The sequence below is a fragment of the Xyrauchen texanus genome, chromosome 36 (genome assembly GCF_025860055.1).
Source record: "Xyrauchen texanus isolate HMW12.3.18 chromosome 36, RBS_HiC_50CHRs, whole genome shotgun sequence".
NCBI classification, from domain to species: Eukaryota; Metazoa; Chordata; class Actinopteri; order Cypriniformes; family Catostomidae; genus Xyrauchen; species Xyrauchen texanus.
In genome coordinates this window covers 34,982,043-35,045,780 of record NC_068311.1, presented here as the reverse complement: position 1 = coordinate 35,045,780, position 63,738 = coordinate 34,982,043, and the positions used below count along the sequence as shown (strand labels likewise).

The 63,738-nt window shown below is 37.6% G+C and overlaps 2 protein-coding genes across 2 annotated transcripts; one reads left to right on the top strand and one right to left on the bottom strand.

Annotated features, from left to right (window-relative positions):
- Positions 1–4,643: 4,643 nt before the first annotated feature.
- Positions 4,644–26,044, top strand: LOC127630068 (claudin-3-like). Its single transcript, XM_052107477.1, has 2 exons — positions 4,644–5,177; positions 23,663–26,044. The coding sequence occupies exons 1-2, from the start codon at positions 4,697–4,699 to the stop codon at positions 24,313–24,315; spliced, it is 1,134 nt and encodes a 377-aa protein (XP_051963437.1). The 5' UTR covers positions 4,644–4,696; the 3' UTR covers positions 24,316–26,044.
- A 10,540-nt stretch (positions 26,045–36,584) lies between these two features.
- On the bottom strand, positions 36,585–61,612 carry LOC127630062 (BICD family-like cargo adapter 1). The gene is made up of 10 exons (XM_052107470.1): positions 61,293–61,612; positions 59,640–59,855; positions 50,854–50,970; positions 49,250–49,396; positions 46,779–46,958; positions 44,404–44,553; positions 43,648–43,725; positions 40,590–40,699; positions 40,064–40,184; positions 36,585–37,866 (listed from the first exon to the last, which is right to left on the bottom strand). Exons 1-10 carry the CDS (start codon positions 61,578–61,580, stop codon positions 37,669–37,671), a joined length of 1,605 nt encoding a protein of 534 aa, XP_051963430.1. The 5' UTR covers positions 61,581–61,612; the 3' UTR covers positions 36,585–37,668.
- Positions 61,613–63,738: the final 2,126 nt, after the last annotated feature.

Sequence of the window (63,738 nt, the reverse complement as noted above, 5' to 3'; positions counted from 1 at the left end):
TTAACTTACTAAAACAAAACATAAATATTGTGTATGATTGTTTGTAGTGTACCAACATGGTTGACATATTAGCATTATTGTATATTTGCATATGTATGTATTTATCAATATTGCATAAACCACTATGTTAGCAACCATGTAATGTAAATGGTTTTGTCTTTTGAACTAATTCTTGCATGATTGAAACATAAGATGAATACTCTGTAGATCTTTGACTCAGTGTAATAGTGATCATAGATACTGACATTCACCTGATAATCGAAGGATAAGTACTTGAAACAAGTTTAGAAACAAATCAAGGGCACAGCTGTACTCTATGTGTTTTATGAATAAAAACATATTTTATTAAAAAACAAATGCACATTTATTTGTATATTTGTATATTGTTTTGCGGTCTAATTTTGTCACTTAAAAGTTGGGATTACAAACCTGAAAGTAGTTTACATATACAATATAAAGCCTTTTAGTTGCCTTATTTTTCTCTAAATGTATGTAGACTAACATTAAATCAATGTTAAACTGTGGAAACAAAGAAACTAGGAAAACTGAGGAACTATAGTGAAAGTTAGCTGCAAAGTGCACTTTATGATTATTTGAAATCAACCCTGCTTTTAAAGGTCTGCCACATATATACATGATACTCTCCATGTCGGCACAGATGTGACTGAACACAATGTGCTGGTTGTTCTAGTAAATCTCTGCACCTCTTTGTGCCCAATTCTTGATTCAGGGTAACGTAACTGAGACGACCATGAGTGAAGATAAAAGCACCTGCCTTATTGCTGTGAGGCCGCCTCTGTAAGTACCTGCTGTAACTCATTCTCAAAGCATTCAGTGATTAGGGAAAAATGTAAAGTTTTAGTGGGCCAACATACTTGCCTATCTTTGTCAGACAGTCATTAACTATCCACTTTCAAACTTCATTTAGAATTAAAAAAATTTAATAAATGGCATTTTGGGTAATATTCATTTTAAAGTTTATAGTTGTTGAAAATAAGCAACAACACATGAGTTTGAATGAATTATTGTTTAATGCAACAATGATGGGTCCTAATCACCATGTCAGTGTTTATTTGGTAAAAATCACTTAATAACTGAACAATGTCCTGCTTATTACATGGCGACTTACCAAATAAATATATATATGGACATGAAAGTGATTTGAAATGATTTGATTATGTGGAGAGTGATACAAGAGACATAAATTTAGCACAGCTATGTTGGAAATCAGTTGCCTGCATGGGACAACAGCCAGTTATAGTGTTTCAATTGTTTACGGTCATTCTAGTTTACAGCAGTTTTTTAGAATGTCGAGTTATACTTAAGCAATATCACACAAGTCAGAGTGCTATATGACCCTACGTCAGCACTGCTGTGATTCGGCCGCAGGCTGAGTGCTGTAGGTAATCACTGCAGTGCTGATTTAGAGCCATATCGCACTCTTGCTCATGTGATACTGCTTAAGTATAACTCGACTTTCTAAAATACTGCTGCATTTAGCATGATTGCTATTGTGATATTGCTTATATACAACAGTTCAATGAACAAGTACATTTTAAAAAATTAGGAAAAACTTAGTACGGTTATAAAAACGCATTTGTGCATGGAACTACTTTATTATGCGATGGATCAGAATCTGCCGTTGCTGGTTCAAACCAAATGATGCATCCAAACCTCCCTTAGTAATTCAAAAATGTCACTTCAGAAATTGTTTCACGGCTTGTGCTGTTTCAAACAAGTTATTGGATAAAAAGAATGGCTGTGTGTGTGTGTGAGAGAGAGAGAGAGAGAGAGAGAGCGAGCGAGAGAGAGAGAGAGAGAGAAAGAGACGGAGAGTGTGTGATCACCTGTTGCCACACCCAAGCAGAGATGCTGTCAGCTTTCTGAAGATCAGCTTTCTCAGTGGAAAAATAACCGTCCAAGCAGGGGTAATTCTCCTTTATTTTGAGGGAACTGGTGCGCAAGAGCCTTTCACTTTAGAAACCGCAATGTCTGCTGCCATTTTAAACAGTACTTTTTCTCCAATGTGGAAATTCCAGTAAAAGATAAGTAATGAGTTGTGTAAATAATCTGTCTGTTGTGTCCCTCACCTGTTATGAGCCATAATGCTAAAGTTGTTTGTTTAAAGCGGTTTAAAGCTATTTTCTAGCTGTAGTTGTGTAGTAGTTGTAATACAAGCGATCAAGGAGCGCTGTTGTATCTAAACAATGACTGACGGATTCACTTCACGTCACCAACTGCTCATTTTACACACAAAATGTTTCTTTTGCCACCACCTGCTGGCTAACATATGTAATGTCAAAAAATAAAATAAAAAATACATGTAAGAGACACTGATACAGTAGCTCTTAACACTTCTGCACTGCTCTTACACTTTAGTTTAGTATGGCACGAACACAAGCGGAGTGATACACACACAGTGAAGCGTCGGAGTGCTGATGGTGTCAGACCATCAGTGCTCATGGAACATCTCTCGTCCAATCAGATTCGAGGACCAGAACTAAATGTTGTATATAGATTTCTAATGTACAGGCGTAATAAAAGGTATAATAAAAGTATTTAATACATTATTTAGTAGTGGTTTTATTAGTTGTAAAGCTTTGAAAGAAGTAACATATTTGTGCTTCCTCTACTTTTGTTATAAATAGTTGTATTTATTTAACCAGCAAATTAAACACTAAAAAGGTTAATGCAAGGTCACCAGGCATACATGACTGATTAGTCCTGTGTGTGTGTGTGTGTGTGTGTGTGTGTGTGTGTGTGTGTTTGAGGGGGTGAGTGTAATGTTATGTATGGCCTCAAGAAACTCCTGATAGCAGCTAATGACAAACTGTCAAGTATTGCTGATTCTTTCTCTATTGACTTCACTGATTCCTCAAGTGAGACCAAGAGAATCTGCTGAATCTGTTTCATAATGATTTTACATTATTTTCTCCTCAAACAAGTGGATGTAATATCATCAAAAATCATTACTAAATATTATTATTATTATTATTAATAAATTATTACCTCATTACTAATTATATTCAAAATGCAGGTTGTCAATTTTGCACTACATTCATTTTACATTAAATGAAACAATTAAACTGAAGTTTTTAATTTTTAGGGCTTAAATTTGTTTTAAAGTGCAGCTAATGCCTATTTGGTGTACAGTGTGTATCCAACCAGAATGAACCTTACTATCGCTGGGATTAACGGGATGGTTAAATTCTCATATGTGAGACACGTTTGCAAAATCACCACCAGGAGGGGCAAAAGGACTCTTTTGGCACCATCATGTTTTTGCACCATCGTGTGAAGTGATTTATTAACATATGATGAAGGTTACTTAACAATGCACAATTAATGGCAGTAATTGTAAGTAACTGTTTCAGAGATGTCACTTTTTCCCCGCAGCTGCCATATTTGTGACCATCGGCGGGAGGAAACAGTAGTGGTGAATGGAAAAACACCCATAAAACGATATCATGATAACCTCAAAAAACACTTTTGATCCATACCAAGTCCTAGGAAAGGTGTATACAGGTTCGAGGTCAGCACAAAAAATGCCAAATTTGACTTTCACGGACATTTAAATATATTTTGTCCACGATTTACCTCCATACGCCGGTGAGTCTGATGTGACCGGCGAGTGCACATGCCTACCGGTACATATAGTTACAGCCTGATCTCATTAAAAACAATTACGTGACTGTGGTGACATTTTTGCAGAATGACATTGTGCGATTCATTACACGTATTGCGGTAGTCTTGAGTTGAAATTTCCACTGTGTGGCGCTAAAAGCGAGTTACATTTTCTCAAAACAGATGAGGTTTATAAGGTAAACCTTATCCATAGTGTCATAAAAGCAAATGTGAGATGAAAAATGCAATTGCTTAAGCGATCACATAATTTTGAGGTGTTCAGTAGACTAATTGTAATTTTATGGAAGTAATAAGTAGTGAATTACTTTTTCAAAGTAACTTACCCAACAGTACATTCAACTTGATCACATTGGAACAAGCTAGTAAATGTAGTTGGTTTTGTAATGCAACGGTTAAAATGTTATTCTTTACAAATCATGCAATATAGTAAAAGTGTTTAGATGTCTTAAGGTAGCATTGTGTGAGAAACATGGAGAAAAGAGCATGTTTATGAACTGATAATCTGCCATTTTACATGTGATATGCAAAATGAATAAAAGTCCTTGTTGTTGTAGTGCCTCTAGTGTTCATTTCCACCAGGAAACTGCCACGATACGTACAATGAGGCACGTAAAAATTATTTTGCCAAAATGTAGGTATCGTAACGTGCATCTGTGAGGCAATGTTGCGTATTACAACAAGCATGGATTTCTTTCATCTTCTGCCATTGGAAGCTTTGTTCAAATGTTTAAACCTGTGTTGGTCTTTTCAGTTATCCTTTAACCAGTTTCTGTTGGGCTCCGGCTATCAATCCAGCACTTGATCACCAAGTGGCAAATACCGTGTGAAGAGAGCTAAATCATTAAACTGACTTGTTTCCATGCCAAGGTTAAGCTCACTTCAAGTCCGGCAAAGTTTAGCCAATCCCCCGAGACATTTCCCCAACATGACTCCACCTACATCTTTGTAGGCTATTATAAAGCATTGAACCCTTGTGCTGAGAGCTTTTCTTTGGCGTATGGAACCTGCAAATTCAATTCTTGAGCACATTCTACAAGACTGAGTCATCAGAATGGCTGCTTTAGGGTTGGAGATACTAGGAGTCACACTTGCCATGTTAGGCTGGATTGTGGGCATCTTGTCCTGTGCTTTGCCCATGTGGAAGGTCACAGCTTTCATCGGGGTGAATATTGTAACAGCACAGACCATATGGGAAGGAATCTGGATGAACTGTGTGGTCCAGAGCACCGGACAGATGCAATGTAAAGTCTATGACTCGATGCTGGCGCTCAGCTCAGACTTACAGGCGGCTCGGGCTCTCTGTGTGATCGCCATCATGATGGGCGTGCTCGGGCTCCTGCTCGCCATGGTTGGGGCCAAGTGCACTAAATGTGTCGAAGAGGAGCGCATCAAACCCCGAGTTATGATCACCGCCGGGGTCACCTTCATTTGTGTGGCGGTCGTGCTCTTGATCCCTGTATGTTGGTCTGCTCACAGTATCATCAGGGACTTCTACAACCCCATAATCATCGAGCCTCAGAAAAGGGAAATAGGTGCATCTCTTTACCTAGGGTGGGGGGCCTCTGCCCTTATGCTCATTGGAGGGGGCATTCTCTGCTGCAGCTGCCCCCCGCAGGAGGAGAACAGGTTCGGCCCACCCAGCAGGATGGTTTTCTCCGCCACACGCTCTGCAGCGCCCAGTGGCTTTGACAAAAGAGACTATGTGTGAACGAACAGATTCTTTCTGAGTTAAAATGCTCATTTATCAATATTCATTTTATGAATATGTTTTAATATGATGTAATGATTGAATTCACAATGAAATCAAAATCCAACTTTTGTGGCTTTTAGTCCATGTTTATCAGCTTGGAGGTCGTCTACGTATATGCTAGCTTACTCCCATCTTGTACTCACAGGCCATCCTAAAAAAAGCGACAAACCATATTTTGGCCGAAAAAATTGTCCATTTTTGTTTTTCTCTTCAGTGTTTCAATATATTTTTTGTAATGTTTTAGTACATGAGTGATTTCAGGTTTCATTTGAATATTATTTTATGCTTAGCAGTATGTGCCTTATTTTGTAACACAATAAATGGTAACACTTTACATTTATGTTCCGTTTGTTAAGGATTTATAAAGGGGTTCATTAATGACTGATAATTCATTTACAAACGCATGTTAAATAGTTGATATATGGTTATAACTGCATAAATAAAATGAGTGACCTTCATGCAATACTTGCCAAATAGTGAGCCATTATATTTCATGTTATAAATGCTTAATAACACTTATTCCACATTAGTAACCTATGAAATTGTATCTCGATGCAAAGTGGACACATATGAAGTATTTATTAAGGAGTTTATTAAGGACCTATAAACCTAAAGTGTAACACTTTATTTAAAGGGTCCACAGAAATGCACTAGTTAAACATGAATATGATCTTAGTTAATAATTAACTGAATGAAATGTAAGGCTACCTTGGCCATAATTTACAACTTATTAAACATCACATTTATTGTGTAGAAAGTATTGCAAATAAATGCTCTATTTTAGAGATCCATCATGAATCCAGTTTATGAATTGAAGCAAATTAGTTTTGGCTTTGTCCATTTTTTTTTCCTTTTTTCTACTGATACACTTTCTGAAATCTTCTAATAAAGATTATTGGCCCCCAGTTCTAAAGTAAAAATTATACTTATTCAAGTTATTTATTTGTTTGATATTTATTATGTGTTTACCATATTTGCTGTGGTAACACTTTATTTTAAAATTCCACAATAATGCACAAGTTAAACACAAATAAGACAATAAAAATGTATTGAATGTAGAGTAAGGATATCTTAAACATATTTACAACTTATTTTTTTGTTTATAAATGAATGTAATTACTGCTCTATTGCAGAAATCTTAATTTAAGTTTACTAAACAATATTAAACCAGCAATTAATCTAATTAGTATTGACTTTACAAAGCTGTTACTAATAAATGAATCAAATCATGTGTTAAAGAAAACTTGACCCTTTATTTTAAAGTGAAAGTTTAACCTACTCAAGTTATTGGTTTGTTTCGCACGTTTCAATTACAACAAAACTCTCTGACACTTTAAAATAAGGTTACATTTGTGTTCAAAATTGTGATCAATACTTTTACAGCCTTTATTAATCTTAGTTAATGTTAATTTCAGCATACTGTAACATATAAAATCAAAAGTTGTATATTTTAACATCAGTTAATGTGTTATGAACTAATATAAACTAACAATGGATGATGTACCGTATTTTTATTAACTAACATTAAATATTAAACACAGTAATACTGTAAAACGGTATATATGTAGCATTTAACAAATGTAACCTTATTATAAAGTGCTACCAATCCCTCCTTTTATTCTCACAATAATAGTCTACATTTGCTGCATTGTGACAGAAATCATGAATTAGGGCTTTTGAGGTTTTTGATGAATGTTGGTATGAATAAATGCATTTCATAAGCATTAATAATGTTTATAACAAGTTCTAATGCTAACTATTTGGTAAGTATTGTATGAAAGTTATCCTTTTTATGCATTTTGTTACAACTGCATATAAATGATTTATAATGCATTTTGTAAATGACTTATTAGACATTAATAAACCTTTTATAAACCCTCAATCTATGGAATATTAATGTAAAGTGTTAAAGGAGTTTCTTTTCCTCTGGAAATGTATTGGTTAAGTTCAATGTTACTGTTGTTTTTATAAACACAATGTTTGGGATACAGTTAGAAATGTTTTTCATTATTATTTTTAAGTTTTTTGGGTTTTGATCTTCATGTTACTGTACTACAGAATTCTGACTGTGAAAATTCACTTGATCAAATTCATAAAATTCATTTGTTTAAAACATTATTTGAAACTGTCCTGATTTTATTTCTTTTTTAAACAAAGTTCAGTATTACTTACTGTGCCATCTTTTTTGAGTCTCTGCAACGTGAGGAAGAACGGGCAGTTAAAGACACATTCATGGTCCCAATTATAAGGTGATGAGATGAAGCCTCTGTCAGTGTAGGTCTGAAAGGTCTATTCACTCTCTGCACAAGAATGTTACCTTTGTCAGGGCCCTAATCCAACTGTCCAAAACAGCCCTGGACAATGGGCTTGTTTCAGGAATGAAGATAAAGGCCAGACAGGCATTTTTCACCACTGGGTCATGGAATGTGGAGGAATCACATTAGACTCTTACCTGTCCTTCTGAGACCATCAATGCAGCTGAAAGTGCAAAGATTCTGAAGTGATGGGAAACGGATCATCTGTTTTATATGGTATCTAGAAGTATGGGGTTCTGACAAGGTTCAATGTTCAGTACAAACAAAACAATTAAGAAATGCAAATAAATGAAAGACATGTAAAGTCACAATAAATATAAAAAGGTTATACTCATGCTGCATTTAAAGTCTTCTGAAATCATCCGATAGCTCCGTGTGAGGTGAAACTGAAGGTTTCAAAAGAAAATATTTTCAACATACCCATTCATTTAAATTGATATTTAACATGGTAGCTTGATCATACATTCTTTGATAATTCACAGTATGCCCACTACTTCAGTTACCATTGCACCACTGGAGATAGGATAGCACAGAGCAGATCGCTTTCTGGATTCAACCTGTCTTCCCTCAATATTGCGACACAGACCACAAAACTTATGAAACCCATCTGAATTCTACAAAGATTGTTCTACATTACAGGGCTTTGGAGGAAGCCAAACATCACTAACAAGGAGAAGGGTGAACACGGATCCAACATTTCAAGAAATACAAGAATGATTGATTTTATTATGACTTTTTTCATGTTTTTATTGCTTGTATTATATGGGGTCTTGGGGCAGTTTGATGTTGTCACATTTAATTCGTAACTGCACCGTTAAAATATGCAGCGAATTTAAACAAATAAACGCAAGTAGATGTGCAAGGCAAAACCATCTGTATCAGTATCATTATCAGTATTGTTCCAGTTGACAACATTTGTTTTAATAGTCATCATTTGTATGCCTTATGATGTGTTTTTCAACAAATATACTGTACGTAACACAAGTAGATGTGCATAGAAAAGCCACATTATCAGTATTGTTCCAATTGATAACATTTGTTTAACAGTTAATGGGTCCTAAAGTACTCTAAGAGTGCTAACGCTAAGAGCATACAATAATTCATACATGCAAAGTCAATGGGCATGGCCATGAAGTTTTGGTATATTTGTGCAAAATCTAGGTGCAAGTGGGTTTGGCGAAATGGCACCTGCAAAGCGCTAGTGGGCTTTGCAGAGTTGCAAAAACCATATATGCAATTTAAGCAACACATAGGGTCGCCATATTAAGGGGAGTGTTAGCGGCACACCAAGGGGGAACAAATGGGATGTGATTCTCGTCAAGATTTGGATGTAGGCTCCGTTAAATTAAAGAGAATATAAGCGTTAATAATCATATTTATCAAGTGATACACAAATCATGGCTTGTATTAACAGTGACTGCATCTGTCTTTCAGGTTAGGCTGTGGATTTTTGCACGCATTTTCACTTCAACCGTTCGATTTTTCTTTTAAAAAAGTCTTTAAAGATGAAAAATTTTTTTAAAGAAAAAGTATTTCCAATGAAACGCAAATATACCAAAAACTACAAAATGGTAAAAAAAATAATATCCACCTCCCGCAAAATCCAAACTCTCTCCAACTTCTTCCACGGGCCGCTTTTGCAGTGACCTAAAAATCACTATGACAACAGGTGGGAAAATACCAAAAACAAATTATCATAAATACAATTGTAAATATGAACATGACAATAGTAACTGAAAAATAAACCATGACCTCAAGAAGGTTTAACACAAATCTCATAAATGTTTATTTCATAAAACAGCTACAACTGTGATTGTACAACTTGCGACCGACCCCTTAGTTCAGTGTTTCCCAACCTGTTTTCAGCCACGGCACACTCTTTTATGACTAAAATATTCTACGGCACACCACTATCCCACATAGATTAACCATCGTCAATATTTTTCCTTTTCAAGAACTTGTCCATGTTTTCTGTCCATCTTAGTAGCGTTTACTTGTAACATTTGAAATTCGGCTATGCAAATATATATATATAATTTTTTTTTAAATCACATTGCGTTAGACTGTCTCATCATCCGTCATTTAGACAGACAGGGTTGTAAAAATTCCGTCACAATCTATTATTACACATCATTTCATTTTTCATATTTTAATGATAAGACATTTAATAGCTTTTATTTTCGTTCACATCTTCATTTATTATCATGAATTTACAGGATGAGCATTATGCATTTATTTATTTATGAAGAGAACAGATGAACAACAGAGACACCACACAAAGCAGATGAATGTTTATTCCCCGCAGTGACAGCGGAGGCCACTAAAATATGAACAACGCAATATTACAAAAATGAATACGATTAAAATATGAACAAAACACGTCTGCTTCGACTTAAACTGAGTGCTCATCTGTGCGTAATCAAACGCATCAAGGGAGACTGACACTGAGGTGATTGTCATTAGATTTTGCATCTTTGCCTCTTACAGACGACTTCTCGTGGCAGTTTTAATTTGGTTCTGGAGGCTGAACCCAGCGTCAAGTGCCGCATCGCCCTCCACATATAATGAGTTACAGAGGTGCGATTTTATGAGTTTGCCACGTAAAAAAGTGTGTTGTGCACATTAAACATTGAAAACATGTATTTGGAAGAGAGAAAAAAGCTTGCTGTTGCTTTGATAGCAGAAAGTAATAAAAGGACTCGTTTATGTTTAGGTCAAAGTGTTTGCTTGGTGAATTTGAATTGGTTCAATAACTGGGGTCTCTGATGTCATAAACGATAAGGTAATATTCAATTAAAAGAAATGATGAGACATTAAATATCTCTTCACAAATTTGGACAGTTTTTAAACATTTCTTGTTGCTTAGTACTCTCAAAAACATTATTGGTGAAGCAAAAACCTGTGTGTGAAAAACACTTTGGTGTGACGTCACTGCATAGACATCAGTGTATCCTGCAGTGCTGACACAAGTAATGTGATGACCCTTAACACGTATAAATATCAGTCAATTTTGCACATTAATCATTCTTCACAATCACATTGTGACCGATTATGGTTTCAAAACTGTGAATTTCTCCAAAAGGTGAGGAGTTTGGATCGCTGAAATTATTATTTTTTTTTCATGAATTTATTTATTTTGTGACAGCTGCAGCCCTTTTTAAACAGAAATTCAGGATATAAGTGTTGCCAGATGACATCATCTCTGACAGAGGACCCCAATTCTCTTCCAGTGTCTGGTGAGCCTTTTGCACACAACTCGATATCAATAACGATATCAACAATGTCACTCAATCAGTGTGCCGTGGCACAGTGGTTGGGAAACACTGCCTTAGTTCACTCTTTCCACCTAACTATTAGCCTAAGGGTGATATCCAGAAGTGATTTGATTGAGTGACATTGTTGATATCGTTATTGATATCGAGATGTGTGCAAAAGGCTCACCAGACTCTGGAAGAGAATTGGGGTCCTCTGTCAGAGATGATGTCATTAAGGGGAGTGTTATATCACTGAAAGTAGCCTAAATGCAGTGCTCTCGTCATGATCGGGTGGCTGTGCAGAAAAGTTGTCACATGGGTGTAAGCATGTCTTTCCAGGTCTGGAAAGCGTAGTTGGCGGCTTTTCCCAGCGGCTCGGCATTTCAGGTTCTGGCAGAAAGCAAATGTAATGGTGGCTGGCCCTGAAGAGACCGCTCTAAAGCACATCAAGTGTGCTTCTTCCCAGTGCCAGTGATGTAGTTAAGTTCAGTCACAATACTTTTAGTACATACACTGATGTGTTAGATTATATTCTGTTTAATCTTACACCAGTGTGCAAATAGCATATGCCATTATTTACAGCAAGTGTACATACCATCTACTGTAGCCTACCGTACCCTAATTTGGTTATTTAATTCTTTCTTTTTGATTTCCTCATAACTTCATTAAAGATTAATTTCTGCATGCAATATGTGTTTGGTTTTTTGGGGGTATTTCTGCAGTATAAATACATTACGTCCCTGTGCTGATAAATTACAGTTGATTGTTTTGCATTTTTAAGGTTTATGCTTTTGAACAAATAAACCTGTTTATTTGCACAATTTAAACTTGCTTAGCTATTAATGTTGGGTGTGTTTGGATAGGTGTACTTGTAGGTTGTTGTTTTTTTTATCTGCTTAGGGCCCTCATAATGCTAGTGCTGGCCCTGAACATAATTATCTCATAATTGGCACTTTGTAACACGCATCTGTATAAGATGATTGAAATCTGGTTTCAAGAGTGTCACGAAAAACAGCGCAGGTCAAAGTAGTCCATCTAGAGCTTGTTTTCATAGGACAACAAATGAAAAATAGAGCAGACTGATGCAAAATCGAGTTCGGTGTGAATGTTCCCTTTCACTAATAATGAAACGTTATCTTGTGGCGGCCTGCGGGCTAAGCTAAAGCTAAACCCACATCGCCCATCGCTACCGAGCATCTTCCTCGCTAATGTACGGTCTCTGGCAAATAAGATGGATGAACTATGGCTCCGGATTACTCAGCGAATGTTTTTGTACTGCAACGTTATGGTTTTGACGGAAACTTGGCTCAATAGCACCATTCCAAACAGCGCGATTGTGCTAGAGGGGCGCAATATCCATAGAGCTGACAGAACAGCTGTGGACTCTGGTAAAATCAAAGGTGGGGGTGTTTGCATCTATGTAAACAGAACTTGGTGCACCGATGCTTTTATTACCAAATCCCACTGATCTGCTGACATTGAGTACCTCTTTATCAAGTGCAGACCCTTTTACCTGCCCCGTGAATTTACATCTACCATAATCGCTGCAGTATATGTACTTCCGGATGCTAATGCTAAGCTAGCCATGAAGGAACTCTCTTCTGTTGTTAGTAAACTGCAAACAACGCATTGGGACGGAGGTTTTATCATTGCTGGGGATTTCAATCACGCCAATTTGAGGACAGCACTCCCCAAATTTTATCAAAATGTTTTTTGCCCTATAAGAGGAGACAACATTCTTGATCATGTTTACACAAACATCTCTGATGCCTACAAAGCCAACCCCTCCCACATGTTGGACAATCCGATCACTTATCCCTGTTCCTATTCCCCAAATACACCCCCATCATCAAACGTGTGAAACCCACAGTGAGGACTGTAAAAGTGTGGCTGGAAGGAGCAGACTCTTCACTACATTTACATTTATCAGACGCTTTTATCCAAAGGGACTTACAGTGCAATTATTACAGGGACAATCCCCCGGAACAACCTGGAATTAAGTGCCTTGCTCAAGGACACAATGGTGGTGGCCGTGGGGTTAGAACCAGTGACTTTCTGATTAACAGCCCTGTGCTTTAGCCACTGCACCACCACCACTCCATACTTCACTACAGCATGAGTTCCAGAACACAGACTGGAATGTGTTTGCTTCTCAGGCCATCCTGGACTCCCACACCGACATTAATAGCTACACAAATTCTGTTCGGCAAAACATCAACAGGTGTGTTAACAAGGTAACCACCCACAAAACAATTAAATCGTACCCCAATCAGAAACCCTGGATGAACAAGGAAGGCTGACTCCTGCTGAAGGCACATGATCCCGCTTTCAGATCTGGCGACCGGGAAGCCTACACTTTATTCTGGGCCAATCTGAAGAGGGGACATTGCATTGCATATGCGTTTACTGGTGTTTTGTAATCACAATGGTCTGAAACAATTACCAGGCTTTTTACATATTTTAGACAAAATTCTTCAGCTTTTGATGGAAAAACACAACAGAAGACATCTTACTTGATCTTCCCCCTGCTGCATCTGTGAAGTATGGCATCTATGTAAAGCAACAGCTGATATCTCACAACTGACATCTGTGTCTGAGTTTCAGGTCCATTTCTCTCTGTGAATCATTCTCAGCAGTTTGGGTGCGGGACGTTAAAATACAGGACAGACACTCTATGGATTGAATATGGAACACAATTTTGTTCCCTGAAATACGGGACGATTCCAGATTTTCAGAATTCTGATATCACGGTACAGAGCTGAAAACTTATGAGTCTCATTTTGATTCTTCTGCAGATGTTTTACTTTAAAGCACTATGGAGTTGGTCAAACATCTCAAATGCTCCGGACATTCTGAACAGCACTATGTAAAGAGGAGAAAACACCAACATAGTCTCCCAGAATGAATGTTACTATAACTTCATTTTTGCAAACAGGCTTTTATTTTAAGAATCCTATGTTTTGATGCAGTTTCCTGGTGAAATGAACACTAGAGGCGCATTTCATTCACATTCACGGCTGATTATGAACAAATGAATGCTGCATTTATATAGTGCTTTTCTGATACTACACACAAAGAGCTTTGCACAGTGAACAGGGGACTCTTCTCAACCACCACCAGTGTGCAGCAACCACCTGGATGGTGTGAGGGCATCTATAGTGCACCAGTCCACTCACCACATACCAGCTATTGGTGGAGATGAAAGTAGAGTATTGTAGCCAATTCAGGGATGGGGATTATTAACAGTCCATGATGGATAAGGGCCTATGGGGGAAATTTGGCCAGGACACTGGGGTTACACCCCTACTCTTTATGAGAAGTGCCCTGGGATATTTAGTGACCATAGAGTGTTAGGACCACGGTTTAACATCTCATCCGAAAGATGGTTATGAATTTATGAAGACTTATTTTCACTCTATTACTCACACACTGAAATGTAATGATACAAAAACACTTTTAGGGCATTTTCACACCTGGCTCACTTGGAGCATTTGTATCGGAACCTGGTGCATTTCCTCCCATGGTTCAGTTAGTTTAGACATATATGAACACGGCAATTGCACTCGGATCCGCACCAAAACAATCGGTCCAAGACCGCCTGGAAGAGGTGTTCTCAGACTGAATGCAAACCGACCCAATGGAGCAACGGACCAAACAATATCCCTATAAAAACCATGAACATAACTGAGGGATCTTTGGAGAAGACATCTGTAGATCAGCACTTCTTTGTAATGCATCATCAAAACGTGGACATAGACTTTTGGCAACTATATTAGATATAATTGCACATTTAAAATAGGAGCTGTTTTATCATTTCTGAGGTAATTTCAGTACAACATTTCAGTTTCTTTTTTATGTGGCTTTACTCTGCTGTTTGTGTGTGTGTGCATGTGTGTGTGTGAGGGAGAGAGAGAGCTGTGAGAACAGGCATGTTTTAATGGAGAAATAATGTAAAAGCAACTAATGATGGATAAAAATAACCATGACGGAAACTTTAAACTCATATCCAGTGATGGATAATTTGTATTTGTAGCACAACCTCTAACTGGTGATGCTCGAAAATTCTCTACAATTTGTAATGGTTGACACATTTTGTACAGGCATATATTGTTAACTGGTATATCAATGGATGAGCTTAATCCTGGAACAGTGAACAAACATAGTGACCAATTAGGGGACAGCTTTCTCACATGTGACTTTTATTGACATAGTTTTGGTCTGCTATGAAATGTTGCCTTGTGAAAGCGAACAGAACCAAGAAGAAAATGCAACATTGCTTTGTTTCGAAATGGGGACAAAATTGTTGCAAACAGTCTACAGGTCTGAAAACACACTTACTCTAACGCATCATTTAAAAAACAGCACATTTAGAGACCAACCTCATCTGATTACGATACCATTTCACTTTCTTTAGGCGCTGGACATTTCACTAGGAAACTGAAGTAAAACATGTGAATGAATGTAATTTTGTTTTCCAATAATGTTGCCACGGTCACATACTATTCAGTCGATTAGACTTAATTTTAATTAGATTGTATTTGACTCCTTTTGACGGTAATAAGGGCCAACTACAGTCTTAGAGTTTATGGCATTACAAATGGCAACAATGAAAGAACTATAGTTAACAAAAGTGCAAGTAGAATGTGGTATATTTGTAAACAATATCAACATTAATACGTTTGTATCAGAGATCATATTCACAGGGCAAATGGAGGAGTCAGGAGGCAGCAGAAACATTCAACGTGAGTATTTTATTACTCTTCAGCTTCATTAACAAAACTCAAACAAAAATGGCACTCAGTGGCCAAATAATCACACTTAAATGAGTCAATCAGTCTTGTTGTACACACAGGAAGAGTTTCTCTCTGTTCCCTCCTTCTGCCAACTGATGCTCTTTGTCAGCCTTTTCGGGTCTCCCTCCGCCATCGCTATAACAATAGACAGATGACAGTCAAGGTCACTTGCAATTTGCCCTGTGGGCTGTACCATTAGTGCAGGGGGTTGAGTTAGGGAACTGACTGGAGTAAGAGTTCCAAGAAAATTCAGCAGCTGTCAGCAGTCAATGGAAGCCGGAAGTACCTGCCAAAATAACCGTAAGTGGGAGGGGCTTGTTGGAACAACCAATCACTCGCATGCTTGAAGGGAATTAGAAAAATAGAAAATTGGTAATGAGTCAGTTAGTCCAAAAATAATTTCTAAAGTCACAATTTAGAGAAAAGGAATTAAAGAAAATGAGAGTAAAGATCAGTTATCCATTCTTCAAGTAACCAGAAAATATTTAAATGAAAGTTTCAATCCGTTTTTCTATTTTTGAATTTGGATTAGTATGTGTCATGTTTAGATGTGTTTTTGTTCATGTCTTGATTCCATGTCTTTTATTTTGAATAGTTTAGTTCCTGTTTCCATAGTCATGTGATGTGATGTCCTGTTTTCCCTCCATGTTCATGTGTCTTGTTTTCATTGGTTTATTGTTTCATTAGGTTGTTATCAATTCTAGTTTGTAATTGGTTTATGCTTATTGTCTTGTTTAGAGTTCTGTTTGTTCATTGGCTTATGTTTCCTCATGTCCATGTATTTAAGCCCTCATGTTTGCCATTGTCCTTTGTCAAGTATTGTTGATGTAATGTCATGGTCAAGTCAAGTCAAGTCAAGTCAAGTTATGTTATGTCAAGTCTAGTTTAGTTAGGGTTTTTGGGATAACTCGTTTGGAATAAAGCTGCACTTGGGTACTACACTTCGTGTCATCGTATTCGTCCTTGCAAGCAATGTTACAGTATGGTCTGAAAAATGTAATGTAAGTTAATGCGCCCATTGAAAACGTTCTTCTGTAGGCTTCAACAGAAATGTTGGAAACAAGTTCTCCCCATTCATTTGTATGGTATCTGCAAACAGGACTAAGGGCGCCTACACAATAGTTAAGGCTGTGCCAGAAGGACGGACAGGGAAAACGCAAAGGTTTCTGATAGTGAAGCTCTGTCATGCGACCAGAAGTTGAGAACATTTCAGCGCACTCTGCTGACCAATGAGAATCTCAGAGAGGTGGGACTAGCTACACGCTGTGAAAACTAAAAACATGGTGGACAAGCTCAAATATGCATTGTATTCATTCCTTGTCCTCTATTATCTTTCTCTGTCAGGCTAAAAAGATAGTAATTGTGGAGAGAGCCTGGAGAAGAGTTTCAATGTTTACTGGTACACTGCCAAAAAATATATATTTTAAATAGCCATCTCTATCTGTGACCACCTCTACCCTCTGTTGTACACTCCTTCTAAATGTATCTTTCGCAGTCCATGCGTCCAAAATCTCTCTGAGGTCTCCCTGTAAGCACCCTAACTGTAGTGTAGTGATGGGTGCTTTCGAAACACACTTCACGAAGCTTCGAAACCTTTAAGAATAACTTGTTTTAAACCAGTGCTTTGGAGCGTGTATGAAACTGGTCAAGTCACAGGATTTCAGCAAACAAGGAACAATTTCGAAATGTTTCACGGGTGTTGATCGCACTGTGAAACCCTAGTGTTAAATGCAGTTAAATATTCGATCCGTAAAATCAGACAGGTTGCAAATTTAAATTTTAGTAATTTTCATTTCCCTGTCGATCACCTTGAGCTGTGTTCCAAAAGAAAAAAATAGTGTTTTTATAATGCTGTGTTTATGAAAAACACATGAGAGAGACATTTCAAGATGTTTCAAGACATTTCCCCAGCAATGATAAAAGCTCTGTCCGAATGCGTTGTTTGCAGTTTACTAACAACAGAAGAGAGTTCCTTCATGGCTAGTTTTTATATTTAAAGAGATTTGTTTGTTTTACAAAAGGTGAATCTGGAATTTCAACTATTGCACATGATAATGCGCCTTCACTTTCTTATTTATTAGTTAGTACATTTTAAAATTGCTGCAACGATTAGTGGTTAACATGTTTGTCAATTAGTCACTCATATGATGAGTTCAAGTCCCATGCTGTCAAAAGTTTGCTTATTGCTATATTGTTATGTTTTCAAATGTTTATTGCACAATCTGTCAAAGCATAAATATTTGTAAAATGTCTTTATACAACAAGAATTGTTGTGTAGTGTTGTTTTATAATATAAAATAAATTGTTTTGGTAAATAAAATAAATTTTAAACAGTAATCATATCAAGACTAACTTATATGAAAATATTCTCCAAATAATCAGATTTGTTTATTTCAAGATATTACAGACATCCATGAAAAATAAATGACAAATACATGGCAGTAAAATATAGCAAAAAGCAACAATTACTGGGCCAAGCACCAAAATGGCAAGCATTGCACAGCACAACCGGTTCAACAGGTCACAGCACAGTCCACTGCACCACAGAGCCACGATACTGAAGGTCACCAAAGGGACATACCAAGCATGGAGCAATCACTGCCAATCATTGTCACCATAATCAACTTCATATTAATGTGCTATCAGTGTGCCAAATTTCATAATTTTCCTACAAATGGTTCAATGGGCTGCCATAGCCTCCCATAGGGGAGGAAGAATATTAATACTACTAAATATAGCAACAAGAAGAAATTACAGGGCCAAGTACCAGCATGGCAACCATTGCACAACCCAAAGATCTCACAGAGCAAGCATAGATAATATTGCCCCAGACAGATTTGAACCCACAGCTTCAACTTTGCCAGTCAACAAAGGGGCATACCAAGCTAAGATTAATTAATTAACTTCTCAACAAAGATGCAAATCAACATTTGATTGGGAAAAGCCCAGCCTCCATTCAGAAAGCGCAATACATAAATCTCCATAACCACAGACATTTCTAATGCATGACACACAGAGGTGGGCATTGAACCAGGAACCTTCATGGCTCTAACCACTGCTCGACTCAGCCACCGGACTGACATGGTATGAGGTTTTGACATGGTTGTGGCGCTATAGGATATGTGGCCTAGATAATTTGGTATGGGGGCTATTCATGACCACCCCTATCAGTGTGCCAAGTTTCTTCATTTTCCTTTGTACGATTGCTTTTAAAAAAGATATAACTTTTTAATGAAATTCAATGTGGCAGAACGTCTAGGTTACGGATGTAACCTCCGTTCCCTGATGGAGGGAACTAGACGTTGTGTTGAAGAAGCGACACTAGGGGTCTCTCTTGAGAGGCTTTTGCATCTCTGATCTATGAGAAAAGTCCAATGAGAAATTGGCAGACAGAATTTGCATGTCCGCCCCCGGACATACTAGTTTAAAGGGAGGGAAATGCGTCTCTTTCATTCAGGATTTTTCTGAGGAGACAACAACGAGGTTCGGCAGCAACAACTGCCCAAGGGACAGGCGGGTCCGCTAGCAAGGGGACCATACTGCGGAAAATACGCAAAGGGGGAAAAGTCCACGTGGGAGCCCGTCCTGTGGAGCACCTATTCCAGTACAGGGTAAATTGAGTACCCGCATTGGTATTGGTCGGCGAATTACTCCACTGAATTCGCATACCAGAGGGCTAGGGAGGAGTCATCCAGGGAGCTGAGTTCGTGGGATCTCCAGACAAATAGCTGCTCAGAACATCTAAAGCTCTGCGTGCGGTCTAAGTAGATACGCAAAGCTCGTACTGGACACAGCAACGAAGGGGCTGGGCCTGCCTCCTCCCGGGGCAGCGCTTGCAGGTTCACTACCTGGTCCCTGAAGGGAGTGGTGGGAACCTTGGGCACGTAGCCCGGTCACGGTCTTAGGATCACTTGAGTGTCTGCCGGACCAAACTCCAGGCAGGTGCCGCTGACAGAGAATGCTTGCAGGTCCCCAACCCTTTTGATGGAGGTGAGCACGATCAGAAGAGCCGTCTTCAAGGAGAGGGCCCTGAGTCTGACTGATTCTAGCAGCTCTGAAGGCCCTAGAGGACCACTGAGAGATCCCAGGAGGGAACAGGCTCGGCCAGGCAAGCACTGGGCAAGCGTTGTCATGATAGCACATCCGCTAACACGTTGAGGTTACCCGGGATGTGAGTGGCATGCAGCGACTTGAGTCAATGAGTGTGTCGGGAGCGGGTGGTTTGCGGGGATGTACCCAGCGAAACCGCGTCCGCTGCCATCCCCAAATTGCCTCCATCGCCAGCTGGGTCAACCTCAATCCCGTGGGAAGAAGGAGCGACGCAGGGGGTGGCTGGAATGGCGTTCCTTCTGACGTTGCCATGGTCATGTTCTCGCAATTAACATGAGCCATCCACAAATGCTGCCTCGGTGTGATCGCTGCCCAGACACACGAGACAGCGCCTGTGGCCATCAGGAGCGGAGAGCACTCTACTGCATCCAGGAACTACACAGGGGCGGAACAGCATCTTTATAAAGACGCGTCCTGAAAAGGACGTTCAACTCCGCTGTGTATTGCTCTTTTAGAGAAAATATCTCTTTTAAGGAAAATGTCTCTTTTACTGCACTGTCGAAGCGCCCAGGGGCAAAGCTGAACTGCCGTGCAGAGAAGGAGAAAGCTGCTGATATGTGCCGTAGATCCAACAGCAATCGCACTCAGAGATGGGAGGAACAGTGTGTGACTAGCAGCTCGCTGCATACACAATCAGTCAGCTCCCAAGAAAATTTCTGAATTAAACAGATGCATCTCCCTTTAAAAGGACCTCAAGAGAGACCCCTAGTGTCGCTTCTTCGACACAACGTCGCAGTGAGCGACAGATGGGGAAAGGGCATTATGGCTGACATGAGAAAAATATGTTGATTTGAAATCCGCATGACCTAAGGAATCAATAGATACCAACACCATGATTTTAGGGCATACAGTTCAAAAGCCCCATAGGTCATCATGGTCACATATCATGGTCCTGATTAAGCATACCAAGTTTCATTTTGATAGGACAAACTGTTGCCGAGATACAGGCTCACATCAAGTTTTGCATCGACCTCGTTAACTTTGTTTAAAAGTTACGGCAGGGCAAAGGCGAAAATAAAAATTCTTTACAATCATTTCTGTGTGGCTTGGTCTGGAGATTATTTTGAGCAATTGTTTGGACAAATCAGACAAACATTTTAAGGATGTGAAACTTTTAAACTGTAAACATCATCATCCAAGATGGCAGCTACTGTAATTTTGTTTCTAGGACAAACGGTTCAAATGATACACCCTGTCATGTGTATTTTGTTGGTTCATGTTTTTCATGTCTTTTCTTTTGAAATTCAAGGTCCTGTTTCATGTCATGTGGTCCCCTGGTCATGTGATTTCATGATTCCCTCCATGTTCATGTGTCTTGTTTTCAATTGTTTATTGTCTAGATATCTTGTTATCAGTTCTGTCTTTTCATTAGTTAACTTGTTTGTCTTGTTACCCTTGTTCATGTATTTAAGCCTCATGTTTTCCTTTGTCCATTGTCAGGTCTTGTTGAACGTAACTTTGGTTGAGAATTCAAGTTTATGTCAAGTCACGTTTGTTTATGTTTCAATCATGTTTGTTGTTAGGGTTTTGGATATCACGAGTTTGAATAAATTTGTACTTAGGTTCTTTACTTCATCGTCATCGTCTTTATCATTGCCAGTGTCCGCAGCATCGTTACTCACGCAAAAGAAAATTTCATATTTGGACTGGTGATGGCGCTATGGAGTTTGCCCTAGATGTCCCAAATTTGCTAGGGGGACTATTCATGACCACTGCCATAGACTCCTATTGTTTTTGTTAGTATTAATATTATTATTATTCCTCCCCAATAGGTGCCACAGCATCTTCGGTGCTTGGCCCCTAATAATACTAACAGATATAATAGGGGCTACGCACCTTCAGTGCTTGGCTTCCTAATAATTTCCAATGCATTGTGTCATTGTAGGGGCTTTTGACTAGAGTCTTCTCATTGCATTTACATGCCTGTGACCAGCAGATGTCCTTAGCATGTGGTGTTTCGAGCGCTTCAGCCCTCTACAGGTCTGGTGGAGTATGACAATGCAGTCGTAGTGCACATTCATCAAACTCGTCCATACCGAGCTCTATTAAGCTGTTACTCAATACTTAAAGTAACTCAAAGTAACTCAAACTTAATGCAACAATTCCTTGTTTTTAGGTTACATAATCCTGACTACATTAGGTTACACCACAAAACAAAATGAGTTTTTATAGTTTAAATCAGGTAAAAATAGCTCCTTCAAGCAACAACAGCATATGTTCACATTTTACAGTGAATGACACTGTGGTAGAAATGTTCATGACTTTCAGATAAAAATATATACACAAAAATTACATAAATCTCCTGTGCAACCACATAGCAATGCCTTGGCAACCACGAGAACATGTTAGAAACATTTAGTATGGCTACTTTGTACCTGAAGCTGAAAGATCACCCATAAATCTGATCTGTGTCACTTTCAATGTACAATTTAGCAAATTACAACTGAAAATGATTATAAGTTCCATCTATTTAAGAACAGTCTACTAAATAGAAACATATTGTATGACTATTGTTATATGTGATCTCTGATTTATACAGTTGCTTGGTAAGACTTAAATCAATTACATTTGAAGAGCTGTGGTGAACAATGTAAAAATGAGGTAATTGTTGGGAATTCAGTAAATTATCCATTTATTTTAGAGATGTATAAATGTCTTGGCCCACTGACAACTAATGTACAGACTCAGGAGAGGAATCTGGGTATCATCTTTATTTGTCATCCGATTAAAAATTTGGCAAGCAAATAAACTCTGTGGTAAAAAAGTGCCTTTTTCCAGCTTAGGCCTATTGCCAAACTCAAATCCTGCCAGTCTTTCAAGGATCTAGAGACTGTTATTCATGCTTTCATTTAATCCAGTTTGGACTATTGTAACTCATTGTAACTGGGGCTTCCAAACGCTTCATTATCATGCCTACAATTAGTACAAAATGCTGCGGTTAGGCTCCTGACTGGTATTAAGAAGTGTGTCAGTATTTCTCCTGTGATGGCCTCTCTTCACTGGCTTCCAGTCAAACATAGAGTATGAGTTAAGGTATTTTGAACTGTTTTTAAGGGCTGGCACCTCACTATATTTCTGATCTTCTTAATAATTTTCAGACATCTAGGCCTTTAAGGTCGTCACAGAACCTGCTCTTGAGAGTCCCCAAATCTCATTTGAAATTGAAAGGTGATCAGGCTTTCTCTGTTGCCTCTCCTTGTCTTTGGAATAGTTTACCTCTCCACATTCAATCCTGTATTACTATTGAGCCCTTTAAATCTCAATTGAAAGCACATCTTTTCTCGATTGCCTATGCGTGTACATAGATGTACTGTAATTATATTTTATAAATGTTTTATTGTCCATGTGTCTTAATGTGGTTTTACTTGTATTTATCTTGTGTAATGTACTTGTGCTGTCAACATGTGCTGTTTTAAACATACTATAGAAATAAACTAGATTGAATGTTTGATTGATTAATTAGCACCTTTAATAGAATTAATAGAATTTTTGAATGTACTCCAACACTGACACACTCCTTATTTATAGTAAAATAAATTACGTTACTGTTACGAAATGGAGAACAGCTTGAGTTCTGTGGTGACTAAGCCCTTCTTCTGTGTAATGTCTCCATCTTAACAGACTCCACCTCTCTACCTGATCTGGACTATAAAGGACACTTGTTTTGTCACAGATGTGCTCTATTTGCTCCGAGGCATTGGCTCAGATTAGGCTTATCTTGCAGGTGCTCTCACTGCTGTCCAGTTCTTTAACCAGTAAACAGCTTTGGCACATCACTGGCACAGTTCCTTCAAGAAGTCATGTCTTTAGGGTTGGAGCTAATCGGTCTTGTGTTATGCGTGCTGGGCTGGCTCTTAGCCATTGTGGCTTGCACTCTGCCCATGTGGAGGGTCACAGCCTTCATTGGCTCCAACATTGTGACGGCTCAGATCATCTGGGATGGTTTGTGGATGTCCTGCGTGGTCCAGAGCACCGGACAGATGCAGTGCAAAGTCTACGACTCCATGCTGGCTCTCTCTCAGGATCTTCAGGCAGCTCGAGCCCTTACTGTCATCTCCATCCTTCTCACTGTCCTGGCTGTGCTGGTGTCCATCGGTGGAGCAAAGTGCACCAACTGTATCGAGGATGAGTCTTCCAAAGCGAAAGTCATGATTCTAGGTGGAGTGCTTTTCATTGTGGCAGGGCTGATGCAGCTCATTCCTGTGTCCTGGTCGGCCAACAGCATCATCAGGGACTTCTACAATCCTTTGCTGCCTGATGCCCAGAGAAGGGAGCTCGGAGCCGCACTATACATCGGCTGGGCAGCAGCTGCACTCTTGATCATGGGTGGTTCTTTGCTCTGTTGCTCCTGCCCTCCACAGGATAAAAAACACAACCCGTCTAGAATGCTGTACCCGACGTCTCGCTCCACAGCTGGTGGTGGGTATGACAGAAGAGACTATGTATGAAATAAAGAAAGGAGAACTCTGAATTCAAATTTGCAGTGTTCAATGTGGGGCTTCATTTTCTAGAAGAGGGAAAACATGCCACACAGACTCCATCATGAGGGATCATGTTTGATGAAGTTGTTTGATGTTTGTTCTGTTGGTCTCTATGTAAGTATGTTTAGAGTATTCAAACATTTTCTCAAAATCGCAACAAAACTTGATTTTCTATGTTGAAGTGAATAATGTGGATTTTACATTTGCTGGTCCGTTTTTCGAATGGTTAGGACTAGTTGAAGAAAGTTTTTCTTGCCAGTATTGAATTGCTTGGACACTTTTCTGAACATAAATGAGACTATGAGAATTCTCACGTTTTTACCTTTTCTTATGTACTATCTTGATATACAGTGTCAACTTTTAAATTCTATTTCCATACTGTACCGTTGTTCACTTTTATATTGTAAATGATTCATACAAAAATTTGTATGTCATTTATATTTATACAATATTGTAATTGAATTCAAAACAAAATGTTCATAATAAAAGGTTTTAGAAATTGGGTTACACTTTACATTAATGTTTCTTTTGTTATGATTTTATGAAGGGGTACATTAATGACCAATAACTCATTTATGAATGCATTATAAATCATTGATATGAGGTTATAACGGCATGAATAAAAAGGGTGGCTGTCATGCAATACTTGCCATTTTACTTTACATGTTATAAATGCTTAATAACACTTATTCAACATTAGTAACCTATTAATGTGTACCTTAAAGGAATATTCCAGGCTCATTAGAAAGCATTTGTGGCATAATATTGATTACCACAAGTCCCTCCTTTTCTTTAAAAGCAAACAGTGAGGTAACTGTGTTGTACTTAAAATAGAAGTTAATGGAACCAATCCATAAACATTAAAATACTCACTTTATTAAAAGTATAGCCACAAAAGTATATGTTTACATGATTTTAGTGTGATAAATCGTTCACTAACCTTTTCTGTGTAAAGTTTTAGCCAATTTTACAACTTCGTTGCCATGACGATGTAATGTCAACAGTGCCTACAACCATAAAATGACAATTCTTACAAGTTACTCAAATAACACATGAGTTTTACAAGGAGAATTAGCAGAATGTAAGTGCTTTTATAAAATTATTATGCACTACGACTTCATCATTTATGTCCTTAAACCCTCCAATTCACTTCCATTGTAAGTGCCTCACTGTAACCTATTTTGTTTTTGTGGTAATCAACATTTTGACACAAAGGTGATCGATTGAGCTTAACTTGTATTGAACCCGGAATATTCCTTTTATGTACACACATATGAAACATTTATAACCGAAGCATAATGGTCATCAGACTTTATGCAGAGGATACATGCTCTTGATTAAAATAAGTATGAATAAGCAACTAATATTGGCATTATATTAATGTTGTTTAGCCAGAATGGCCCCCACAGTGAGCCTGGTTTCCCACAAGGTTATTTTTCCCCATCAACCAACATCTTATGGAGTTTTGTGTTCCTTGCCACAGTCTCCATTAGCTTGCTAACTGGGGGTCTAAATACAAATATTATTTACTTTACAAATTTATTAAGGCACAATCAACAATCACATTTTTTATCAAACCTCACAATGATGACTATAAGATATTACAGACATTACAGATTCATTTTTTATAATTTTTGTAAAGCTGCTTTTTTATTTATTTACACGATGTGTTGTAAAAAACGCTATACAAATAAACATGACTTGACATGATAAGTGTTTTTACATTATTAAGCATTTATAACTAATTAAAATGCTCACTATTTGGCAAGTAGTGAATGAAAGTCACCCTTTTTATCCATGTTGTTATATCGGCATATTAATGATTTATAATGCATTTGTTAATGACTTATTAGTCATTAATGAACCCCTTCATAAATCCTTAACAAAGTGTTTAATGTAAAGTGTTACCAGAAATGTAATTGACTGTATTTCTGTATCAATCTATATACATATTGGTATAAAAACATTTCAAACAACTTTTAGTCTTATTCTTAAATAAAATAAAAATGTAAATAAACTGCAAACCTGATCCCAGGGTAATTGAAGTGGTTGCAAACACACATAAGGATCATTTTGGCCCAGAATTGTGGGAGGAGAGACAGGACGGCTGCTGTGAGTACATTATTGTGAGTACTGATGCACAAAGAACAGCTAAGGAACTGAACTAAATAATTGTGTTCTGTGCATGGCTGATGGGGTCATTCAAATGTTGTACCTTCAATTGTATTGCAACAATGCATTAATAAATTAAACCAAGATGAATTTTGTATTTTGTATTGAGTCTCATTCAAGAATTTAGAACAAGAGTTTGTTGAGGTCACCATGATGACACATTTACGCTACAGAAAACCTGATACCCAAGCCACTGGACCATGTTACCTCCAGTTAGCAACAAAGCCAAATACTGTACACCCCAGTAATTACCAACAGATCAACTAACAAGTGTAGGTGGCAAACGGTGGCATGGAGAGGACTGAATACAACACAACAGAGTGAAACAAATAAATCTGTAAGATGTTAATTACTTATTTACTCAGTACATTAGCTTCATAATAAAAATAAGAAATGCCCATGCAACATATAATTAAATAAAAAATAGTCAGAGGCCACATTTATTCATTCTAATTTGACCGATCATAAATTATTCAAATACCTGATGGAGAACCAGTTTTGGCGGCTCCTAACAGCTGCAACTTAAAATATTGATCAGGGTCTCGTATGGGTGATGCATACATCAGCATATCACTTTACCAGAGAATGTCACCTGTTTCTATAAACACAGGATCAGTGTCGGATCAACAAAGATAATGGAGCTAAATTACCTGCACTGAAAATATGAACTCTGTTGATAGGGTTATTTATGATGGTTATCATGAAGGAAACCTTCTGTTAAAACAACAATTAAAATGCAAAAAAAAGTTTACATTGGGGCCTGGGTGGCTCGGTGAGTATTACCGCTGACTACCACCACTGGAGTCGGGAGTTCAAATCCAGGGTGTGCTGAGTGACTCCAGCCAGGTCACCTAAGCAACCAAATTGGCTCAGTTGATAGGGAGGATAGAGTCACATGGGGTGTAAACTCAACGTGGTCGTGATTAGTGGTTCTCACTCTCAATGGGGTGCGTGGTAAGTTGTACGTGGATTGCGTAGAGTAGCATGAGCCTCCATATGCTGTGAGTCTCTGTGGTGTCATGCACAACGAGCCATGTGATAAGATGCGAGGATTGACGGTCTCAGAAGCAGAGGCAACTGAGACTTTCCTCCACCACCCGGATTGAGGTGAGTAACTGTGCCACCATGAGGACCTACTAAGTAATGGGAATTGGGCATTCCAAATTGGGGAGTAAAGGGCATAATAAAATAAAAAAATACATTAAAACAACTCAAAACACTTAAAGATTATATCGATCAAATATAGGACTGTGAACTTGTAACTATAAGATAACTGTCACAAATTAGACACAAAGGTAGGGAGTAGTGTAAGGATTGTAATGAGCAACCAAATCTAAAAAAAAAGGTCAAAGTTGCATCCTCATGAAAAACTAAGTTCAAGACTAAAGCGGCGTACAAAATCCCATACTTTCAGACTATGTAATGCATTTGATGAAGAACTTGCATCTCGATATTCTTTAGGTATGCAGGTGTGACCTGGACATACAATTGTACATGCAGGGACCTGCATTGACCGATGATGTAGAGGAGAGCTGAATGTCTAAGTAAATATATTGTTTTGAGTCAAAAGTCCAATTACATAAATTCTTGTTTACTCTAGCAGTGGTTTAGTTTGTTTGCTTTAAACACCTAGTTCATTACAGGGCAGTCTAATGATGAAAACGACACGTGTTTAAGCACAATGTGTTTAATTATAATATAAATATGAGTTTATTTACATTATATGTATTTAGGGCAGTGATTGCTCAGCGGTTAAGTCTCTGGGTTACTGACCAGAAGGTCAGGGGTTCAAGCTCCAAAACACCCCTGTTAGGCCCTTGAACCTATCTGCTCCAGGGGCGCCGCATCATGGCTGACCCTGCACTCTGACCCCAGCTTAGCTGGGATATGTTAAAAATAAATAATTTCACCATGTATATGCAGAAATGTATGTATAATGTGTGACAATTTATTATTTATTTATTACTAACATATTGATAGGTCAGATCCCCTAATCTAACCCCATTCCTAAACCTAACCACTTATAAAATAAATAAAACATGTAACAAGCAAGTAGTCACAATAATTTTATTTACATTACACTATTATATTGATATTTTTGAACACCTAACCAGATCCCTAAGCCTAAAACTAACCAATAATATAACAACAATATAAAAGACATAACAAGCAGATAAAATAACAAGCAGATCACAGGGAGCGAGAGGGGACATAGACCTGGAGGGGTGAGTTGTATTATGAGGGTGCTGTTCTATCAGCTGTCCTGAGGGCCAAAGTGAATGCCTTGAATTTGATTTGGGCCCTTATAGGAAGCCAACTGAGTGAGATCAAGAGAGGAGTGACGTAAGCACTCTTTGGTTGGTCGAAGACCAGATGCGCCACCACGTACTCGACCAACTGAAGTGGCTTAATTGGGCTAGATGGGATGCCAGCCAACAAAGTGTTGCAGTAGTCCATTCTTAAAATGACCAGAGCTTGGACCAGGAGATGCGCAGTATATGCAGACAGGAAAGAGGATTTTACTAATGTTGTAATGGGCTAACCTGAAAGACAGGGCAGTTGATGAGATCAGGGTGGCCTAGTTAAGCAGGTCATCAACTACTACTCCCAGGTTCCTGGCTGTCCTGGTTGAAGTTAGTATTGTTGAACCAAGATGAATAGTGAGGTTGTGGTCAACAGATGGGTTGGAAGGGATTACCAGAAATTCTGTCTTGGCAAGACAAGGTGTTCTTTCATCCAGGCCCAGATACTGTATCTGAAAGGCAGGCTGAGATAGGAACTGAGATGGTGGGGTCGTTGGGCTGGATCAACAGGTAGAGCTGTGTATCATCTGCACAGGGGATGTGTTGACGCAGTGAGTGCGGGTTAGATTAGTGTAGGATCAGCTTGCAGAAGATGGCAAGAAATAGGGTCAAGAGGACAGGTAGTAAGACGGTTGGGATAGAAGAACTTTGGAGATATCTGTCTCCGAAAGAGGAGCAAAAAAGAAGAATAGAGGATAGGCTGTGGGTTTGTGGTGTAGAAAATGGTCGCTACCTTGGCAAAGTCATCAGCAGTTGGAGAAGTGGTGGGAGAAGGTGGTGGACGGTAGAAGCCACTGATTTGTTGGTCCAAAAGTACTTACTGGGTTACACATTCAATGTTTCGACCATTAGGTATTTGTTGGCAAAACTTAACACATTAAAACCACACTGGGGTCAACTTTATGAAATATGATTGTTTTAAAGAACCCATGGTGCATGTTGTCACAATAGATCAATGTGTTAAGTCAGTGGTTCTCAACCGGTGGGGAGTAGGCTACGATGGAAGGGAAAAAATTTTTGGGCAGATTTTTTTTTATCACTAAACTACTGTCATAAAAAGTTATAGTTTGTATATACATAACTCCTGAATAAAAATTAAAATGTGTTTGGACTGATTTAAAAAAAAAAGTTTTGAACAAATTTGATTGGTTTGTCGATAGTGAGCGCAAATGCAGGTGATAAGCGGTTTCATTAAGCGAGTCATTGAGTCATTCATTCAAACGATTCGTTCAAACGGCCGATTCATCAAGAATGAGACAGATGTTTGTGAATGGGTCATTGAATCTTTGACTCAACCGATTTGTTCACAACACTGAATCATTCAAAACACGATTGAGTATTGCTGTGAGATGCGCTATGGCTATGCTGTGATCTTTGTTTGGATTCATCGGATCTATTTTCGCTGCTAAAATAGACCAAAATAGTCATTATTTCGTCTAAAATGTAAGTGACTTAATATTATTAACTTGTTTGTTGAACTGTCATATGAAATCAGTGTCACATTTTCAATCGTGAGGTGATGGTAAATTAGCGATGGTCAATTGCCAGCTCTCTTGGTCGGTCAGGTCGTGTGATGTATGTTGCTGAACTGTATTCAAATGTTATAAATATAAAAACACCACATTTTGAAATTTAACTGCAGTATGTCAATTTAGTTTATTTGTGTGTGCTGCGCTCATAGACTTTAGAAAATGGCGCTCATTTGTTTGATTTCAACCTGTCTTTGCAAGGCCTCGAAACTCATATTTTGCTCCTTGCAGACAATTTTGCTCCTTCACACAAAAACTAGACCTCTGGCATGGCCGCATCAGTCGAGGGAACTGCGACATGTTCCTCAGCCTTGCATACTTTATCACTGATGCAGGCACGTCACACGATTTCTCCTCCCTATTTCAATCAGCGTCTGAGCACCTGTCAGCAATGAGAAAACAATTTGCGACGTACTTTAAAGAGGATTATCGCTCTTTTGCGCCTTGAAGATTCTCCTTCCTTTCGCGTCGACATATTTGTGTGAGGCAGGATTCTCAAAAATGAATGCACTCAAAACGAAACTCCGCAATCGTACACAAATCGAGGATGATTTGAGGCTATGTTTATCAAACATTGAGCCAAGAATTGAGGATCTTTGCAAGGCAAAGCAGGCTCAGGTCTCACATTAACATCACCTACCAGCAAGCTTCTGTAAAAAATGCAGATGATGCCTACTATTAGGCCTAGTAATAATAACAATAATAAAGCATAAATTAATATCAGAGGTCTGGTGCCAATTCCCAATTATAGCAATAGCCTAGTAATGATAATAGGCCTACTGATGATGGTAATAATAATAATAATAATAATAATAATAATAACAATAAAGCATGTAACCTCATATAATTATATAGCAATAGCCTAGTAATGATGATAGGCCTACTACTACTCATAATAAGAATAATAATAATGCCTGCAAGCTCACATTAGAAGTCTGGTGCTAATGGCAATAATAATAATAATAATAATAACAACAATAAAGCATGGGGTGGGGCGGGGGGCACTGGGGCCCCAACTGCAATGAACCAGCTTTGGGGGGCCCAGCTTGCAAAAGGTTGAGAACCCCTGTTTTTCTTTCTGGGAAATATCAGTTGTCCCACTGTTACAAAAGCATGGCCACAAGATGTTAACATTATACATTTTTACATGATTTTAATGTAAGAAAACCCTATCATTGTAAAGCTATTTTAACTTTGTTGTCATTACAACATAGCATTGAACTTAACATGTATTGAATTCGGAACATTGCTTTAAACGTGTTCCTTTTTTTCTGACAAGTAAAAATATTAAATAGCCTGAATTGTCCTCTATCTCTGAGGGCACAATGCATGCTCTCTGTAATCAATCTCAATCTAGAACCTTCACAGTGTTTTCTCTGTTCAAACTCAACTGTTCCTGGGGAAACTCAACTCTCTTCACAACAGTGATTCCTCTGAAACTCAGGTCACATGACCGATACTGGAGGAGGAAAAGAGTCAGAGTCCTTGGAGGAAAGACTGCTGTTTTCTCAGACATGGAAACAGTGTGTCTCTGTTTGTTTAATGGGAGGGGGCTTTCAGTTTCATCTTAGGCCAATGTGGGAACAGTGACACAAGGAGCATATTTAAAGGTTACAGTTTAATAAAATAAAAATAAACAGAACTGCATGAAAACAGTATTCGGATACATCTCATTGATTTTGAGACATAATTTTGAAACTTGAATAGTGGCATCATTTTCACCTCAAGAAAAGTATTTGCATCCTAATGTGCATTTGTTTACCAAGGAGACAACACTGTTAGTGAAATATCATTTCCACCACATCTCAAATCATCTCACAAGTATGTTTTTCTAAAATACCCATATAGGAAAATATCATCACAAATGAGTAAATATCTCATATAATTCTCCTAGACTTCAAGATAATTTAATGGAGAGTAAACTGAAACTTTTTCTGAAGTCTCCTGCTTCTTTGATGTTTCTCCCGTGAAAAAGACCACAGTAATCTCGCATGTGTCTCCTCTGAAGTATAAGAGATTCTGAGTAAGGTAGTAAGTAAAGACACGGATACCACCTCTGGAGTCGTGAGTTTGAATAAATGCCATGCTGAGTGACTCCAGTCAGGTCTCCTAAGCAACCAAATTGGCCCGGTTGCTAGGGAGGGTAGAGTCACATGGGGTAACCTCCTCGTGGTTGCTAAAATGTGGTTCTCGCTCTCGGTGGGGCGCGTGGTGAGTTGTGCGTTGATGCCGCGGAGAATAGCGTGAAGCCTCCACATGCGCTATGTCTCCACGGTAACGTGCTCAACAAGCCATGTGATAAGATGCACGGATTGATAGTCACAGACTCGGAGGCAACTGAGATTTGTTCTTCGCCACCCGGTTTGAGGCGAGTCACTACGCCACCACGAGGACCTAGAGCGCATTGGGAATTGGGCATTCCAAATTGGAAAGAAAAGGGCGTCTAAAGAGGTCTCTTGACAATTCAGCAGTCTGCATGGACCCCATGGTCCCTTTACAGGATCACGTCACTGACAAGGAGAAACCAGCATCCTCCACTAGTCTAAAATGAGCAGCTCGACATTACATAGAGGTGGAGCTGACATTCGACCCCTAACATTTCCCCCAGGCATGTTCAGAGCTTACAGACTTCAAAGCTTTCATCAACGAGGACAGTTTAACTACACAGTGATGTTCCAGACAATGAGATTGAATGCATGGAGAAGACTTACTTGTCTGCCCCTCCTCTATTCCCCTCAGTGAATAAACCATCACTATACGTAAAGCTGGACTCTTTGAGACAAAACACAATAGAGCTCCAGCTAGCATGATTCAAAACGTTACTTCCCCTGGAACACAGGCTCAGACCTCACAGGGGAGATTCCTAGTGCTGCCACCGTGTGACCTTCTTTAATAAAGACTGGACATAAAACCAGTTAACTTAATATAAAACAAATAAACCGTACGATTGATTTTCCTCATAGAAAGTCATTAGGATAAAATAATCATTAGGATAACATTAGGCCTAGTGTTGCCACTTTTGAAGTTTTAAAGTAAGGGAAACTTTAATTGGGGGGATGGGAATCACAGCCCCTAAACACAATAAATGCATTGAATTATTAATAAAAATGTAGGCCACTTTTGTGAAAGGTAATTTTGATAAACTTGCTGAGTCATGTGAGAAAATCTAGAGAGGTTATCCCGCCTAGAGTTCCAAATGGGGCACAGCAGTCCACTACCCAACAGTCCATGCTGCATCCTCTTTACCAGGGGTCTTGCACCTTTTTCATGCCAAGGACCCCATGGTTGTTAGAGAGACAGGGACCCTCTGTTACTGAACATATTGTAGAAGATGAAATGTTACGTTTGATGCCAATAGTAACATGTACGGTACCAAATTAATGTATGTAAATATTTATGATGTGTGCATTGAAATAAATAAATAAAAACATTACGTGATATACTGTATAGCAGGTCTGCAAACCTTTTTGACAAGATGTGCCATTTTGAATTTTACTTGTCAAGCACTGTGCCACACTCCCTTTGAGAATATAAACAGACAATCATCCATGCAGGAAAAAAAAAAACACTTTTATAAGGTTCATGATATGACTGGATTCTTATAAAACAAATGCTGTATACAGCTCTCTGTGCTGATTCTATGCTGAAAGTTCTGTTTATTTCCTCTAGATGGCAGAAAAGATTGACTAAGAAATTCTCTTTAACACGTTTCACTCAAAAGCTACTCCTGTTAGTCCAGAGGATGCTCCCTCCATTCAAGAGTTTAACTCATAGTGCAAAAATATATTAATAAACAACTTCAATTACCTACATTTAACAAAAATCCTACTTTTATTACATGCTTTGTATGGCAAGCACCAAATGATTTAGCATGGATTCTTTATCCAGACTCTTTGCAAAGATATGTGACCAGTCATCATCAGAGGATGCCAATATATTTTCTTAAATTAGTAATGCATTTTCAGTTCAATAACAAAGAGAAATCAACAGTACTTACCGATCTTTATAGAGTGTACTAGTCTGGTTCCGGAAGTAAAAATCCCATTCATTTTTCCCATAGATGAATGGATTTTCAGTAGTAACTTATAAACTTTTAAAGACTTTAAAGATCTACCTTGAGCTCCGATGTTTCTTTATCGTCGGTATATGCTTCTGTTGAAGCCATCAATCTGTGTAATTTCAACTTCAGTGTTTTGAAAATCGTGTTTGATAGTAGAATTTATGGTAAACAACTACATTACCCATGGTGCAGCAGAGAAAGATCCACCAATCAGACAACCACGGCCAACCAATCCCACGAAATGTGCCTCAGAGCGACTGCCTACTCTCATAATGCACTGTGAATGATGTTATCAAGTCAGTGTCTCTTCACCCTTAAACTACTGGTAGCACATATTGGATTATTTTGCAATAAATGTCAAATATATTGTTTGTATACTTATAATCAACAACCTAAAATCAATAGTTTTCATTCGCAGTGCTTCATGGGATTGTAGTCCGTGCCCTCATGAAAGATGGAAAGTACACAGCGTTTTTATAGCGTTTTATATCTTCTTCGTCTTTTTGTCCCATATTCAAAACGTTTTTGCCTCCAAACAAAGTTAGTGCTTTTGTGATTTACCTCAGAGCTGGTTGGACTGGTTCATAGCTTTTTAACTCTTTTATGGAGAATTTTATGAAAAGCCTATGCAAAAAACGAAGGGGAAAAATCCTTACGGAACCCAAATGGCTGAAAAAGTGGGCGGGCACTGTTGTGGTCTATTGATTTAATCGAGGTCCGTGTGAACGCCCATTAAAGGGGCAATCAATAATTTTTAGATTATGTTTAGCTGGACTTATACTGTCATCTAGCTGCTGCATGCAGCATCACACAAAAGCTATCAATGTTATTGAAGAAAATCTCTATTTGCATTCAGCCATGATTCATTCCATGAGCAAAAGTCCCAAATAACAGGGTGGTTACTAAGATAAAGTGAACAGCTTTCAGCTTGTCATATGGTATTAGTAGACATGTCTGCTGCCATGAGGTGACTCATTCAAAGTAAAAAAAAAAAGGAACTTTTTTTCTTTCTTTATGTGTACAGGAAATGAGAAAAAAAATGACTGAATGCACCTTTAATAAACTGAAGTGTTTCTGTGCCACTAGCATCACCAAATGGAATAGCATCCTGTAATCCATTAGAAACAGAAAGTGCCCAATGTGCATCATTCGATTTAAAAGACATCTGTCACAGTCTGTCTCCCTCATGTTTTCCAAGGACTCTTATTTTGAAGTTTTCCCCCAGACTACATTTCCCACGGTACACTGCCCTCATCAGTCATCTGTTCCCCATCATCCTCACCTGTCTTCCATTCCATCATTAGTTCTGTTTGTGTATAAATGTAAGAGCAGCGTAATTCTAGCAGGAAGACTAGTACATTTACCTTTATGCATTTGGCAGATGCTTTTATTCAAAGTGACTTACAGTGCACTTATTACAGGGACTATCCCCTCGGAGCAACCTGGAGTTAAGTGCCTTGCTCAAGGACACAATGGTGGTAGGTGTACATCATTACACCATTAGCTAGGTAACCCCTAGCCAATCACATGTAAGCCATTGCTTTATAAGTCTGATCACAAGCTATCACATTGCTGTAACACGGCAACCTCCACCACCCCACCACCACCAGTTGAGTCCCATCCTGTATGGGGGTAGGCTCCTCGCCCCTGCCTCCTATCTCCGGCAGGATTTGACGATTCCGAGTACTGTAGTTGTAGTACAACTTACGCCAAAGAGAGATATTACTTTTCTGTTTTATATTCATCAAATAAACGTCATCTTATTTCACTCAGTCTGCGGGTCTTCCTGATAGAAATACCCTCCTGCTTTGTTAATTGATTGTCAGTTCTCGTCCGTGTAACACTTATATGTTAATGTGTAGTTTATTTGGTTCTTTGTTGAGATGGTTTATGGTTCTCCATGTTGTTTTATATCTTCCTCATTGAAGCCTACAAACTGATCCATCGCCTCTCGCTCCATCATCTCTACTACACACTTACGTTACAGTCTGATTGGATATCTTGCCAGTTCTGATACATGTGATTATAAATGAAGATAAATGTTTGTGATTATTCAACTTTTCTTAATACAATTGCTAACTTTATTTTAACTGATGCTTGATTTGCAAATACATTTCTCAATAAATATGCAAAAATTCCATACATAAAAATCTGCAGTACAAATCTCTCCCATTGAAAATATTTATATAACCTACAAAAAGTACAACCTACTTATTTCAAAATGGCATTTTATTACAAATATAATGATTGTAATAACACATTGTGGAGTGTGAGCAGTTTGAGCATTATAAATCCTTCATATCAGTGAGTTAAGAATGTCAGTTTTTAAGCACCACCTTCTTGAGTATCCGTTATACTCCATTCATGCTCTAACATGCTTGCAAATCACATCATTTCAATTATGAATGAAAATATTGCATCTTTCTCTGTAATGTTATTTTATACAATATCGATACCAAAAACATGATCATGACCAGCATGATGTCATTGTGCATTGATTTGCTTATCCCTTACATTTGGGATTAGACAATATCAAACAAGTACCAATTAAATAAACAGTGTTTCTGGAGTTATATGACGGTCAGATTGGTAGAAACGGTCACAATATACAGTATAGTGAATCTTATCCATCAAGAACAAGTTTGAGTCTAATTTCACTCTGAAATCAAAAGAAATAATTATATTTTGCTGAAACATAATGAAGCCTGTTTTTATGACCATAACAATGTTTAGAACCCCAACATTCTCATTACTGTCATGCAATAAAACAACAATGTATCGTTACATTTTTATATTCTTTTCACTGTAATACAAAAAATACTCTATTACAGTAATCAGAATGTTATAAAAATGAGAAAACTCAAAAGGGTCCAGATGCATCACAGTAATGAGAATTTGAGGGAAAATTTGTTAAATTGTCATAAAACAATATCACAATGCAAAATAAATGAGAAAAAAAATGGAAAAATAAGCTTCAATTTCTTCATGCAAAATATTATTATTATTATTTTCCTCTGATTTTGGGGTGAAATATGACCTGGAAATGTTTTTCGTTAGATTCACCAACACGTTGTCCTTTTGTTTTTTCTCAGGTGTAACCATTCCAAATCTATTTTTTAATTACTTGGCCAGCGTCTTTGGCAATTCTCTGCTGATCATAATCCATGAGAGTCTGATACAGTCTCAGGTTGTGCTTCTCCTGTACCCATCTGTCCGGTAAGTTCTGAGTGCCAGCACTCAAGGCCGAGCAGCAGGTTTATTTGCTGAGTTTGAGCCAGTCTCTCCAGGGCGACTGATTCTGCTCTGGGCCGATCTCTGATATGATGGAGGGGGAACAGGATGGACGTCTGGATTTACGCAGGAAAGAAAGGCGACCAGTTGATCTCTTCTGAGGCAGTTGTTCTATCTGCTGTTGACTCCTCAACTGTTGATTAATGATAATCTGGATGTCATCCTGAGAGGTACACAAAAAATAAAAATTTATAAATGAACAGAAACATCATGTTTTTTCTCTTGGAGAGTTGAACTTTGGTGTATGTTTTTATAGTTGATCATTTAGAAATGTAAAATTATCTAGAATGTTGAAGTGTACGGCAAGTTCTTTTAACATTTAACCACATGAAGGATATGAATAAAAATATTTATAATTACATTTTCACAGTAAAAATGTTGCACTCGGTTTTTAGCTGGCTCTAATTCGCCCTGTCGGTCCCAGTAGTACTTTGGACTCTATACTGACCCCCATCGTCATGGATACTGGGTTTGTTTACAAAGTGCAGCCGCTTCACACCGAAGATGTTTTGTTCGTCTTCTGTTTTGATTCTTTTAGGCCACGTCCACACTAATCCATTTTTGTTTGAAAACCCATCTTTTTCTCGATTTACGTTTTATCCTTCTGTCCACACTGAGAAAACGCTCTCCCAAGTATTTTCGAATTGTAGTGTTGACAGGGAAGATGGAGATATCCAAAAACAATGAAGTATTTGTTGTCACGTGACGCAGTCATGTGCTCCATTCAACCCAAAACAATCAAGATGGCGGCCCGCATTGTAGCAGCTTTATTGCGGCTGTTATTCACTTTGATAGCGTTGGTAAAGATCCCTTTTGCAATTTAATTTGTCAATCAGTCCGAGATTTATTATAAGGGCTTGTTTAAGGATCATCAATGCACACCCGTGTCAGACGGATACTTTTGGAGTGTCTTGGTTGCGTTGCGTCATAACAACCATGTGGCAGGGCGGAGGGCGGGGCCGGGTCGTGATCCTACACACCCGGTCCCGTATTAGGCTAATCAAGCCTTCGAGAGGGATAAAGGTCGACTGCAGAGGATTGTGCGGTAGAGAAAGATCGTTAATGGACATGTTCGTCATATGTGTGCGTTTGTCTTTTGTATAAGTTGTTAATTAAAATATTATTTACATTGTCAATCCGGTTCTCGCCGCCTCCTTTCCCTTGAACTACGTTACAACCCATTTTTAGGTCGCTGTGTCAAGTTAAATTAAATTTGAAACTTTGGAAAACACGTCTTGAGATCCCTGCATTCAGATTTTGTGCTCCATCAAGCTGTGTTTGTATGCAAGAACATGTTCTCATCTTGTGCTGTCGGTGAGTGTGGTTTGTCCTCTGTCTGTTTGTGCTGCGCTTTTGCTTACTGCCCCCTGGAGAAATCAGGTGGTATTACAAGCTTGGATTGCTCATATGAAACGAAATTTTCTTATTACAGTCTGGGGACGATTAATTGCATACGTTTTTTTAACATGTTTTTTTTTTTATATATATAATTTATCGCACTGAATTAACATGATAAATTGACAGCCCTAACAGATATCAATAACTATGTTTAATAATATGTAAAATAATTTTTGATATCAAGAGCATGACATCATTTTTATATCAAGAAGTAACGTTTTACTAGTGCAAACTTAATTACTGATATCAAAATGAGCAATTTCACTAGTGAAATCTGAATTTTAGATATTGCCCGGCCTGGTCAATGGCGCAAGTTTGGGACAGGACTATCTGTTTTCCGACCAATGCGTGTTCAAGAAAACTGTTTGACAACAGTCATTATTTTTGCAAAGTACTGAAACTTATGGCACAGAAATGTTAACCTCTGTTATCTATTGCATAGAAACATGAATGGTTTTGGGAATGTGCCAATAAGTTCACTAACATCATTATTACACAACACGAATCATTATCATGATTCATATATATCTTATCTCTCATCTTTTATCTACACTCTCTATTACTGTGCATTTCAAAATCAGTGACAGCACATCAAACGGCTGCATGTTTCTAATGTGAAAAGTATAACCATCACAAGGTCACTAACCTAACACAAACCATAGGCAAACCTTACTGCAACACTGCAGAGGCATTGCATAGGCGATCAAAAAAATAAATAAATACAGTAATGAACAATTTCTGTCCCATAAATCATCTGGCAAGTAGCAGTAAACAAACTCTACATATAGCTGCGAGCAGCAATTATGGGAATTCAGCAGTTAAAGGAAGCTGAAAATATAGGACTTGAAATAAATGCATGTACACTGATTAGTCCTTTAATAGTTAACGTGTTAATTATGACCTCTCTAGTGGGAGGTTTGTTTATTAACTTCTTTCTCAGTGTGTGCTTTGCATTTACTGACCTGCCAAGCCTCCAGTTCTTGAGAAAGTTGTAGTTTGCGCTGAATGGCCTCCAGCAGCTGGTTGTTTAGACACATCATATCATGTTTAGTTCTCATCAGCTCTGTCTCCATCGCTGTTTTCCTGCATGAAAGAAAGAAAAATAAATCTCTTGTCTACTCTAGAAAAGTGAAGTATACTGTAGAAATACACCTACTCCAAAGAAATGCCACGCACACAAACAGTTCTGTGATATCCATGTGCATAGCACTCTTTAAAAAGATTTGGTCCCTCGCACTTTTTCAAGCAAAACTCATATCGAGCCCAAATGGTGGATTTGTATACAGTATTATTTGTGTTTTGTTACTTTGGGGTGATTGAGCAACCATCCAGCCAATCACAGGTGAATTTCATGAGCCGAAACAACCATTACGTAATCGACATCAGTCAGACAGTCTAATCAATGTGGTTCTGTTCATTTCTACAAAGTTGCTTTCAAGAATGATTTACTTTTTCATAATCAATATTGTATTATAAATCAATATTTACTTAGCAATGGCATCATCACGGTCCTTGATGGCCTGTTGAACAACTTCTTTATCCAGCATTGTTTCTGCACGCTGCTTGAGCTCCGTGTTCTCCGCTGTAAGACGCTTATTCTGAGAGAGAAGAAAAATTATTTGAATGATTCTGAAAAGTCTGACAAATGATACTGATATATAATATCAAAATATTAATAAGTACAGTCTTGACCAACACAAAATAGGTATTGTTTGAAAGTTAGTAGCTCTAATTTACAACGCATGTAGAGATTATGACCAAAACTGAACAAGTGCTTTGAAATTTACAGACAAATCAGAAGTGTTCTGTTTCGATAATTTGTCAATTATTTTGCACTGCACATTTTATTGCAATCAGTAAAAATATCAAACTGATCAAATAGCCAAGTGGCATATGTCTTTGGAAGTTCTCAAAGAGTAAAATGCAACCAGCCTATTTGTTTTACTCACAGACAATAATAGAGCGAGTAATAGCCAAGTACATGTCTATGACATACATGTAAACAGATGTTGCTTATGCGTTTTCATGGGAATAAAACGTAAAATAAATACTTAGAGGAGGTGATTATCTTTAAAACGAGCTCACACACAACATAATCTGATGCATAGGTCATTAGATAATATGTAGCACAATGTGCACACAACACAATGTGAAATTTAGGTAAAAACGCATTCGCTTTCCTGGATCAAATTACTTCATCGAAAATGGTGTAGTAAGTTTTCCAGCGTCATAGAACACTAAAACAATTGTATTTGGATTTATGGATTGTTCACTCTAATCACATATGGCCACCAGGAGATGGCACCGAGTACATGACACAGACTCAATGATGACTCAAATGACACAGAATGGAACTGAATGAGATGCTTTGGAGAGAGAGCATACCTTTATTCATTGTTGTATTTGCATGTGTTATTAGTTATTATATACAATTATTATTATTATTAATAAGAGACGTTTTTGTGTCATATCAACACAAAATTTTACTCAGGTACAATTTTTCAGAGCTACCTTATTCACATCCTGAGACATATAGTGTCAAATCATTAAAAAAAGAAAATCAAAGAAAAAAGAAAAGTTGACAAAAGTTGTGGTTTTCAGCAGTTTCTTAAGCTGAGAGTCTCAGAATTGATCATAATCTATATCATTAAAATGATACCAAACACTTGAACCTCTTTGTTTTTGTTTTTTTGTAGAGTTATAAAAATATGATTTTGGGTATGCCACTGAAACAAGAAATCTTGAAAAACACCTTCTGCGCTTAAAACCTGGGTTAAATCCCAACATTACAACTGAATGCATTTGGGGCCCCTGGGATACGTGACGTCTAGGTGATAAGAGCCGCTGTTTTCGTGTGTTTGTGTGTGTTTTACATTACACAAAATGAAAGCATGTTGTTTAGAACAGACATACTAGTGTGGCTTGGTCTGAAGATCATCTAAGACAAATTTCATGCAGATCGGACATAATTTGTAGGAGTAGGGGAATTTATTTTTATTTGTTCAAATAAAAAATAAAATAATAAATAATGTTTCTAACAAGCACAGTTCAAAAGTTATAACAAAAATGTAAGTACAACTTTGACCTTTTGGTGGTGCTAGACGGTTTGAGATAGAAACCCCAAATTTGCTACCAGGAATGTTCAGAATTTTCCCTATCAGTGTGCCAAATGTCACAACTTTTTACCATACTCTTCTATAGGCTGCCATACACCTAACAGGTGGAATAATAAAAATACTATGCAGAAAACGAATGGATACTAAAACAAGATCTTCGCCTTTGGGACTATACACAATATAAGGACTTATGGTACGTTCATATACAAGGCAAAGCGAGCATTTCGCGAGGCAAGATTACATACAAAGTCAATGCAAAGATGGGAATAGATGAATTGCGCAACTCGAACATGCAAAATCGCTTCATTCACGTAATTTTTCAACTCGAGCGAAAAATCCACCAGACGCGTTGTTGCAAATGCCTAAAAGCACTGAGATTGTCCGGATGTCACTGATGAACTGACGTATTGACATACTGACGTAGTAGCTGAAGAAATCTGGAAATATTTATGAAAAAATTGTTGTAGCGGTGTGTGGACACCCAGAAATGTATGACACAATGTCATACATGTACAGAGACCAGACAAAAAAAGACATTGCTTGGAGGAAAGTGAGCGAGGAAGTTGGACTACTTGGTAAGTTCTGAAAATATTCACTTGATCAAAACACTATAACACATACCTTTAATTCATTTCTTACAAGTTACAATTATTTTTTGATATCAATAATTACCATTACTAGTACAAATATCCATTCCTGATATCAACAATTGAATCACAACTAGTAAAAATGCTCATTTTTATATCTGTACATGTATTTTAACATGCTAGATTTGGTATTTCCAATATCTGGAAATGGATTTCAGATATAAATACATTGTAGAGTAATTAAAGATATATTTACTGGCTTTCTTACGAGATACAATGGCATCATATGTCAAATTAGCATTGCCATTAGTGAAAACCAAGTTACAGATATCAAAAATGAGCATTTTTACTAGTAGTTATTCCATTGCTGATATCAAGAATTAGCATTTTAACAAGCAAATATTTTATTATAGATATCTATAATTCATATAAAGCCCATGATTAAATGTCAAAAGGGCTTTCAATATGAATTAATACATTAATTTCTAACCCAGTGTGAAGTATGAAGAACATTGTGAGACAAGGAACAAGATTACATAATATTACATTCATTGTGAAATGCCCAAAAGAGGGGCAGTAAAGGCTAATTTAAGTTATCTGGTCATGCTGTGTTCTTTTTCGACTTTTCTGAAAAATAAATTCTAATTGACTGCATTTTGTTTAGTCTAAAGACATTTGAGAAAGTAAGAACAGCAGTAAATCTTTGCTTAAAAATTCCTCAGGCTTTGCCAGGCACTCCAAACAATGGGCACATTTATCAGGAAACTGACCCCAGACCAGTGGCAGTGCTATTGGGCTGTTATTAGTTGCATCTGAATGCTTGAATGCATCAGGAATGGTCACCTGATCCAGAAGCTCCTGCTGCCGTTTAGTGTTCTCACAAGGATCGTTCACCGCTCCCACAATGGACTTTCTCATGTCCTGCAGACACAAACGATACACAAGTTAGCGCTGCATGGCGGTCAGCCCGGGAGAGTCAGTGAAGTGTCCTCTTTGTTAGAGGCTGATGGCAGGGTGTATCTCTCCACAGTATCAGGATCAGGTAACACACATAAATGAGCCTCTATTCCATCTCTCTTTCTGTTTCTCTCTCTCAATCTCCATCTAGCTACATTTGTGGCTTCATTGATGCAGTAACACACCCTGATCTGAACAAAACACACAATTCCCACTTCAATGCAAACAGCAGCACTCCTCCACAGAAAACCAGGCCATTAAACAATATCAACTGGACAAAACTAGGACAACAATGTATTATGAATAGCGTAGTGGAAAAGTTGTACAATTACCAAACCTTTTGCCCATTAATAATATAGCACATACATTTAGTAAAATTAGTAGCATCGCTACTTTTAGTTAACTACTCCCAAACAGTGCTAATAAAGATATCTTCTGGAATTTTCCAAGCCATAAAAACAATCAGAATCATTGTTAACTGTCCAAAGTCTCTGACTACATAATTCAATTTGAGTTCCACTGAAACATGAGACAGTGTGAGATTTTAGAATATGTTGTGGAAGGTAATACATTCTATTCAACACCGAATGGAACAGCAGTAGGTAACGGGATATTTGTCAATGTGTCCCAAAGCAGTTTCACCTGTAGTGTGTCACAGTGTGCGATTCTTTGTGCTGTATGCTTCAATTGTGTCAGCATGCCCTGCAGGCTGTCATGCGAGTTGTGCTCAGCCTCTGAGTTGCAGGTCACGGGTCGCAGTATTTCCAGGATGTACTGCACTTCTTGGGAGACCTGCAAAACGAGTGGAGATTGATGGATGTTTAGTTTCGCCCAAGTGTCAAATAATCAGATAGAAACTATGGATGTGCACAAACAATCTTCTGCACCAGCTAGTCGACTATTAACATTGTTCGACCCCGAGTCCGCATGCGTGGACGTTGTATTTTGGCCTCGCTATACGCAATGCATCATTTAATTTAAACCGACTGATCTCAGTTCAGGAGACTCTGTGTTGTCAGTAAAGGGTTAAACTTATGATGAACAAAGTCATGAGACAAGACAACATGGCGGTGATCGCAGATGAGTTTGTATTTGGTTGAAACGTCAACAAAACTACATCTGGTAAGAAACCTAATTAAGTTTTTACATTGAAACCTGTTTGAGTCAAAAGATTAGAGTCTCTAGTTTCATCCAGTATGCCATTTAAAAAATGTGAATGCTTAAAGAGTACACATTCATGGACTGTATGATCATTATCAGTTAAAATATCCTATATCCGCTGTGCTTTTTCAATGGATGCATCCAAAAACTGGAAAATGTTGCTTTCAGAGACCTTATATGGAGATGAAAATAAGATGCATTTCAAACTGTTCTGAGATCAGTGCAGACAGACAGCACACTGGAGGTTAAATCATTCACTAAATAGGGAGCAAGGGAGCATCCTATAGCTCTCTATGCAGTTAAGTGCGTTCACTCCTAAAATCTGATCAAAAGTTCATTTTCAGGCTGCAGATGATGTTTGGATCACTCAACATGTTTGACACACATGGGACAATGATCATCAGTACATAGATTCAACATTTATAATGGATTATTTTATTTTAACATGGTTGGCAGTGACTGGATAATGCTGACCATTACTTTGAATCAGAATGATTTATGCTAATGTCTGTAATGTCCCAAAAACATGAATAACCAACACTCTTGGAAACATAATAAACAATTTGTTAAACAAATCTGACTTTCTATAGCTTAGTATTATTTAAAATTTCACTACTTAGTCTCACTGTCCACATATATTGACATACATTATTATTATTATTATTATAAAAACGTATATTTCTTAGGGGCTGCTAGTTACAAATGAAAAAGGGGAATGGACAATGCACACAGCAGTAACGCAGTTTTCTTTGCGCATTTGCCGGCTCTATGTAACACCGAATTATGCTGTACTTTTCCTCTGAATCAAAGTATCTCCCACCAAATCTGGCAGTTACAATTGAGTCCACTGGGGGGAGCTGTGGATGTATGTCATCGAGGTGTTAGATGAAAGAAGAAGATATGATGCCATCACTGTGTGTTCTTTCAAGCAAAGCCAAGTGTGGCAATACTTGTAATATTTTGACTAATTTAATTCCACATTATTGGTGTCCAGTTCTTGTTTGAGTCATGCAAACCAAAGGACGAGGATCTGTTTTTATGGTGAAAAGAAACTGTGAAGCGGTACAAGAAACTTGGAAGCTTATCAGACCAGTATGTGTGTGCCTTAAATCTCTGAACATGGGCAGAGCTAATTTTTAAAAAAGCCAACTTGCACTACTTGTTTTTCTGAATAATAACATGTGAAATTATAAAAATGTGATTTATGTACATATTATATTCATTATGTGCATTATCCTAATGCCGTCAGTAATGGTTTCTATATAAGCTCCGGGTGAGTGCAAATGTTTTTTACTGTTATTTTGATTATTATTATTATTTTCATTTTCATTAATGCATATAGTTTGTTGAAGATACATTATTTTGAAACTGTTCTTGGAAACGTTTGTAAATAAAACAACATATACATTTCACGTACATGTCATACTTGCTATTTTTAACATTTTAAGTTATGAGTAGTAAATTACTCGTTTTTTGTGGGTGAGAGTACTCAATACCAAAAGTACTGTGGAATTAGTAAAACCGCTCCTGGAAAAGCGACATGAATAAATAATTACAGAATTTCGTTTTGGGTGAACTATTCATTTTATACCGGGAAGGAATTAGTAATAAAATGCTTCTGTAATTGTTACTGTCATACTCTTGTATCGTCCAAAGAAATGAAACTGCATTTGACACACAGATTTCCTTTAATTGAATTAAATTAGATGTGTTCCACAAATGGAACAAATGAGAAGGAGAACCGTGTGACCACAGGATACATCCTCCTGTACCATGTGTTTGTTTGACACTACTTTTACTTCTGACATTATCAGGTTACTGCAGGAGGGATTGTTGCTAATGTTTGAGTGGATCACCTGTTCTCTGTCCAGACTCCAGACTGTGGGCTCCAGACTGTGCTCAAGTTCTGACAGTAATGACGATTCGTTGTGACTTTTCTCCTGGAGGGCAACTTCCTCCTGGAGCTCCTCGACCTGACACTGCAGCTCCTGAGCCCGAGAACGAACCACCTCCACCTCACGACACGTCTCTGCCAGCTGCCATCAAGAAAAACAACTTAGCACTCAGGCATTCTTTTCAAATTTAAACCTTGTTTTTTTATTACAAATTCTATTATCAGAAAAACAGTTTGAGGGAAAAGTTGAATTGAAAAATGTACATTCATTTGAGAATATTGTAGTATTTGGGATGTCCTTCTTTTGCTTTAATGACAGTACGAACCCTAGCTGCCATGTTATTCCTGAATGATTTGAGAATAGTTCAGAATCTTAAATATTTATATTAGGGCTGTCGATTTAACACGTTAAATCAGTGCGATTAATTTGACAAAAAAATAACGCGTTAAAAAAATTAGCGCATTTAATCGCAATGCCCCCCCGGACCATAATAAGGAAGATTCCTGAGAAATGCAAGCTTGTAGTACCACCTGTTTACTCCAGAGGGCAGAAAGTGAAATTTCAGCTGTATGAGCAACATGCAGTTTATACAGTGAAGAAAACACTTCAATAGGCAGAACAACACAAACATGCGTTACATTCTTGCGTTCAAAACACTTGAAGGAGCGCGAATGCGAACTAAGAGATCTCAAGATGTGTTTAAAGATTGAGTATTAAACTATATTTAACTTGAAACAGTGACCTAAACATTTTATGTTTGTGACACAATGCACCCGAGATGCTACACAAGCATGTCTGATGCTGGATTGAGATGGTGCAAAATTTGGAAATTACCCATAAATATTTAATCACAAATAAAATCAAAGAAATCTCCTTCAAACTTATTTATAAGTACTACCTCACTAATTATTTTCTTGAAGAGATATTTAATTGTGATGTCGATATATTCTGTACATTTTGAGGTCTGCAGGATTGAGATCCTTGAGAGGGAGATTGAGAATAATATAAATGTTAGACTCCCAAACAATCTTTTGCAAATAGAAAAGATTAGAATAGAAGAACAGGGAGCCCTGCAACAGATGTCATGGTTCCCACAAAGCCCCCTGCTGAACATCGTGTCAGTCTGAGATTATATAAAGAGACAGTCTAAATAGATAAAAGATCTGTGATGAATTCTCCAAGAAGCTTGAATATCCGATCTGCCAACAACCACAATAAACTGTGTCCTGGTGTAAGAGAATTGGTGCTGTTTTAAAGGCAAAGGTGGTCACACCGAATATTGATTTAGCTTTTATTTAATGTTTGCTGGACTTTGTATGATGTAGGGCTGCATGATTATAGCAAAAATCATAATTGTCGATTATTGCCCTTGATATTTTAATCTCAATTATTAATGTTCATTAAAATATAAAAATACCATGATGTCACAAAGCAACCGTGCAATTCTTCTAAGTAGCAGATTTCAAAGGTGGTTATGAGCTGCGTTCCAGTTTCTTTTAAGCATATTTTAAGCATTAAATATTGTAAAAATATTTGTTACATTTGCACGCACATGACATATTCAATATTCAAACTTATTTACAGCCAAGTTACTTATTGTATTCAGTAAGCCCTTTAGTGACGAGACAGGGGACCATTAATCCCGTTAGATCTTCAATGGTGATCTGGTTCTTGTTAGATCATCGTTAGATCATTTTTGGCCTCATTTGTTGCACTTTGGAAATTAAAAAGAGTTTGTGCGATTCCTGAAAATGTTAAATTACTAATTCCAGCTGTCTGGCAAATGGGTCTTATTAGAGCAGGTACGATAACAATGACGGTGATTCCTGAAATATGCTATTCATGCCATAGTCTTTACATTGGCTACACCTCCAAAACACACGTAGAACAGTTCAGCCGAATTACTTTATTGCTATTTTGTACAAATCAAATTCACATTGGTCTACTTATTAACATGACAAAACAAAACTGTTTTGTCATTTACATTTTTAATAAATTGTACACAGAAATCCAGCAACGTGACAAACTCTCCCATTACAATGACTGCTGTCACTCGCTGCAGGTTTACACTGTTTGAGATTTGATAAGTCTTCAAATGAATCAGTGAATTTACTTAAATTGACATGAACTGTCCAAATGATTCACTAAAACAAAACCCAAAGCAACTTTAGAGAGAGGACAGCTTAGTAGAGCAGCTTGGATTTTTCCCTCAAAAAAAGCTGCGTGAGCAATCCTGCATGTGTTTTGGTTGCACTAGGCTAGTCCTTATAAAAAGTTAGCCTAGACGTTGATGAGAAAGCGACACTATTTTGAAAACAGCTCAACCACTGTCAGGCTACTGAAAAGTAGTTAAGCAAACATGTCCGTCCTTTTTATACTATTGAGCATTGTGTATGTGTGTGTGTGTGTGTGTGTTGTGTGAGAGACCGAACCTGTTGTATGTGTGTTTGACTCTGTTGCTCCTGTCGATCCAGGCGTGTTTGTAGTGAAGACACACTCTCTCTTAGTTCCTCATTCTCTTGACACACGGTCTTAAAGCGCTGCTCTTGTGTTTGTTCACGCTGCGTGAGTCTCGCTACCTGAACATACAAAAACATTAGCAACATTATTCTATTGACTACTCGACTTCAGAAAAAACGATTTCACACCAAAGATGCTACTTTACTTTATTACCATATGGTTAATTGAATAATGAAACTCAGGCGACATTTTTCAGTTTCTTCAGACCTACATGGGCAGCATGGAACCGTCATCGAATCTCATTAGTGACTGATATAGAACACGCTACATCGCCTCGAATAGTGCCCCTCACATGTAGCGCACAGGAGAATCAACTGATTACAATAGTTTGATGTTAGCATGTGGTTTATCTAACAATGAAACTCACTAATAAGCATAAAAAACAAAGCACACACAAATATTAGATAACATAGTTCATTTTAAGCAGATTAAAAACATTTTGTAAATTTTTCGGAATTGAAAAAATATACGTTTATTTTTAAACAACATTTCTCCCGAATTGTTTGCCATCTTGGATGAATTTTTTGAACTGAGCTCATTGAAATGTTTGCTCTATGTCCTTGCAAAAAAGGGTTCATTCATTCATTCCACAAAACGGCAGCAAGAAATGCAGGTGGCACACCTGCGCACTGGCCATGTGCTCGTCCATAGACATTCAGTCTATTTTATGATCCCATGCACCTTTCCCAATGTTTCATTAAATATGTCTGCCTCTGAGTGGACTAGAAGCTTAATCTAAGTGTCGTTGGAAAGCTGTGATGGTGTATAATATTTCATCATTGGTGGTCAAGAACATATTTTATTTGTTTATCATGCTTTTTCTTCTGCAAATTTTGTTGTGGATATCTGAGAAATCACATTGGATTGTATACCCAAGAAAGCACACAGGCAAGGAGAAAATGGCTCATTTTGAAGAAAACTGCCTTACCAAGGGGTTAAGTCTACCCCCAAACCTCAACCCTAAACCTAACCGCCAGTGGTGCAAAGCAGTCATCACTGATTAGGTGAACGTAATTACTTCCTGGTTTCCACAAGGGATGAGAAACCGTGTTTCTGAGGCTGCTGATACAGCATGCTATGAGTAGTGCCACAGGAAAAAATAAACACATATCAATTTATTAAAAAATGTCTGTTTGGAGATGTCGCTTGTCAGTAATTCATTGGAATGGGGTCGATGTCAAGGTACTGGAACATTTGGTAGCAACATGTCAACTTACCATGTGATCATGATGGCTCATAAGTTTTCCCACACTGAACCTACTGTATGCCCTTTTTTTTTTTTACTGACTATGCGAAGTCAAGCTGCACATGGCCTTACACAGAGTTGAGTGTACCAAACTCTTATTCGTAGACAAGCACGCAGCAGGCGGAGGATCTGTAGAACTTTTTAAATGACGGGCATTCGAATTCTGTGGAAATCTGTGGCCAAAGATTCCAAATAAGCCGAGTATACTGTTATTCACTTTAGAATAATGTATTCATATCCAAGTATGTAAGAGATGGAAGAGTCTCTCACCTGTTCTCTTAGAGCGCTAATGATTTCTTCATCCTGAGGTCTGGCGTGTCCCCGTTCTCTCATTTCCTGTTTGAGTCTCTGCAGCTTGTTGGTCATGGTTTGCTCCACTTCCATAGCCTAAACATAAACAAGACAACACAGCAATCAAAGATTCTGTGTCTAAGCAATACAATTGAATCAGCTTTCAGACTTTTTCTATCAATGCGTTCATAAATCAAATGGGCTGATATGTGGGAGAGCCCTCATTTAGGAAAAAAAGCATATTTTTCCAGAAGAGAATGTGGCCCACATTCATAATGAAAAGGAGTTATGTTCGCTTGCTGAGAGCAAAACAAAAGCTCTGATTGGGAGTGTGGTGGCCTGCAGTGACAGACCTGAATCAGCAGATAACTGGACAGCCACCAACGCGCATCAAACACGTTCAAAACCGCATCAAAGTCACATAACTGATGCGGCGTGGCAGTGACATCATCATGCTAGATAACTAGGGGTAGGGGGTCAGCAGTGGGGGAGGAGTGGTGACCTGTCCCAGTTCAGTGAAACTTAACTACCACCAACGACATGGTTAGTGTTCCCAAGAGGCCAATCCTATTCAGGACTGGTGATAAAGCTAATGCGCTGTGATGTTACCCAGTGCGTGTCCAGCCGCTGCACTATTCAGTAACTCTCCTGACAGCTGACACCTTAAGCCAGACCCCATCCCTGGGGAATAACATATCACTTTTCTGTGGGTTTTAAACTATTAGATTTATATCTAAATATAGGTATAGCGGAGTGTGCCACAAGACTCTATAGAAGGGACTGGTTTAGTGAGTGTCTAAAATAAATCAATACTCAGCTGAATCATTCAAGGGTATGGTTAAACTTCCCAAATATTGTCAAAAGGGAATTTTAGAGGAATTTTGTTCTAAAGAGTTGGACTTGTTTTCAGTCAATGTAGCTTTAAATGTAAGTGCATTTTGTCTTTCCATTGCCTGGCAGATTTTTTAATTGGTTTTAACCGTAAACCTCACTACATTTATTATGTATTAACAGCTAGTTTTTTGCCGACCTAGCCTCATAGAATGAACGTTAATATAATTTTCCAAAGTGAGTTTTATGTGCCACGTTCTATGCTTTGCTGCAGTTTCCTGGTAAAACGATCACTAGAGGCGCTACAAAAACTATGTGTTTTATTCACTTTCACACAAAGCATGACTACAGCGGATGATTATGACTTTATAAACACTTACTGCTATGTTATGATATCGAAACACTTTTACTCTAATGCATCATTTTAGAAACGATAAATATTACCACTTGTATAACAGACCCACCTACATTTACACACTTATTTCAATTTGATTCGCTTGCATCTTGTATCTCACCAGATAGAGTGTTGAACTTTGGACTCAGAAGAGCAAGGCTTGAGCCCAGCCAAGCACTCAAGCTTAGAGACAAAAGCATCATAGAAGCTACACAAAATGACATGGTTGCTTCAAAAAATGGGCTTTTCGTGTGGCAATGTTAGGTTTAGGTGTTGGGCCCAGATATACTTCATAGGAAATCGAAGAACAAACGGGTATGACGTCATTTTGAACAAAATTTGGCCAAAAAGAAGGTGCTTTGTGCTAGTTTCAGTGGTTCGTGAGCTTGCCTAGGCAAAATTTTAGGAAAACTTCTAACCGGCTGCTAAACACCTTCTTGATGCAATTGGTTTACGTCATCAGAAGGTGTAACCTGAAGCTCCACCTACTACTTTGTTTACGTTTTTCAGTCAGTACTCATCAGTAGCCTACGATCGTTTGCGTAGAGACATTTTCCAAGAACATCTCATGTGATTTTTTTGTTTAATTAGTCTACAAATATTTGATGAAATCTACTCAAATAATCTCAAGCGCCCATTTACTCATGTGCCATCTGCAGCGAAAGCCCAATGTAACACATCTGCCCAATGTAAGATATGCCTCCATAACCATTTTTTGTATGTATTATCTTTCATACATGCATCATTGCAGTAGTATCAATGTCATTATAAATTACAATTAAAGATTGTGATCTGTGCATGTTACATTTACATACATTTACATTTATGCATTTGGCACGCTTTTATCCAAAGCGATTTACAGTGCACTTATTACAGGGAAAATCCCCCCGGAGCAAACTGGAGATAGGTACCTTGCTCAAGGACACAGTGGTGGTGGCTGTGGGGATCGAACCAGCAACCTTCTGATTACATTTATGTGTTTTAGCCCACTACGCCACCACCACATATTATGGCTGCATATAGCGTGTTATGGTATTAGCGTCATGAATTCAAAATATAAACAAGACAAATAAAACTTTTTCTACTGCGTATACTGTATATTACTTTAAATCATCATCAAGTGGTTAAAACAGCTTCTTTTACTGACTTCATGTCAACTGTACTCATAGAAAGAGGTATACAGTCTGATAAAACATTTTAATGTCACATTAGTTTTACATGTAGCATCATCATACTTAAATGCTCCTCTAAACGCCTCCCACAGCGGTGTTGCGGGTGTCTGAATGTTCACAAATAGAACTTCTTTTTATCACTGAACGAAGAACAAGTAAGAATTTCTACAGAAGTATCGGGGTCTTAAGTGTAAGGATGTCTGTTTTGTTTACCTCTCGTTTGATTTTAGGACACTATTAGTAAGGTTTAAGTTTAAATTTTAGGTTTGGGAGGTGTGTTGTACTAATTAAAACCTCCATCTAACGATCACCTTAAAAACCACGTCTGATTACGTCACCATTTCACTCACTTTTGGCGCCCCTCGCTGGACATTTCACTGGGAAACTGCAGCAAAATGTGTAATGAAGCAAGTAATTTCGTTTGGCAAAAATGTTACCATGGTCACGTACATTTCATCAAATCAGTTTTTTGGCAGTGCTGGTTTCTGAATATTTCTTTCCAAAGCCAAACATAATCTACATTTTATTTTATTGATGGTTTACAAATGACAATCTTTTATGCAAAGATATCTTTAGCCCAGTAAGAAAGCCAATAAAATTACTTGTGTCCAAAAGTCCTAGCTTAAAACTTAAATCTAGTAGAACGCCAATATAGATTATATTGTTAGCTTATACTATGCAAAACCCTGAAGATATATGACCACACAGCAGATGACTGAATAACATCACAAGTGTGAATGATTTACAAAGTCATACACTTCAACTGCAACTGATTTTTTTAAATTAGAGTTGTATGAGTTCAACAACTAAAGACTTCCTTATTTAAGGTTTTCCAGTAAATTATTTTATGTCATCTCCATGGAGAACTGACAGGACAACATGATTTCAAAAGGTGAAGAGGAAAAATGGATCATATGTGGGTTTATGTTCACAGAGAAAACACCTGTTTATGGTCTCATAAAGTAACAGCACACTCAGCAATACTCCAGAATTGACACTGACTACAACCTCTGGAGTCACGAGTTTGAATCCAGGGAGTGCTGAGTGACTCCTGCCAGGTCTCCTAAGCAACCAAATTAACCTGGTTGCTAGGGAGGGTAGAGTCACATGGGGTAACTTCCTTGTGGTCACTATCTCGGTGTGGTGCTTGGTGAGTGGTGCATGGATGCCATGGAGGATAGCGTGAAGCCTCCATATGCGGTAGTCTCCGCGGTAACGCGCTCAGCAAGCCACAGGAGAAGATGCGCGGATTGACGGTCTCAGACGCGGAGGCAACTGAGATTCGTCCTCCACGCCACCACAAGGACTTAGAACGCGCATTGAGATGTGGGCGTGCCAATTGGGGAGAAAAAATGGTTGGATTGTAAACCTTTCAGCCTACTGAAATGAATTGTCCAACCACAAATAAAAATTATATCATTGTTATGAGTCCTTATTTTCTAAATGTTTAGACATACTTTTGCTAACGGAGTTATACAACCCATACAATCGTGTCCTCCAGAGATATCTGCCTTTTCACAGCCAGGCACGGATTACCTGGAATTACTCATGTTTCTCATGAGGATTTTCTGTAAACAATGGTAATGCAGATCTCGTCTGAATTACACAGAGGTCTCCTGATAAACTCCCTCATGCATCTGTACCGCTCTGTACTGTAAACTGTGTTATGTACTTATGTTATGTTACGAAATTAACAGTGACACCGAACTATAAGGAATATTTTCAAACACCCACATTTACTTAAATGTACACCATAGACTCCTTTTGTAATTATATTAAGCTAATTACAATGACCACAGGCTAACCCTAATAGAAAACTAACAAAAATAATAAGACATTATATCTTGCATCTAGAAAATGTTGCCTATATTTAAGGGCTTTAAAATGTATTAAATCGTGACATTTCATGATATTCACACACATTTGAGCTCCCAATTCTAATTAACACAATGCAGAAAAAGGAGGATCATTATGATATTTTCATAACTGCAAGGTGAAAAAAGTTTAAATTGTACATATATTATGATTTTTTACATTGTGACATTATTTTCATGACAGTTAAGCAAATTTTACCTCAAAGTCTCATTAACTCAATGCAAAAAAGAATGGTCGTAATTATTATATATATTACTCCAAATTGGGGAAAATCATTGTTTAACAGCATCTTTATTACTGTAATACATATATTATAAAGGTATTACATTAATATAAGACTGTGTAACCATAATGAGAATTACCATTAAATAACACAACCTATAAAAAACATTATTACACATAGTGGAATATTTTTTTCCAAATGAGACCATTCCCAAAGGTAGGATTTGTCAGATTAATTTCCTTCTGGGGAGAATTTTGTACAAAACTACAGCCAAGTAAACCTACATACACAAACAAATACTCACCATTCAAGGCCTCTCACACCTGGAAATGGGTCTGTTCACCATATCTGGCAACAGCACATTTGAATCCAAACTTCGAAAGTCATTTATCCAAAACTCCTCTCTAGTCACTGTTTGATAGTGCTCATAAAAATGAGCTCATACGTGGTGGAAGCTGCGGTGGAATGGGTATACAAACTTCCCCTTCCTCCAAAGCAGGACAGGATACATAATCATCACTTTTTCCTGAACTTTGATTTCTTGGAAAATATTGGTCATAAACATGGTCAAGTGTGGTGTGTGTGGGGAGTAAGAGTGTGTGGGACCTCCCTGTGGGACGGTACAAGTTAGCCAATACTCCAGACCGACAACAATGCACGACTACAGACACAACAGACACGGTCTCAGTCTGTCATTCCACTCTCATGTGATCGTAATGAACTGCTTTAAGTGCCCTTGTGAGATTAAGGGCAGGGAGTTTTAACAAGTGTGCAAACACAGAAAAAATGTACAAGCCTAGACCTTGCAGAACAAACCTGCGAGATTAGATACCAAACCAGAGTGAATAGAGTGTGTGTGTGTGTGTGTGTGTGTGTTACCGAATGAGTCAACAGCAGCAGGTGGCTCTAAATTTAGCTTTCACAGAATGTCATGAGAAAAATATTGTCATGATGAATTTACATACAATAAAATACAAAATCTGAAAAACAAAGACAAAAGCGTGATTATAAAACAGTTAGTTCCAACTCTAAAATCCCCATTCAAAGCCAAACAAATGGCTTACATACACCTGTGACTGCACATGAATTGAATTCTGTATTAATCTGTAATATTGTAGTTACTACAACATTCTAAAAACTAAACTCTGTTTCACATTGTGCCCAACAACATCATTTTCTTCTAATCCCAAATCAATACAAAACTAAATGTAATTATATTTTGCATATAGAAAATAAAGCATTAAATTCTTTAGTTTACTATAGTAAAAAAACATTATAATAAAAAGAGATGCTGTTGTACATTGACTGTTTAAATTAAAATCAGCAAAAATGAAATCCAGTATCAAGGGAATACTTCTATGATGTCTAAAACTAAAACCATTTTTCATGTTGTTCATCTTTGCTGTAATGTGAAATGGGGGTAAAATGTGCAGTTATGACAATAATGTCACAATGTAAAAAACTTTAAAGCCCATAATATTAGCCTTAAATCTTTTTATATGCTAAATGTGATTTATTATTTGTTTCTTTATTTAGGAGTAAAATAGGGCCAGGACATTTTCATAACGGGTTTTGTGAAAATTGCACATGGACAGTTCAGCAAAATCTCTACCAACTAACACATTTCTAACTTTGCACATTATATACATCATACTGTCAAGTCCTAATGGCAACTAAGCATAGTCACATTATTTAATGACAATTAAGCACATTTTGCTTAGGGATGCACCAATATGAACCTTTCCCCCTTTAAATTCCATATAATAGAGGTATAATGAATAATGCCATAAGACCGCTAGAGGGCGCCGCTTGCTCACACAGCTCTGACTAAAGTGCTGAATGCAGAAAAGCAGTCTTTTAAGGTTTAGTAATCACGCAAGCCCATATTGCGATTTCAATCTTAATTCAAACAATCCTGCAGCATTAAAGGATACAATACCGATGACACAGAAGTCAAATTCTGCTGGTTTCAAAGTGGTTTCACAACTGTCACATACATTTATGGCAGTTTTTCTGCATTAACAAAAGAACGAGGGAGAATCTTTTTTTTATATGACATTTTTTAAGAGTACCGACCCTACTATATATTGTGGCTATTATTACTTCTGGATTGTGCATTTGAGTTTTTTAAAAGTGTGTTACTAATTAATTACGAATCATCCATCGGCTTTTCATTTCTGCGTTAGTGCCAATGGTTTTAATTTGGTCAATAATTGGCTTATAAGAATCAAGCCGATACAATGGTGCATCCATAATTTCCCCCCAAATTCTCTTAACTGTAATGCAAAAACATCTCATTCTCATTATTGTAATATGAAAATCATTGTAATCAATTTTGCTCCACAGTATGAAGTCAAAACGCAGTAACTACACCAACAATTAAATAAAAAAGAAATGGCTTCAAATTCTTTTCTTTGTTCAGCCCAGTAAGGATTTTTAACTTTTCATACTCCATTCTTTCTAAATCTGAGCACAATTGAGCAAAAACCTGCCTGTCACAGGTAGGAATGGGTATTTTAAGGAATTGAATGGATTCCTCTTGTGAGGTCCTACTTGTGAGAAATACGTGAAAGAAATGCACTTTCATGAGCAGATACAAACAATCAGAGATACATTTTATGCAATGGTCCCACTTTATATTAGGTGTCTTTAACTACTATGTATTAAACATTAAAATACATACAATACAATTTATATATTGTGTATTTACATTTTGCTCCATACAATTCTAACCAGACTCATTTTCTGCTACCGAGGTTGAGGTACGGGTAGATTTAGGAGTAGGGGTAGGTTTAAAGGTTAGGTTTCAGAGTAGAGGTCGACCGACAGTGGATTTTGCCGATACAGATAACTAAGGTGGTGGGAAAGGCTGATAGATTTTCAAATTGATTAATAGAATATAAAATACTTATGATATAATCTTTATTATGGCAGGCAAAGACAAAGAGTCCCAAATTAATACAATCTCAGATGTGTCTTTTTGTTCAAACTAAATCCTAAAAATAATTAGAAAGAATTCAGATTTGGTACATAACACCGTACTTTAAAGTGTAAACAAGCCCAAAACACCAGGGACTCTTATTTTGAAATTAGATTTTTGACGATAACCATTAGTTCAAAAAAAGCAACCATAGGCACCAATTAATCTGTAATCCGATATATCGGTCTACCTCTAGTTTAGAGTGAGGGTTGAGGAAGGGTTAGGTTAAGGGTAAGGTTAACAGTGTACATTCAGATGTAATTAAAGGCAGGTACTTTATATCTAAGAACAATGCAACAGTACACAAATAAGTACATTGTATCAGAGTAGTTAAAAACATCTAATATAAAGTGGGTCCAATACAATTCTTGCAAAGACATTATTTACACAGACGCTTTAATGACTTTTCAAAGGCATTAATGAAATCCAATAATTCAAAAATCCAAAATTGTCCCCATTTACCTCCATTGTACGGGCTTGTATCCTTAATTTTTGCTTATTTTAAAGAAAAGGCGGTATGAGTTGAAATAAATTAGTGTGGTAGAACATTATGCCACAAAAGCCATCGGTTGAGCTTAATTTGTATTGAACCCGGAGCATTCCTTCTAATTGAAGTGGTTTGAGATTATCTTTGTAATTCAGGTCAGATGAAACACAGGTTTAGCTCACAACACCTTGAGCGGAAAGGATGAAGGAAGTAAACAGGAATGCCACTGAAAAATGACAAAGTATCCAAGCTTGAAAACATTTGATAGATTTACTGCAAGTCTGTGCTGTAGGGCTAGGGTTATCTTCCACTTACTGAGCTGACAAGTATGGATGTCACCTTATTTTACTGTATCTTATCTGAGACCAGGAACATTATGAGGTCATCTTTATCTTAACAAAGTGAGTTATTGGCCTTCTAATCAAGTGTTATGAATGTCTATGTATCGCAGTGGAGTGCAGTTACGTTCTAGTAAAGGGCACACCTTATCTATTCATTACACAATAAAAGCAACAAATGCATAAAGAGACATGCCCCTTAATGACCGTATCATGAAAACTGACTGCTTGACACACTTATCACTCAATACATGAGTTAGACAAAAGTATTATGTAATGAAATGTACTTGATAATGTGCATACATTTTTGTAGTGTTTTCCTCTCAAAATATTAAAGTGCAACACAAACCTTCATGCGACTTTCCTAAACACCTGATTTCATGAAAATGACGTTACCGTGGCGACAAGCAATGTCCACATGTAAAAGCGAGTCAAAATGTGTGATGGAAGTGAGATGGAACTGACCCTGTGGAGTTGTTCTCGGAGTCTCTGGCTCTGTTCATTGTGTTCGTGGTTTAGTCTGGTTTTCTCTCTCTCCGTCTCACTCAGGGTCTGCGTCAATCTCTCCACCTGCGTCTGCAGCTCCTGCACGTCTCGCTCCAGCTCGCCCACCTGACTCTGCCACTGCGCCTGGCAGCCGTCCAGTTTCACCTGCAGCTCATACCTGCCCTGCTGCAGCTCCTGCCATGCAACACCAGCAACAGATAAATATCAGCTTGAGTGTTCACTTTTAAACCATTCTGAGATTTATGAGATGTGGTTTATTTTTACATTAACACTGGATCCAACAGTAGTCTGAAATGCTAATATCTGTGCCAAATGTAATCAAATAAGTTCATAATACATCAACTTTATCGATCTTCTTGCAGGATTATTATTCGATTTTTTTTAGGATATGTTAGGTTTGGTTCCAAATAATGATGTCAATTCCTTTAGCAATCCTGTACTCATGCATTAGTATTTTTACTAGCAAACTTATCTAAGTCAAGGGCATTCGTTATGTTATCTCTTTCAGTTGACCTTCAGTGGACTTAAGATACTGTAGAGATTTCAAATCAAAGTTTGATTTTTTTATAATGGTCAGGACCTGAGCTGACGCTTTGTGAATGTGGAAAATCAGACATTTTATTTCAGTTTAAGAGTGTTTAAATTCACCCTGTTTTTTAATCTGATTTGGAATCAGTCAATATAATGCAATAATGCATAATGACGTCTCACTGCAAAATACAAATAAAAGATCTTTAAAGAAATGTATATAAATATATATAATATGCATATTGGTGCATTTTTATGCACTTTTTTTATATGTTGGAAATGGAACTGTAAACAAGTTACATTGTCTATCACATATCTGTGATATGGCAATGTATGCAAAACACATATGTTCAAATATAGTTTTCACTAATATAAAGAAAGTTGTATTCTAGTACATACATACATACACTACTTTTCAAAAGTTTGGGGTCACTTGGCTGAAACGTTTCTCATGATCTTAAAAACCTTTTGATCTGAAGGTGTATGCTTTAATGCTTGAAAATTAGTTTTGTAGACAAAAATATAATTGTGCCAACATATTAATTTATTTGCTTACAAAACTAAAATTGTATTTAAAAAAAAAAATAAAAATTTTGAAATGGATGACTTGCCGAATAAAAAATTAAATATAAAAATAAGGTTCCACTTGTTAACATTAGTTAATGCATTACATATCATGAACTAACAATGAACAATATATTTTGACAACATTTATTTTTCTTTGTTAATGTTAGTCAATAAAATTGTTAGTTCATGTTTGTTCATAGTTCATTAACTAATGCCAACAAATAAAGTTTTGATTTTAAAAACGTATTACTATACTGTATGTTGAAATTATCATTAACCACGTTTAATAAATGCTGTAAACGTATTGTTCATAGTTAGTTAATGTTAACTAATGTAACCTTATTGTAAAGCGTTACCGATTTAGTTACCAAACACTCTGACTGGACTATAATAACAACTCCCCACTCACTGCCAAACGACAAACGTAGCAGTTTTCTATGAGTCTCTATTAATACACACAGTGACTGCGGTCAGTGAGCCGCGAGAGAATTAGAAACGCTGACAGGAACTTCTCACCTCCAGCTGCGGTGCGTATTTGTCATGAAGTTTCTGTAGTTCGTCTTTCAGTCGTCTGTTCTCCAAGAGGAGCGTGTTCCCCACTTGTGCGGCCAGGAGAACTTCATCCTCCTTCTGTCGAAGGGCCGCGAACAGCTCCTCACTGTCCTTATACACCGGCAGGTCTTCATCGGTGCTCAACTCAAACGAGTAAAAGTCTTCATCCACTTCCATACGATGCGCTTTATAGCACAGCTCGCCTCCCAGACTCATGGCTTCAGAATTAGGAGTAAAAACAATAAAGCTCATATGTACAGACCGTCTTTATGCTCCATGTGTGAGTGCTGTACACCGTTTATCTTGTGAGTGTTCTCCTCAGGTTATCTCTCTCATGGGTTGGTTTGGAGGCAGATGCTGGAAAGGAACTCTTGTGGGTTGGGCTTCGTTTAGATAGAGGTGATTTCAGCCTTCAAATGAGGCTCACTATCAACTTGATAGCTTGAGCTGTCAATTGAGGTCAGGTAAATGTTCCATATGAAATTGATTACTCATTTCGTTGAGCCAACCATAGCAAAGTTAGCCTACTTCTTTACATTCTGTAGTGCTTCTATCAGCATCTATTAGGTAACATTCACTTTCACTAGTAAGTGCATAAATAACTAAAAGAGATTTATTTGAGTTATATTGACATGTCAAATTTTGTTGGGTTTACCCAATTCAACAAGTTTCTTTCTACACACAGGGCTCTATTTTTTATTATTATTAATTTATCCTCTTTTGTCCCCATTTTGGAATGTCCAATTTCCAGTGATTAGTAGGTCCTCATGGTGGCGTGGTTACTCACCTCAATCCGGATGGTGGAGGAAAGTCTCAGTGTGTAAAGGAGTCAAAACAACACCAGGATTTCCTCCGTTGTGCACACAAACGAAGATATGCTGTAAGGACGGCTGACGGGCGGTTCCGACACCTGTACCGAACTGTAATGGGAAGCATAGCTCCTATGATGAGAAGAACCAGGTATGCTTGATGTCAATATTAGACAAATTACTTCTTGTTTTTTGTCCTTTTGGACGTCTTTGTTCCATGTTGCGTTCATATATCAATCGAACCGCACCAGAGTTCATTTGGAAACGGACTGAGACCCACATTTCAGGCAGTCTCGGTCCACTTGTTTAGTGCACACCAAGGTTCAGGTGACAGCGTTCACACTTTTTCAAATGAACCACACTAACAGAGCAATCGCACCAGAGTTCTTTTTAATCAAATCAAACCTGCAAAGTGTGAACACACCCTAAGTCTAAGCTGCATTTGCAGTTTGGAGATTCCACCAGCAGGTGGTATTAAAGTATTATAATTATTATTGTTTTTATTTAGAAGACTGGATTTATGATCTAATTTGTATTGGTATTTTTCCACTTGTTGGTGGAAGAAGTTGGAGAGAGTAACATTTTTGGATTTGGAATAATTGTTTTGTCCACTTCAGTATTTTGATGATATTTTCATTTAGTTTAAGATGTCAGTTGAATTTAGAAATATTTTTGGTTGAATTTTTAAATTTTTCAATCAATTAATTGAACTTTTCAAAATGGAAATCGACAGGTAGACTTGAAGTGCTACAATTTCCATGCAGAAAATTCTACATTCAACAGCTTAGTGCGCGCAATTCGCCATATCCACTTGCGCCTAGACTTCCTGGCCGCCCGTTGACTTTGGCCTGTATGATTTATGGCATAGTGCTGCGCTTAGTGCTAGCAGGGGCCAAAGTGTTTATGTTGCGTTTACATAGTAATTTTAAGATAAGAAAACTAATTTCAAACACAAATGAAGTTCAGTCAAAGCACTTTTTTTATTGTAGGCTACTTTATCGATTTAAGCAAAACAATTTTATAATCTGTGCATAATTAATAAGATGATGACAAAGCATACATAGAATATGTATATTTATATACAGAACATACGATTATAGTTCACATATTTGAGCAAGTGCATATTAAAATTCCACTAGTATTTGGTCAAATAAATGTTACATGTATGAAAAATTATTTTAGTATTGTGCAGTAAATGTTGCATATACAGTATGTACAATTATGTGTCTTTTTTGTGACTTCAATAAAAACCATATTTGAACACGCAGTATATTTGATACACTGTATGTGTTTTGCTTATATTGTCATATATCAGATTTCTGTATGGATGATATATTATATCAAATGGCATATAGTAAACCCCACAGAAAATGTCACCACTTTTATATTTTAAGTTTGAATCAACAGGCCACATGTCAAATATTTTAGATAAATTCATATGATTAAATTAAGCCTCTCAAATGTTTGTAACCTTCAGGATACACAAAACTTTTTTAGGCTAATGAAATCGTTCATCAATACCTCTGACAATTACCAGCAAAATCTAAAATGATGGATTGGGAAACATGTGATATTACATTTACTATATGAACAAAATGACA

Bases quoted from the DNA above. Each gene is read 5' to 3' on its own strand.
- LOC127630062 (XM_052107470.1), bottom strand. From the start codon at position 61,580: ATGAGCTTTATTGTTTTTACTCCTAATTCTGAAGCCATGAGTCTGGGA. The intron at 59,856-61,292 runs GTGAGAAGTTCC...GTTGCATGGCAG, and splicing joins AATACGCACCGCAGCTGGAG to GAGCTGCAGCAGGGCAGGTA. The intron at 37,867-40,063 runs GTCAGTAAATGC...TGTACCTCTCAG, and splicing joins AAGAACTGGAGGCTTGGCAG to GATGACATCCAGATTATCAT.
- LOC127630068 (XM_052107477.1), top strand. From the start codon at position 4,697: ATGGCTGCTTTAGGGTTGGAGATACTAGGAGTCACACTTGCCATGTTA. The intron at 5,178-23,662 runs GTGCATCTCTTT...AGTTCCTTCAAG, and splicing joins GCCTCAGAAAAGGGAAATAG to AAGTCATGTCTTTAGGGTTG.